This window comes from Opisthocomus hoazin, unplaced genomic scaffold (assembly GCF_030867145.1).
Source record: "Opisthocomus hoazin isolate bOpiHoa1 unplaced genomic scaffold, bOpiHoa1.hap1 HAP1_SCAFFOLD_131, whole genome shotgun sequence".
NCBI classification, from domain to species: Eukaryota; Metazoa; Chordata; class Aves; order Opisthocomiformes; family Opisthocomidae; genus Opisthocomus; species Opisthocomus hoazin.
This window is the reverse complement of record NW_027448928.1, coordinates 140,356-212,444: the sequence shown is the minus strand read 5'-3', so window position 1 is coordinate 212,444 and position 72,089 is coordinate 140,356. Positions and strand designations below refer to the sequence as shown.

The window sequence follows — 72,089 nt, the reverse complement described above, 5'->3', positions numbered from 1 at the left end:
AACCCTAACCCTAACCCTAACCCTAACCCTAACCCTAACCCTAACCCTAACCCTAACCCTAACCCTAACCCTAACCCTAACCCTAACCCTAACCCTAACCCTAACCCTAACCCTAACCCTAACCCTAACCCTAACCCTAACCCTAACCCTAACCCTAACCCTAACCCTAACCCTAACCCTAACCCTAACCCTAACCCTAACCCTAACCCTAACCCTAACCCTAACCCTAACCCTAACCCTAACCCTAACCCTAACCCTAACCCTAACCCTAACCCTAACCCTAACCCTAACCCTAACCCTAACCCTAACCCTAACCCTAACCCTAACCCTAACCCTAACCCTAACCCTAACCCTAACCCTAACCCTAACCCTAACCCTAACCCTAACCCTAACCCTAACCCTAACCCTAACCCTAACCCTAACCCTAACCCTAACCCTAACCCTAACCCTAACCCTAACCCTAACCCTAACCCTAACCCTAACCCTAACCCTAACCCTAACCCTAACCCTAACCCTAACCCTAACCCTAACCCTAACCCTAACCCTAACCCTAACCCTAACCCTAACCCTAACCCTAACCCTAACCCTAACCCTAACCCTAACCCTAACCCTAACCCTAACCCTAACCCTAACCCTAACCCTAACCCTAACCCTAACCCTAACCCTAACCCTAACCCTAACCCTAACCCTAACCCTAACCCTAACCCTAACCCTAACCCTAACCCTAACCCTAACCCTAACCCTAACCCTAACCCTAACCCTAACCCTAACCCTAACCCTAACCCTAACCCTAACCCTAACCCTAACCCTAACCCTAACCCTAACCCTAACCCTAACCCTAACCCTAACCCTAACCCTAACCCTAACCCTAACCCTAACCCTAACCCTAACCCTAACCCTAACCCTAACCCTAACCCTAACCCTAACCCTAACCCTAACCCTAACCCTAACCCTAACCCTAACCCTAACCCTAACCCTAACCCTAACCCTAACCCTAACCCTAACCCTAACCCTAACCCTAACCCTAACCCTAACCCTAACCCTAACCCTAACCCTAACCCTAACCCTAACCCTAACCCTAACCCTAACCCTAACCCTAACCCTAACCCTAACCCTAACCCTAACCCTAACCCTAACCCTAACCCTAACCCTAACCCTAACCCTAACCCTAACCCTAACCCTAACCCTAACCCTAACCCTAACCCTAACCCTAACCCTAACCCTAACCCTAACCCTAACCCTAACCCTAACCCTAACCCTAACCCTAACCCTAACCCTAACCCTAACCCTAACCCTAACCCTAACCCTAACCCTAACCCTAACCCTAACCCTAACCCTAACCCTAACCCTAACCCTAACCCTAACCCTAACCCTAACCCTAACCCTAACCCTAACCCTAACCCTAACCCTAACCCTAACCCTAACCCTAACCCTAACCCTAACCCTAACCCTAACCCTAACCCTAACCCTAACCCTAACCCTAACCCTAACCCTAACCCTAACCCTAACCCTAACCCTAACCCTAACCCTAACCCTAACCCTAACCCTAACCCTAACCCTAACCCTAACCCTAACCCTAACCCTAACCCTAACCCTAACCCTAACCCTAACCCTAACCCTAACCCTAACCCTAACCCTAACCCTAACCCTAACCCTAACCCTAACCCCTAACCCTAACCCTAACCCTAACCCCTAACCCTAACCCTAACCCTAACCCTAACCCCTAACCCTAACCCTAACCCTAACCCCGACCCTAACCCCGACCCTGACCCCGACCCTGACCCTGACCCTGACCCTGACCCTGACCCTGACCCTAATGACCCTAACCCTAATGACCCTAACCCTAATGACCCTAACCCTAATGACCCTAACCCTAATGACCCTAACCCTAATGACCCTAACCCTAATGACCCTAACCCTAACCCCCTAACCCTAACCCCCTAACCCCCTAATGGCCACCCCCTTACCCCTTACCCCCAACGTGGTAACCCTGAGCTGTACTGGTAACCGTAATGACTGTAACCCCCTAATAGTAAGCCTCTACCCTGTAACTTGTAGTCATCTAACCCCCACTCTATTGGCATTAAGTGTCACTGTAAGTGCAACCTGCAACTCTGATGTCAATGTTGACATTGCAACATGAATATCAATATTGCTAATGGTAATGTGGTATGTGTTTTGGGGGTGATGTGGTATTTGGAGTAGTGTGGTTTAGGTAGGTTTGTTTTTTGTATGGGTTGTGGTGTATGCTAGTAGTTGTATTGTGTTAGTGTCATTAGTTGATGGGGTTGTGTTTGATGTGTGGTGGTTTTGTGAGGTGTTATTGGGTTGTTTTGTTATTGTATTTGAAATAAAAATATAAAAATAATAAGTCTGGTGCAGCAGTAGAAATTTGCACCCACCCTGGGAGTAATTTTTTTTTTTTTTAAATTTACATTACTTGAATTACTCCCAGGGTGGGTGCAAAGTTAAAGTGCTCTACTTTTATTGTTGGAACAAAATTTCCGATACAATTGTTCCACTGCAGTAACCAGCACCATACATACATTCAGTCACATGCTGAAACGCACAATGTTTTCGCATCATAGCATTAGTTTATTTCTGGACTGAGACAGAGACAAAGAGAAAACAAAAAAGACAGGCGTAAGACTTACAATGAAAACACACTGACACGCTATGAGAAAACAAACTTCACACAAAGACCAATGACTACTACACCTGCAAGCCAGATTTTGATTTGCACTGCTGTTCTCAGTCTAAACCAAAAGGTGACTGAGACCAGCGGAGCAAAAACAAAGACAAAGACAAACACAGAAGTTGCCAAAAACAGTTATTTTTTCCTACTTCTGCATGTCCTGCTAATGCTAACAGTCAAAAACACTCACCTCTGAAACTGAAACACTAACAAAGACAGGAAAACCACTCAACAAAATGACACGTAAACACAACACATTTTCCAGACAAGGAGAAAGTCTGATGCTACTGAGGGAATGCACACACCAATGAATAAACCAGTCCATAAAAGGAATGGGAGACATAAAAGTAAAAACTCTTTATTAAACTTTATTAATCTTTATTACACTGATTAACAGTTATTAACAGATCCAGGTTTATTTTGCATGCTACATAATCCCAGAGCACAATGTCTCCACAACCTTATATACCTCCAGTACTTCTGATGGATACTTCAAAAGTCCAATTTGAAATTCCCTTTAGCATCTCATTGGATACTTTCTCCACAGTACAACTCCCTGTTCATTCATTGCCTCCGTTGCACCATGAACATCACCGTCCAGTTTGGGCATATGTTACACCCACCAATTGCTCTACAAGACCTTCAAACTACTCCTCCCTCTGAGATCAGCACTTATGCTACCGCTATTAAGCTATCCTCCAAGTAGTAAGACGCATGATATTTTTTTAACTGTTCACAGCTACATTACACTAACGGGATATACAACTGGCCCTCGAAGGCCTGTTTCGTCTCAATTTATAACACACTGTTTCATTACCCTTATACTCCCCAGCCACACCTTCGCTCTCTGCAGTGCATTTTTCCCCAAACAGTGTATTTACCCATGGACACGGAGGGCCACCCTTAGCTTAGTACGGTCATTTCCCAGTCTGTTCAGCACTGGGACGGTACCCTGCATCCTTTGCTATCCTACACTTCAGTTTCTCTCATTCTTCCAGAATCATTTGGCTCACTACTGACACCAAGAATGTTTTCTCCTATCATTACCCACATTCCATTTCCACCATTTACTACAATCATACAGTATGACTTACTGCCTTGCTCATCTTAACTGCTGTTATTACTTTAGTCCATTTTAACTCTTTCCATGTGATCCTTAAATCAAACTCTACAAACTATCCATTACAGCTTTCCACAACATTGCACCTGCAAATCCACAAACCTTAGCTACAATCCTTCCTGCGTTGCTCCCTTCCATTCACCACAGAAACCATGGCTACACATAAATAATTGTTCCTCCGCAAGGCAACATCATCTCTGCTACCAGCACACCCAGGCAGACAATGACCGAGCTCTGCTCTGCCCAATGACATCTCCTCTTCCCCACCTACATGCTCATATAAACATTACACAGATCATTCTGTCACAAACTACAATGACCACAGCAATTTACAATCCTAACACTCTACAATACAGTTAGGCCAACTAGCTACACATGCCAGTCCTTGTCAACACTGCCATCTAGTCCAACTCCCCACACCCTTCTGCTCCATCAATCTCCATCATCTTCCTATGACTGTCCACTACAGATGCATCCCTGCAGTGACTCAAAATTCCAGGGGAGCGCTCCCCAGAAACAGCATTCCCAGAAGCCCCCCAATTCACCCTGCCTGCCAAAACCCTGGCCCGAGACTGCCCGCGGCCCAAACATTGGCGATGAACATCGCCTCGCAGAGCGGCCGGGACCAGGGGAAAAAAAAACCCAGCTGGGGGAAAGGAAAAAAAATCCCCCAGCTGGGGTTTTTTTTATTCTAACGTGGCTTGTTGTTTTTTTCAGGAACTCCTAGATCTCTGGAAAAGATCACACCTCAAGCCCACATACAACCCACTACAGAAACACAATCATCAACCACACACTGACAGACACCATTTGCACGCACCTACCACGCTAATCACTCCACATGCTCACCCCATCCATTCGGCTCCCTGCCTGCCAGCACCCAGTGTCTGTGGTGCTCCTTGGGAACGCTGTTCCCGGGAGCCTCAAAATTCACCCTGCCTGCCAAAACCCCGGCCCGAGACTGCCCGCGGCCCAAACATTGGCGATGAACATCGCCTCGCAGAGCGGCCGGGACCAGGGGAAAAAAAAACCCAGCTGGGGGAAAGGAAAAAAAAATCCCCCAGCTGGGGTTTTTTTTATTCTAACGTGGCTTGTTTTTTTTTTTTTCCAGGAACTCCTACATCTCTGGAAAACAATACATCTCAAGCCCACATACAACCCACTACAGAAACACAATCATCAACCACACACTGACAGACACCATTTGCACGCACCTACCACGCTAATCACTCCACATGCTCACCCCATCCATTCGGCTCCCTGCCTGCCAGCACCCAGTGTCGGTCATGCTCCTCAGGAACGCTGTTCCCGGGAGCCTCAAAATTCACCCTGCCTGCCAAAACCCCGGCCCGAGACTGCCCGCGGCCCAAACATTGGCGATGAACATCGCCTCGCAGAGCGGCCGGGACCAGGGGAAAAAAAAACCCAGCTGGGGGAAAGGAAAAAAAATCCCCCAGCTGGGGTTTTTTTTATTCTAACGTGGTTTGTTGCTTTTTTTTCAGGAACTCCTACATCTCTGGCAAAGATCACACCTCAAGCCCACATACAACCCACTACAGAAACATTATCATCAACCATACACCACTACAACGCTGGCAGTCGCCTACCACACTCATCACCCCACACGCTCACCCCATCCATTCGCCTGTCTACCTGCCAGCTACCCATCGCCCAGTGTCTGCAGAGCTCCTCGGGAACGCTGTTCCCAGGGGGCTCAAAATTCACTGCGCCTGCTAAAACCCCAGCTGAAGACTGTCTGCGGTCCAAACACTGGCAATAAACATCGCCTAGACACACAGCCAGGACCAGGGGAAAACAAACCCAGCTAGGGGAAGGCAAAAAAGATTCCACCAGCTGGGAGTGTTTTTTAGTTCTTTTTTGTTTTTTTTTTTAAACTAGGTTCCTAATTCTTATATCTCTCAAAAAAATAGACTCAGCCACTCATACGGTCTGAAAAGAAAAACATATTTAACCCTGACATCATCATACAGTATCAGACGCATTCAAAATCTACCACTGATTCCACAGCCATTCATTCCACTCCACCCTCATAACGTAGCCCCTCGGCCACGTGCCTGCCACAAAAGCAGACCGCAGCACATGAAGAGCCATCCCTGGAACATCCCTGGTACCTGACCTCAAAACTACATCACCGCTACACGTGATCCCTAACTGTTAGCCTTCATAACCAGATGCTGAGCAATGTGCTGAGCTACTTCCACTTCTGCTCTGTCTTCACTTATCATTGCATACTCCAGCTACATTCAATCAAGTATTTGCTCAGGGATACAGAGTACTCGGTGGCACCTGCAAACCTCAATGGAAAGGAGTCTACAGCCTGCTGGCCCACAGCTACCGGCCCCGTAAAACCCCTACAACCTCCACCCAAAACAGCCATGCTAATCGACACGGAACCATCCCGTGCTGAGACTGTTCCACCCCTACTAGAATTGCTACACAAACACACAAAGCATCTCTACCTCAAACGCACACACTCTCTACACACGTGACCTCAGGACACCAGACTACCACACAGGGGACTGTTACTGCTACACCAAGATATGCAGCCTGACAATAAACACAACAACGCTGAGGCTCCGTGGCAGGGACCCTCTGGTGTGCCCTGCCTCGAGAGCACCTCGGCTTTGGCTAAAAGACGGGGGATTGAGTCACAGTCATTGATGGAGACTAAATGCCAGGAAAACAATGGGACTAGGATGCCACAGAAAATAAACCCCTGGGATAACTGTCGAGAACAGTCAGCGAGGAAACACCTGCTGGCAAAGCACAATCTGCAAAGCTGACGAGCCTAATGCACAGATGATGCTAGACGGGTCTAGTGTCACTGCCCTGGCACATCATTCAGTGAATCGAGATGTGCGCGACTGGCACCATGTCAATAACTCGACCCTGCATAGATACTACTGACAGCTGCTGCGATTGCAGTATAATGACAATATGCCCGATGCTCTACAAGCACCTTGTGCTGCTCTGTCACATGCAAAAACAGAACACGAGCCTCCTTAACAGACACCGCACCCAGAATACAAGGCAGACCTCTGCAGCTGCGCTCCAAAACCTAGAATAACAGAGTCCTCTGTGACACTTCAGAATTCCAGAGCGTCATCATAACTAATAAGCACCAAACCAACCGACTGCTGAGGCCCATCACGCTGCACCTCAGACCTAGTCTCAACTGTTTCTGGAGGCTTGCTGCAAAGTGCCTGCAAAGCCAATAGGAAAGACATTGCTGAACTACAATTTTACCTCATGCTAGCTCTCAATCCAATTGCTATCGGCTCTACTCCATCTCACATGCATAAAGACCTCCGAGTCGCTTCCAGCCTCTACTGTCAGGACACTGCAATGCCATACCATATGGACTTAAACACCGAACCGGAGAACGCTGGCAACATTAATGCCAAACGATGCACCGCACTCTTACATAACCGACAAGACAAACCGCAACACGGGCCCATACAATGCTTAACCGTCTCAGAGAGCGTCCATAAAGAGCGCTGCAATGCAAGACCAACAGACATATACAATGCAATTCAAAAATCAAGTAAATACAGAGCTCCACGTTACAAAATGCAACACGGCCCTCAATACAAGGCAAGACGGTCTCCAAGAACAGAGAATACAAGTGCAGAGCACTGCAATGCCAGATCGATACAGAGACAAACGCTGCAATGCAAAATCAAGTACAGAGTGCTGCAGTACAAAACACAATACGGCATCGTACAAAGCAGGACGCTCTCAGGTAACATTCAATACGAGTACAGATGGATGCAATGCAAGACAAAACGCGGTACAGAGCCCTGCAATGCAATACGGTCCCAGGTATCGCTCGCTACAAGTACGGAGCGCTGCGATCCAGGACCGGTACAGCCACAAACAATGCAATGCTAGATCAAATACAGAGATCCACAAGAAAAAACAATTACATGGCTATACAAGCCTGTACATATTCAAATACAGAGCTCCACATTACAAAACACAAAACAAGTTCATACAAGGCAAGACAGTCTCCCATAGCGGTCCATGCAAGTAGTGAGTGCTGCAGTGCAACACACCCAAACATTGACATAAAAATTCAACTATAGAGCACTACAACACAACAACAATACAGAGCAATACAAGGCAATACAAATAATAGTGCTACGAGAAAAAAAAAAACAGGGCCGTACAATTCAATAGAAACAGAGCACTGCAATACAACACACAATAAAGGACTATTCAGTGCGAGACACTCACGTGGCAGGCGATACAAGGCATAATAATACAGTGCAAAAGCACACAAAACGCTGCAAAACAATGCAGTTGCAGACGGTGCTCAAAACCAATACGGAGTTTTGAGAAGCCAGGATTTAAGACCTAAGCCCGTAACGAGGCAGAGATGAAATGCTGCAGGGGAACTCTATGGTAGCAGAATTGCCATGAGCAGAGCTTTCCTTCTGGCCCAGATCACCTCCGCAAAGGGGACTCTCCAGAAAGACCTCTGATGAAAACCACACCTTAGGCTCCAATCGCAAGATGAGGAACGCTTGACAGGCTCTAGACCAAATCAGCGAAGCTCGAGACACCAAATGCGCGCCGACCGAGCTGCACGAGAGTGCAGAAAGTAGATACCTGTAGAAAGCATCACATACAAGACTAATCGCACAACGCAAATGACACTGGGAAACACACACAGGCCAGAACAGTCACACCCTAAAGGACAGATGCCATGACCTCTGTCTGCCCCAAACTTAAGAGACCCTAAATAGCTCCCTCCGCAACCCTGGTGTTACACCTCCTGCCAGCCTCACCCCAACCACAGCTTTGGCCCTGGACTTACCTTTGAGGGAAAGATGCAGAATCCATCCTCATTGAGCACATCATAAAATTAGATGCTCCTGCATTCCACATGTTCTATGTCAGTATCTGCATAAAATATATAAACAAACACAGTCAGTAATGTTAGTGAGGCAGAAGCATCACATTAGCAAACACCGCTCCCTTCCGCAAGACACCCAGTTGCTGTTACATCACTTAGGAAGTCCTGCAATTTTGGTAGCATTTTGGAATACCACCTAGAGTCCAGAAAAAGTTTGCTATTAAAACCAAACCCTCCCAAAAAACCCAAACTTGAAACCCCACACCTACAAGCCTGAACACTGTCACATTCAGTCTTCTTTGCTACTGCTGATCATCCCCTCCCACATAGCTCCCATCGTCACTTCAAAACACTGTTGAAATGATAGACCGCACAGCCTGCCGAGGAGGAACTCCATGCGAGGGCACTACCCAACCGCTGCCTGAACAGTCGAGGCCTATTAACAGATTAAGCATCATCTCCTATCGCTATGCCACCTAACCCTCACTCTACACCCCTAGGCAGAGAAACACGAAACAAAATACACACACAGACACAGACCAACATTACACACACCACCACAAACAATGGGATTCAAAGAACAGAGAAAACTCTCAGCAAGAAGAATGACCCCCCGACGGGAGATGCTATCTGGCAAGAAGACCAGCAGGGCCACAATGGCCCAGAACGAGGAGGCTCTATGGCAGCCCCAGAAGAGCAGAGTTGAACAGAATGGTCCGTTACAAGAAGTTACGCTCTAAACAGAGACGACGGATCTGCAAGAAGCCGGCTTCAAGACCTAAGAATGTAAGATTGCAGGGAAGAAGTCCCACAGTCCATGAAGATGGACTGCTAGAGAGAACAGCTGCTGACACAGCCTGAGATGACACCGCAAAAGACAACTGCCGGGAAACTTCCAAGATGTGACACCGATCCACGCTTTATGCACAAAACGCATGATGGGAAGCGCCCAATGGACACTATACCAAAGAGTATAGGCATTCCAGACCCTAGGAATGGCACTTGATATGCATCATGTGCTCACTGAGCACAGAGAGCAATGACGATGTTGAGACACAGGTAAAATCCAAGACAGAAAACACAGACCACAAGGATGACACACCACCACAGACACAGGCTGGAACTACCCTGCCCCCTTGGGCTACAGAGACACCCCTTCCCTTGACCTGCCACAAGGGGCCTGTTCCTGGACAGCTCTCCCCTACACTAGCTTCACAAGCTCTCCCTGCAATGCCCAACCGTAGTCCCCGCCCTCCAGACCCTTCCGAGCCCCTGGACTTAGCTTTCAGAGGGACCCGGGCTCTAAATCCAACCTCGACCAAAAATGCATTAGGTATCCGAGATGCTCCTGCAGTCACCAGGTTGCACTTCATCACTGAAAAAGAGAAAACCCGGAAACACTGCTGACAGCAAGCATCACACTGGCCAAGACCAACCTCTTCCACAAAAACCCCCTCCTCAGAACTAGGGTGCTCTGCTCACCTGCTCGTTCCAGAGTCGGACGCTGCAGCCATCGTTGCTTCTGCTACCTAAGATACCAAGAGACAAAAAATGACCATTGCACCCGTGAGAAGTCACCCGGCCCACACTTCTCCTCACTGCCACCCCGGCTCACCTCAAACAGTTGTCCAATGCCACAGGTGTTCCTCACAGTCCCTGCAAAACCAAAAAAGAGACACCCCTCACTGAGTTGCTGCACAATACTTTGATCTCACACGCTCACCAGGCCCACAACTGCCTCACCTTCTCAGACCTCATGTCAGCATGCCGCTTTGCTCCTCCCAGGCTATGTGTGGCACCTGCAATAAAAATCAAAGCAAACGGCACATGCTGAGATACTGCCCAAAACCAAAGCTCGCCTGCATCTATCTCAACCTCCTGCTCCTGTACCTTAGCTGCTCATCCACCCTGCCCCTGCCATTTATGGGTTCCCTGGGCAGAGCAGTTCCAAGGCAAGCACACACAGGCACAGACCAACATTACACACAACACCACAAACCATGGGGTTCAAAGAAGAGAGGAAAAAACCTCTCCGTAGGAACCATGACTGCTGGACGAGAGCAGCTGTTGAACAAGGATAACGACAGGGCCGCAATGGCCCGAAGCTAGGAGGCTCCACGGCACCCCCAGAAAACCGGATTAGAACACAATGGTCCGTTACAAGAAGTTACGGTCAAAATGGAGACGATGGATGTCCAAGAAGCCCGGCTTCAAGACCTAACAGCATAAGGATGCAGGGAACAAGTCCCACAGTCCATAAAAATGGACCGGAAGAGAGAAGAGCTGCTGCTGACACAGCCTGGAACGATGCCACCAAAGAGAGATGCAAGACTGATCCACGCTTTACGCTGGTAAGGCAAGAAGAGAAGATCGGAATTGGCACTATGCCAGCGAGTACACGCGTTCAAGACCCCAGGCATGGCACGGAGGCACGTGATGAGCTTTGTGAGTGCAAAGAGAAACAAGGATATCGAGACCAGAGGAAGGTCTGCGACACAAGACACACCACAACAACAACATAGCACTGATGACACAGGCTGGAACTGCCCTGCCCATGCTAGTCCTAGGATGCAGGGGCACTCGGTCCCTTTCTGTGCCCAGAGGGGCCCGCTCCTGCGCAGCCCTCTCCCCTGCACTAATGTTACAAGTCCTGCCCGCAATGCCCAACTGTGGTCCCCTCCCTCTAAACCCTTCCCAGCCCCGGTCCCTCGACTTAGCCTTTAGAGGGCCATGGGTCTGAATCCATCCTCGACAACAAGCATGTTGGCTAACTGGGATGCTCCTGCAGTCAATAGGTCTGCTTCATCATCTGAAAAAGAGGAAAAGATGAGGACATCATAGACCACACATGGTGCTGACAGTAAGCATCGCACTGGCCAAGACCAACCTCTTCTACAACAATCCCCTCCTCAGAAGCACCAGGATGCTCTGCTGCTCACTTGTCCTTTCCGGAGTCGGACACTGCAGCCATAATCGCCTCTGCAACCTAAGATGCCAAGACACACAAAATGATCATTGCACCCGTGACAAGTCACCTGCCCTACGCTCCTCGCTGCCACCCTGACTCACCTCAAGAGCTTGTCCAATGCCAAAGGCGGCCCGCACGGCCCCTGCAAAACCAAGACAGAGACATGTTACTGAGTTGCTGCACAGTACTTTGCTCTTACACACTGACCCGGTCCACAACCGCCTCACCTTCTCGGACCTCTTGTCAGCATGCTGCTTTGCCCCTTCAGGACTATGTGTGGCACCTACAAAAAGAAAACAGAAGACACATGCTGAGATACTGCCCAAAACTGCCACCTGCCACACCGGTTCCCACCTCCTGCTCCTTTACCTTGGCTGCTCACCTGTATTGCCCCTGAGATTTACATGTTGCCATGCTGAGGCTCAGGTACCACCTGGGAAACACAAACAGGGATGGTAATTTCACCAACAACAGCACTCCAGAAAAATAACTGCTACTTCAGCCTACTACTCATTGCTCACCTTGCCTGAGTCACCCCTGGTGCCGATATCATGCTTCACTCGTCGCTTTGCACCTACAATATTGGAAAAAAAACAAACCACCAACTGTCAGGCAGTCATATAGCCACTAATCATGTCTTCCCTTCAACACCATGCACCAACCCACCTCCTAACGACGCTCTGCTCAGCACCTCCATTGGTCTTTGGTGCCCATCTTGTTCCCTGGCACCTGAAATAAGTATTGAACAAGTCACCCATATGCCGCTTAAGACATTAACAATTCCAGATGTATTGATTTGATTTTGGAATAGCGCCTGGAGTCCAAAATACAGCCTGCCATTACATAAAGGAATAAAAGGCAAAAGTTAAAGCCCCCCCCCATGCATAAGCCTTACCACCGTCAACATTCAATCTGCTTTGCTGATGATGATCAGCCCCTCCCACATGACTCCCATCACCTCTGTAAAACACTCTTGAAATGACAGTCCACACTGTCTGCCGATGGCCGCTCCAAACGAGCTCACTTCCCAGCCTCTGCCTCAACAGTCTAGGCCTGTCAACCTATTAACTGCAGCCTCTTATCGCTATGACACCTACCCCTGACTCTGCGCCGCTGGGCAGGGCAGCTCCAAGCCAAACGCACACGGGCACAGACCAACATGACACACACCACCGCTAACAATTGGATTCAAAGAAGAGAGAAAACTCTCTGCAAGAACAATGACTGGCGGACGAGAGAAGCTGTCGGACGAGGAGACCGACAGGGCCACAACGGCCCAGAGTGAGGAGCCTCCATGGCAGCCCCAGAGAAACGGTAGAACCAAATGGTCCCTTACAAGAAGTTACGGTCACAATGGAGACGACAGATGTGTAAGAAGCCTATCTTCAAGACCTAAGAGCATAAGAATTCCAGGAAAAACTCCCACAGTCCATGACAATGGACCGGTAGAGAGAAGAGCTGCTGACACAGCCTGGAACGACACCGCCAAAGAGAACTGACCGGAAGCTTTCAAAACACCAGACTGATCCATGCTTTACATTTGTAAGCCAAGAACAAAACCTCCCAGTTGGCACTATCCAATAGGTACAGGCATTTGAGGCCCTAGAGATGGCATCCAAGGCACCTGTTGAGCTTCTTGAGTGCAAAGAGCAACAAGGACATCAAGAACAGAGGAAGGTCTATGACACAGAAGACACCACAAAAACAACATAAAACCACAGACACAGGGTGGACCTGCCCTGCCCATACTAGTCTTTGGATGAAGGGAAACCCCTTCGCTTTACATGCGTAGAGAGGCCCGCTCCTGCACAGCTCTCCCCTACACTAACTTTACAAGCCCTGCCCGCATTGCCCAACTGTGGTCCCCTCCCTCCAGACTCTTCCAGCCCCAGTCCCTCGACTTAGCTTTTGGAGGGCCAGGGGTCTGAATCCATCCTCAACAGAAAGCACATTGGCTACTTGGGAAGCTCCTGCAGTCGCCTGGTTCCAGTTTGTCACCTGAAAAGGAAAAAAACCTGGAAACAGTACTGACAGTAAGCATCACACTGGCCAAGATCAACCTCTTCCAGAACAACCCCCTCAGAAGCACCCGGGTGCTCTGCTCACCTGCTCACTCCAGAGTCAGATGCTGTGCCATCATCACTTCTGCTGCATCAGATACCGAGAGACACAAAATTATCATTATGCCCATGAGAAGTCACACGCTCCACGCTCCTCCTCGCTACCGACCCAGCTCACCTCAAACAGTTGTCCAATGCCAAAGGCGGCCCACTCAGCCCCTGCAAAACCAAGAGAGAGACGTCTCACTGAGTTGCTGTATAATACTTTGCTCTCACATGATGACCCGGCCCACGACTGCCTCACCTTTTCAGACATCTTGTCAGCACACTGCTCTGCTCCTCCGAGGCTACGTGCGGCACCTGCAATAAAATCAAAGCAAACAGCACATGCTGAGATACTGCCCAAAACCAAAGCTTGCCTGCATCAATCCCGATCTCCTGCTCCTTTACTCGGCTGGTTACCCACTCTGCCTTTGCCTTTTACAGGTTCCCTGGGCAGAGCAGTTCCAAGGCAAGCACACACAGGCACAGACCAACATTACACACAACACCACAAACCATGGGATTCAAGAAGAGAGAAAACTCTCCACAAGAAGAATGACTCCCTGACAGGAGATGCTGTCAGACAAGGAGACCAACATGGCCACAATGGCCCAGAGCGAGGAGGCTCCACGGCAGCCCCGGAAAACCGAATTAGAACAGAATGGTCTGTTACAAGAAGTTACGGTCAAAACGGAGACGATGCATGTGCAAGAAGCCCGGCTTCAAGACCTAAGAGCATAAGGATGCAGGGAAGAAGTCCCACAGTCCATAAAAATGGACCAGAAGAGAGAAGAGCTGCTGGCAGAGCCTGGAAAGCGGCCGCCAAAGAGAGATACAAGACTGATCCATGCTTTACGCTTGTAAAGCAAGAAGAGAAGATGTGAATTGGCACTATGCCGATGAGTACACACATTCAAGACCCCAGGTATGGCACGGAGGCACGTGATAAGCTTTGTGAGTGCAAAGAGAAACAAGGATATCGAGACCAGAGGAAGGTCTGCGACACAAGACACACCACAAAAACAACATAGCACCAAAGACACAGGCCGCAACTGCCCTGGCCACCTGGGCTGAAGAAAAACCCCTTCCTCCCCTTTACGTGCCCAAAAGGGCCCGCTCCTGGACAGCCATCTCCCCTACGCTAACTTTACAAGCCCTCCCTGCAATTCACAACCGTGGTCCCCTCCCTCCAGTCCCTCCACTTAGCTTTTGGAGGGCCAGGGGTCTGAATCCATCCTTAACAAAAAGCACATTGGCTAATTGGGAAGCTCCTGCAGTCGCCTGGTTCCGCTTTGTCATCTGAAAAGGAAAAAGCCCAGAAACAGTGCTGACAGGAACCATCACACTGGTCAAAACCAACCCCTTCCACAACAATCCCCTCCTCAGAAGCACCCGGGTGCTCTGCTCACCTGCTCGTTCCAGAGTCAGACGCTGCAGCCATCATCGCTTCTGCTACCTCAGATACCAAGAGACAAAATTACCATTGTGCCTGTGAGAAGTTACCTGCCCCACAGTGCCACCCCGGCTCACCTCAAGAGCTTGTCTGATGCCACAGGTGGCCCGCTCAGCCCCTGCAAAACCAAAAGAGATACGCTTCACCGAGTTGCTGCACAATACTTTGCTGTCACACACTGACCCAGCCCACAATTGCCTCACCTTCTCGGACCTCTGGTCAGCATGTTGCCCTGCCCCTCCAAGTCCGCATGCGGCATCTGCAACCATCACAGCAAAAAGACACATTCTGATATACTGCCCGAAACCACAGAGTCTACCCACACCAACTGCCATCTCCCAGCCTTTACCTTGGCTGCTCACCTGTGACGTCTTGGCCATTTACATGTCCATGCTGCAGCTTAGGTACCATCTACAAAAGACTAACAAAGGATGCTTATAGCTTCACCAGCACTATGACTCCTGAAAAATAACTGATACTTCAGGCCACTGGTCATAGCTCACCTTGTTGAAGTCACCGCTGGTGCCGATATCTCACTTCGCTTACTCCTTTGCGCCTTCAAAATAACACACAAACCACCAACTAAGTGGAGTCACGTAGCCACCGGTCACATCTTCCCTCGACATCACGCACCAACTCACCTTCTTTTGGCGCACCGCTCACCACCTCCATGGCTCTTCAGTGCCCATCTTGTCCACAGGCAACTGCAAAAAATTAATAAACATGTCACCCAGAGGCTGACCAAGAACTTAGAGTGCAGCTCTATTGCTTGATTTCAGAATACCATCTAGAGGCCAGCTCTAGCCTGCCATTAAGAAAAAACAATGTAAAAAGGACAAAACTTTAGACCCCCCACACAGAAGCCCGAATACTTTTGAGATACAATCCGCTTTGCTGCCGTCACTCAGCCCCTCCTACGCAACTCCAGTCCTCTCTGTAAAACACTGTTGAAATGAGAGGCCACATGGCCTGCCGATGGCCGCTCCATCCAAGCGGACCACCCAACCTCTGCCTAAACAGTCTAGGCCTGTCGACCTATTAACCGCAGCCTCTTATTGCTATGCCACCTACCCCTGACTCTAGGTCTCTGGGCAGAGCAGCTCCAAGCCAAAACACACGTAGGCACAGACCAACATTACACACAACACCACAAACAATGAGATTCAAAGAAGAGAGAAAAGTCTCCGTAAGAACAATGACTGCTGGATGAGAGAAGCTGTCAGACAACGAGACCGACAGGGCTGCAATGGCCCAGAGCGAGGAGGCTCTACAGCAGCCCCAGAAAACCAGGAGAACCCGAGGGTCCCTTACAAGAAGTTACGGTCAAAATGGAGACCATGGATGTGCGAGAAGCCCAGCTTCAAGACCTAAGATGGTAAGGATGGGGCGAACAAGTCCTAAAGTCCATGAAAATGGACCGGTAGAGAGAACAGCTGCTGGCACAGCCTGGAACAACGCCGCAAAAGAGAACCGACTAGAAACTTCTGAGGTGTGAGATCGATCCACGATTTATGCTTGTAAGGCAAGAAGAGACACGCCCAATTGGCACTATGCCGATGAGTAGGGGCATTCAGTACCCCAGGGGTGGTGCCTGGTGTGCATAATGAGCTCCTTGACTGTGAAGAACAACAAGGATGTTGAGACCCCAGTAAGGTCTAAGACACAGAAGGCAGACGACACAAACAACATAGCACCACAGACACAGGCTGGAACTGCCCTGCCCATACTAGTCCAAGGATGAATGGAACCCCCTTCGCTTTACATGCCTAGAGAGGCCCGCTCCTGCACAGCTCTCCCCTACGCTAACTTTATAAGCCCTGCCCACAATGCCCAACCGTGTTCCTCTCCCTCCACATTCTTCCAGCCCCAGTCCCTCGACTTAGCTTTTGGAGGGTCAGGGGTCTGAATCCATCCTTGACAAAAAGCACATTGGCTAACTGGGAAGCTCCTGCACTCGCCTCGTTTCATTTTGTCATCTGAAAAGGAAAAAAGCCAGAAACAGTGCTGACAGGAAGCATCACACTGGCCAACGCCAACCCCCTCCTCAGAAGCACCCGGGTGCTCTGCTCACCTGCTCGTTCCAGAGTCGGACGCTTTACCGTCATCACTTCTGCTGCAACAGATACCAAGAGACACAAAATTACTATTATGCCCGTGAGAAGTCACGCGCTCGACCCTCCTCCTCGCTGCCATACCAGCTCACCTCAAACAGTTGTCCAATGCCAAAGGCGGCCGGCACAGCCCCTGCAAAACCAAGAGAGACACCCCTCACTGAGCTGCTGCACAATAATTTGCTCTCACACACTGACCCGGCACACAACTACCTCACCTTCTCAGACCTCTTGTCAGCATGCTGCTTCGCCCCTCTGAGGATATGTGCGGCACCTGCAATAAAATCAAAGCAAACGGCACATGCTGAGATACTGCCCAAAAACAAAGCTTGCCTGCATCAATTCCAATCTCCTGCTCCTTTATTTGGCTGCTCACCCACTCTGCCCCTGCCATTTATGGATTCCCTGGTTGCCCTGGGCAGAGCAGTTCCAAGGCAAGCACACACAGGCACAGACCAACATTACACACAATACCAAAAACAATGGGAATCAAGAGAGAAAACTCCTCCACAAGAACAATGACTCCCTGACGGGAGACGCTGTTGGACAAGGAGACCGACAGGGCCGCATTGGCCCAGAGCGAGGAGGCTCCACGGCAGCCCCAGAAAACCGGATTAGAACACAATGGTCCGTTACAAGAAGTTACGGTCAAAATGGAGACGATGGATGTGCAAGAAGCCCGGCTTCAAGACCTAAGAGCATAAGGATGCAGGGAAGAAGTCCCACAGTCCATAAAAATGGACCGGAAGAGAGAAGAGCTGCTGCTGACACAGCCTGGAACGATGCCGCAACAGAAAGATGCTAGACTGATCCACGCTTTACGCTTGTAAGGCAAGAAGAGAAGACCTGAATTGGCACTATGCCAATGAGTACACGCATTCGAGACCCCAGGTATGGCACGGAGACACATGATGAGCTTTGTGAGTCCAAAGAGAAACAAGGATATCGAGACCAGAGGAAGGTCTGCGACACAAGACACACCACAACAACAACATAGCACTGATGACACAGGCTGGAACTGCCCTGCCCATGCTAGTCCTAGGATGCAGGGGAACTCGGTCCCTTTCTGTGCCCAGAGAGGCCCGCTCCTGCGCAGCCCTCTCCCCTGCACTATGTTACAAGTCCTGTCCGCAATGCCCAACTGTGGTCCCCTCCCTCCAAACCCTTCCCAGCCCCAGTCCCTCGACTTAGCTTTTGGAGGGCCGGGAGTCTGAATCCATCCTCGACAACAAGCATGTTGGCTAACTGGGATGCTCCTGCAGTCAACAGGTCTGCTTCGTCATCTGAAAAAGAGGAAAAGATGAGGACATCACAGACCGCACATGGTGCTGACAGTAAGCATCGCACTGGCCAAGACCAACCTCTTCCACAACAATCCCCTCAGAAGCACCAGGATGCTCTGCTGCTCACTTGTTCTTTCCGGAGTCGGACACTGCAGCCATAATCGCCTCTGCAACCTAAGATGCCAAGACACACAAAATGATCATTGCACCCGTGACAAGTCACCTGCCCTACGCTCCTCGCTGCCACCCCGACTCACCTCAAGAGCTTATCCAATGCCAAAGGCGGCCCGCACGGCCCCTGCAAAACCAAGACAGAGACATGTTACTGAGTTGCTGCACAGTACTTTGCTCTTACACACTGACCCGGTCCACAACCGCCTCACCTTCTCGGACCTCTTGTCAGCATGCTGCTTTGCCCCTTCAGGACTATGTGTGGCACCTACAAAAAGAAAACAGAAGACACATGCTGAGATACTGCCCAAAACTGCCATCTGCCACACTGATTCCCACCTCCTGCTCCTTTACCTTGGCTGCTTAACCATGTTGCCCCTGACATTTACACGTTGCCATGCTGAGGCTCAGGTACCACCTGGGAAACACAAAGAGGGATGATGGTAATTTCACCAACAACAGCACTCCAGAAAAATAACTGCTACTTCAGCCTACTACTCATTGCTCACCTTGCCTGAGTCACCCCTGGTGCCGATATCATGCTTCACTCGTTGCTTTGCACCTACAATACTGGAAAAAAACACCACACCAACTGTAAGGCAGTCCTATAGCCACTGATCATGTCTTCCCTTCAACACCATGTGCCAACCCACCTCCTAACAACGCTCTGCTCGGCGCCTGCATTGGTCTTTGGTGCCCTTCTTGTTCCCTGGCACCTGAAATAAGTATTGAACAAGTCACCCATATGCCGCTAAAGACATTAACAATTCCAGATGTATTGATTCCATTTTCTAATAGCGCCTAGAGTCCAAAATACAGCCTGCCATTACATAAAGGAATAAAGGGCCAAACTTAAAGGCCCCCCCATGCATAAGCCTTACCACCGTCAACATTCAATCTGCTTTGCTGCTGATGATCAGCCCCTCCCACAAGACTCCCATCACCTCTGTAAAACACTCTTGAAATGACACTCCACACTGTCTGCCGACGGCCGCTCCATCTGAGCTCACTTCCCAGTCTCTGCCTCAACAGTCTAGGCCTGTCAACCTATTAACCACAGCCTCTTATCGCTATGACACCTACCCCTGACTATGCCACTGGGCAGGGCAGCTCCAAACCAAACGCACACAGGCACAGACCAACATTACACACAACACCACAAACAATTGGATTCAAAGAAGAGAGAAAACTCTCTGCAAGAACAATGACTGGCGGACGAGAGAAGCTGTCGGACAAGGAGACCGACATGGCCGCAACAGCCAAGAATGAGGAGCCTCCGTGGCAGCCCCAGAGAAACAGTCGAGCCAAATGGTCCCTTACAAGGAGTTGCGGTCAAAATGGAGATGATGGATGTGTACGAAACCTGTCTTCAAGACCTATAAGCATAAGGATTCCAGGAAAAACTCCCACAGTCCATGACAATGAACCGGTAGAGAGAAGAGCTGCTGACACAGCCTGGAACGACACCGCCAAAGAGAACTGACCAGAAGTTTTCAAGACACAAGACTGATCCATGCTTTACATTTGTAAGCCAAGAAAAGAACCTCCCAGTTGGCACTATCCAATAGGTACAGGCATTTGAGGCCCTAGAGATGGCATCCAAGGCACCTGATGAGCTTCTTGAGTGCAAAGAGCAACAAGGACATCCAGAACAGATGAAGGTCTACAACAGAGAAGACACCACAGAAACAACATAGCACCACAGACACAGGCTGGAACTGCCCTGCCCATACTAGTCCAAGGATGAAGGGAAACCCCTTCACTTTACATGCGTAGAGAGGCCCGCTCCTGCACAGCTCTCCCCTACTCTAACTTTACAAGCCCTGCCCACAATGCACAACCGTGTTCCTCTCCCTCCAAACTCTTCCAGCCCCAGTCCCTCGGCTTAGCTTTTGGAGGGTCAGAGGTCTAAATCCATCCTCAACAAAAGCACGTTGGCTAACTGGGAAGCTCCTGCACTCGCCTGGTTCCATTTTGTCATCTGAAAAGGAAAAAAGCCAGAAACAGTGCTGACAGGAAGCATCACACTGGCCAACGCCAACCCCCTCCTCAGAAGCACCCGGGTGCTCTGCTCACCTGCTCGTTCCAGAGTCGGACGCTTTACCATCATCACTTCTGCTGCAACAGATACCAAGAGACACAAAATTACTATTATGCCCGTGAGAAGTCACGCGCTCGACCCTCCTCCTCGCTGCCATACCAGCTCACCTCAAACAGTTGTCCAATGCCAAAGGCGGCCGGCACAGCCCCTGCAAAACCAAGAGAGACACCCCTCACTGAGCTGCTGCACAATAATTTGCTCTCACACACTGACCCGGCACACAACTACCTCACCTTCTCAGACCTCTTGTCAGCATGCTGCTTCGCCCCTCTGAGGATATGTGCGGCACCTGCAATAAAATCAAAGCAAACGGCGCATGCTGAGATACTGCCCAAAAACAAAGCTTGCCTGCATCAATTCCAATCTCCTGCTCCTTTATTTGGCTGCTCACCCACTCTGCCCCTGCCATTTATGGATTCCCTGGTTGCCCTGGGCAGAGCAGTTCCAAGACAAGCACACACAGGCACAGACCAACATTACACACAATACCAAAAACAATAGGATTCAAGAAGAGAGAAAACTGTCTGAAAGAACAATGACTCCCTGACGGGAGACGCTGTTGGACAAGGACATCGACAGGGCCGCAATGGCCCAGAGCGAGGAGGCTCCACAGCAGCCTCAGAAAAACAGGAGAGCCCAATGGTCCCTTACAAGAAGTTACGGTCAAAATGGAGACAATGGATGTGCAAGAAGCCCTTCTTCAAGACCTAAGATGGTAAGGATGCAGGGAAGAAGTCCCACAGTCCATGACAATGGACTGGTAGAGAGAAGACCTGCTGACACAGCCTGGAACACCGCAAAAGAGAACCGACTAGAAACTTCCGAGGCGTGAGATCAATCCATGCTTTACACTTCTAAGGCGAGAAGAGACACGCCCAATTGGCACTGTGCCCATGAGTATGGGCATTCAAAACCCCAGCGGTGGTGCCTGATGTGCATAATGTGCTCCTTGACTGTGAAGAACAAAAAGGATGTTGAGACCCTGGTAAGGTCTAAGACACAGAAGACGGACGACACAAACACAGCACCACAGACACGGGCTGGAACTGCCCTGCCCACTTGGGCTGAACACAAACCCCTTCCTTCCCTTTACATGCCCAAAGGGGCCCGCTCCTGCACAGTCCTCTCCCCTATGCTAACTTCACAAGCCCTCCCTGTGATGCCCAAACATGTTCCCCTCCCTCCAGATCCTCCCCAGTCCCTCAACTTAGCTTTTAGAGGGTCCAGGGTCTGAATCCATGCTCAACATGAATGCGCATCACCTAACTGGATGCTCCGGCAGTCACCAGGTTCCGCTTCCTCCTCTGCAAAAAAAAAAAAAAAAAAAAACAGTAAGCATCACGCCGGCCAACAACACCATCCATAGCATCCCCCTCAGAAGCACTGGGATTTTCCACTCACCTGCTCGGACCACAATGGGACACTGCGGCCCTCATCGCTCTCGCTAACCTAAGATACCAAGAGACACAAAATTACCGTTGCACTGCTGAGAAATCACCTGTCCCAGGTGCCTCCTCGCCGCCACCCCAGCTCATCTCAAACGCTGGTCTATTGCCAAAGGCGGGCTGCACAGCCCCTGCAAAACCAAAAGAGATACGCATCATTGAGGTGCCGTATGATACTTTGCTCTGAGACACTGATCCGACCTATGCCAGCCTCACCTTGTCAGAACGCTTGTCAGCATGCTGCTTTGCACGTCTGAGACCGTGTGACACCCACAAAGAAAACAGAGTAGAAGACACATGCTGAGATACTGCCAAAATTGCAGCCTGCCCGCACCGATTCCCGTCTCCTGCTCCTTCACCTTGGCTGCTTGCCTGTGTCGCTCCTGCCGTTTACATGTTGCCACCTCAAGGCTCTGGTACCACCTGAAAAACCACAAATAATGGATGTTGATGACTTCAATGACAAACCCTACCAGAACAATAACTGCTACTGTAGCCTGCTACCCATTGTTCTCCTTGACCGAGGCACCACTGGTGCCCATATCCTCCTTTGCTTGTTTCTTTGCACCTACAACATTGGGGAAAAAAACCACCAACCATAATGCAGTCACATAGCCACCAAACGCATCCTCCCCCTGATGCTATGCACCCATCCGCCTTCATAGATCAGTCTGTTCAATGCCTCCATTGGTCCTCTGTGCTCATCTTGTCCCCTGACATCTGAAAAAAAAAAAAAATGAAAGTCACCTGGATGCTGCTCAGGCCATTAACTGTTCCAGATGTATTGATTCCATTTTGGAATACTATCTACAGTGCAACTGCAGCCTGCCGCTAAATAAATGAAAAAAGGGCCAGACTTTAAGCCCTACACATACAAGCCAGAACGCTGTCCAGATTCAAGCTCCTTTGCTGCTGCTGATCGACCCCTCCCATGCAGCTCCCACCACCTCCTCTAACCACTTTTCAAATGACAGACCACGCAGCCTGCCGATGGCTGCTCCCTGCGAGCTCGCTGCCCAACCTCTGCTGCAACAGTCTAGGCCTATCGACATATTCACCGCAGCTTCCTATCGCTATTCCTTCTACCCCTGACTTTACACCCCTGGACAGAGCAGCTCCAAGCCAACGCACAGGCACAGACCAACAGTACACACACCACCACAAACAATGTGATTCAAAGAAGAGAGAAAACTCTCCTCCACAAGAAGAATAACTCCCCGACAGGAGATGCTGTCGGGCAAGAAGACCTACGGGGCCGCGACGGCCCAGAGCAAGGTGCTATGGCACCCCCAGAAAAACAGACAATGCAAGAGGCCCTTACAAGAAGTTACGATCAACACAGAGATGATGGATGCACGAGAAGCCAGGCTTCAAGACCTAAGAATGTAAGGATGCAGGGAAGAAGTCCCACCATCCATGAAAATGGACCGGTAGAGAGGAGAGCGGCTGATGCGGCCCAGGAATGACACCTCAAATGAGAACCAACCAGAGACTTGCGAGATGTGACACCGATCCACACTTTACGCTCACAGGGAAATAAAAGAATTGCCCAATTGACAATATGTCACTGACCAGAGGCATTCGAGACCCTAGGGATGGCACCTGATGTGCCCAAGGTGCTCGTTGAGCAGAAAGACCAATGAAGAACTGGAGACCCAGGTAATTTTTACAACACATAAGACGGACCACACAAACAACACAACGCCACAGACACAGGCTGGAACCGCCCTGCCCGCCGGGGCTTAAGAGAAACCCTTTCCCTTTACTGGCCCAAAGGGGCCTGTCCCAGGATGGCCCGCTCCCCTATGCTAACTTCACAAGCCCTCCCTGTGATGCCCAACCGTGGTCCCCTCCCTCCAGACCCTCCCCGGGCCCCGATCCCTCTACTTTGCTTTCAGAGGGACACGGCTCTAAACCCATCCTCATCAGAAAACGCATCGGATATCTGGGACGCTCCTGCAGTCGCCAGGTTCCGCTTCCTCCTCTGCAAAAAAAGAAAACCCACAAACAGTTCTGACAGTAAGCATCACGCTGGCCAACACAACACCTTCTATAACATCCCCGTCCTCAGAAGCACCGGGATTCTCGGCTCACCTGCTGCGTCCAGAATGGGACGCTGCGGTCCTCATCGCTCTTGCTAACCCAAGATACCAAGAGACACAAAATTACCATTGCGCTGCTGAGAAATCATCCGCCCCATGCTCCTCCTCGCTAATGCCCTGGCTCACCTCAAACGCCAGTCCAATGCTAAGGGCCCCTGCAAAAGCTTGTAGCTTCGCCGACAATAAGACACCTGAATATTAACTGCTACTGCAGGCCGCTAGTCACGGCTCACCTTGCCCCAGTCACCTCTGCTGCCCGTAAACCCGCTTTGCGCCTTCAAAATTAAAAATCAACACCCACAAATCAAAAGCTAGTCCTAAAGCCACCGGTCACATCTTCCCTCCGACATCACATGCGAACCCACCTTCTTACAATGCTCCGCTTGCCTGTCATCCGTCACCCTTTGGCACACGGCTCGTTCCTCTGCATCCACAAAAAACGTAATGTAGAATTCACCCCAATGCTGACCAATAGCTTAGGAATTCCAGAAGTCTTGTTTCCATTCAGAAATGCCCCCTAGAGTCCAACTACAGCCTACCGTTAGAAAAAAGCAAAATTAAATGCAAAAGAACATTAAGCTCTTCACATACAAGCCTTAACACCTTTGAGGTTCAAAGGTCTGACGTTTGGCCCTCCATCTTCAGATGCAGAGGCCCGGAGGGTTTGCGCTTCATCTCTTGTGTCTTTGTCATAGCTCCCTGTCAGCCGCAGAGAGACTCGAAACAAACCTCGTCGAGGTCCCATGGCGACTGCAAAACTAAACTGAGAGAAGCCAATAAACCCTCCTTGCTTCTTCAACCGTCCCCCCATCTCAAAGCTTTAGAAACTTCTTCTCTTCTCCTGAGCTGGCAAAGAAGGAACCGCACGCCCCCTCCCGACAGCCGCTTCCCTGTATTTGCACCCCTGAACTCCCCTGCATTAGCCGCTCCACGGGAGCCTTTCCTCCATACCATGCCCTGTGTTCTGTGGGCATCTCCCACATTACGCCTTCCCGCAGCCTCGGGGATCGGCTACAGGACCACAAAGTAAGCAAAGCCCCAATGCTTATAATCTATGAGGGGCCTGCCACGAGCCACAAAGTTTCCAGCGGTGACACAGTCCACTGAGCCATTGATAAAGGCAACGAGCCGTCCCATGCTCTTAAAGACACTACATGTCACAACCCTGCCACTTGCTTAAGAACCTCTCAGTCTCTGCACAAATGTGTACAAGATGCTCACCTTAACCCCTGCTGGACAATGTCATCATCAGTCTGATTAAGAGATGCGGTACCAGCAAGTTACAGAGTAAACAGCACGGCTAGTGAAAAAAACTCAGTGTTCCATCTTCAGTCAAGTCAGGAGTTCCAGGAAAGCATAATGTACCTAGAATAAAGAGAATGACACATACTATTAAACAATCTCACCACCCACAAATTCTGAATAAAAAATTACTGACCTGAAGAAAAAGGCTGTGGTTAAACATACGCTATACTAAAACTGCTGCCAAGTCTTGACTCATCCTTAAAGTCCTACCTCAAACAGAGGTACCTGCTTCTCTGAATATCAAAATGCATCTCCCTGAGTAGCTTAGCTCAAAAGCTGTAACTGACTGAAGGAAGAGTAGAGCTCTAAGACCAAAGAAAGCCAAGAGTGGAATGAGCTCCCCTCCCGGCAGCTGCGGCTCATATACTCCTGGCCTCGCCCACCACCCTTCCCACGCTCCCCTGGGAAAGGGGAGGGGTGAACCACCAAAAGGTATAAAGCCAGCGGGAAGAGCAGCAGCAAGTTCTCTCATCTGCCTTAAATTTACATTGAGCAAAGCACCGACTGCAGATGGTGATCCTTACTGGAAACAACAATGCCTGGTCTTCTACTGTAACTACATCTGTTACATCAGCGATATGACTGAGTAAGTAATTAGACTTAATTTTTCTGCAGTGTGGATAAAAAAAGAGGTCCTACTAAGCTACGTAAGAAAGCAGTTTGCTAAATGCAGTAACAATATTATTACCAAAATGTATGCTTTTTGGCTTCCTATAAAAAAAACCCCAAAAATGGTACAAGTTTACTTTTTGTTTCTAGTGACAGCGGACATATGACCTAACTTCTGCCAGAACTATTTTCTGGATAGGACTGAATAACAAAACAGAATTTGATTCCATAATAATCTTTTCTCAAAAATATCTCTGGTTGCAAAGTGAATTATTTACTGTCAAAGGCAGATAACTCAGAACCGCTTTGAAGGTGTCTCTGGCTGACTCCCTTAAGACAGCTAGGTGAGTTCCAAAGGACAGAAAATGGGAAAAAAAAAAAAGTGGAGATACAAGAAACATAGGAAATTGTACAAAAGCGGCCCGACTAACACCTAGGTAGATAGAGGAAAAATAAACCGCAAAACTCCACAAAAAAACTCCACGGGAGACATGTCAATAAAAACAGAAGGCAGCTATTGCTTTCTCTGAAAAACCAAAGAGGAGATAGGAGCTGACAACGGACATCTTTACGGTGCCAGCTACCAAATAGAAGCATACGATAAGACAGAAAAGAAAAATACCACTCTGGGGCACAAAGATGGCTTTGAAAAACAATCTGGTAGAACAGGAGGTGTCATCACAGTGATGGGAGCAGTCCCGAGGGGGCCAGAGAGATTGATGATGTCTCCAGGATGCGGTGAGCAGACACGATGCAAAACTCCGCAGGGTGTTCCGGCAATGTACAGATGTCCTCGGGGGACGAGCGCCCAAATGGAGACGTCCTAGATGGCAGAAAATAATGTAAGAGAACTCTGGGGTGCAGGGACAGCCCGAGTAAGGGTTCTGTCTAAATCGGTGAGACACAAAGAGGGCGGCAGAGCTCAAAGGGTGCCGAGGGGCACAAGGACCATCTCGGGAAGCATCGTGACGGGAGCGAGAGGAATGTGGACACACATCGAAATGGGGGATCGCTGACACAAGGGATCCAAACAGAGGACGGATGTCCTGAGGGACCGAGGACCAAACAGAGGCGTCTGACGTGGTGGAAGACGATGTAAACATGTTCTGGGGCGAAATGAAAGCCCGAGGAATATTCGCTTTCGAATAAGAAAGGTACAAAGCCCGCTGCAGACCTAAAGGATGGCTGTGCAACGCAAGGATGCTCGCAGGAAGCATCGTGATGGAAACAGAGGGGTGCAGACGTGGCTGGAGACACGGATGGCGGCTCAAGGGCACAAAGGTACTCGGGAGAGGATCTGAATGGACTACAGACGTTCTAAGGGAGACGCTGACCCGCTGGAGATGAGCGAGAGAGAGGAGAGGACAAAAAGACTGCTCTGAAGAAGAGGGGACGTTCCAGCTAACCGAGAGGGGTACAAATGACGCTTCAGAGATAAAAGCGTGCCAGCGAGACCCTCTAAAGCCTCGGGATGAACCGAGAGAAAAGTGTGTGTGGGGGGGGAATTGATACAAAGAGAACTTAAAAAGCAACAGGGTGTGTGACAAATGAGAAAAAATAGGGACAGACAGCTCGATAACAGGAAATGTAGAACTCAAATTTAAATAGCAAACGAGTACAAGGCAGAGGAGAAAAAAGCTAAAACGTAGGGACAGAAAATGACATAAAAGTAGACGCGGGAAAAAAAATGAAGGCTTTCAAGGAGAAAAAAACCCTAAAAATAGGGATGACTAAATAAATGGAGACACAGAAAGGAAATTGATAAATGGAAAGAGTACGAGACAGATGACAAAGAATTAAAACATAGGGATGGGAACTAGAAGAAAGCAGATGTACAAAGAAACTGTAAAAAGCAACACGATTAAGGGAATAAAGGAAAAAAAAAACAAACCAGGAACATCAAAGTAAGTACACAAAGACACAGAAACAAAATTTCAAAAGTGACAGGGCACAGCACAGACCAGCGTAAAATAGAAAAATAAAGGCAGCAAATTGGATAAAAGTAGATACGTGTCCCGGTTTTGACTGAGATAGAGTGAATTTCTCTCCCGGTAGCTGCTGTGTTTCAGATTTAGTAGGAGAAAAATGTTGATAATGCTGACGATTTTAGTTGTTGCTATGACATCGAGGGCTTTTTCCAGTTTCTGATACACGGCTAACGGTCAGGTGTGCGGGAGCCGAGAGGGAGCTTAGCCAGACAGACAGCTGAGCCACACGATGGAAATATTCCATACGATAGAGATCGTTTTCTGTTAATGAACGGGAATTGGCCGTGAGTCAGGAAGCTATCCGCTTTCTCGTTTCTGGGAGTTGAAACTCCTTCTGGGAGTTTGGTCTTTCTCGGGAGTTCTGTCAAATTTGCAAAATTTGTGAGTTAGGCACGCTGTGCTGCTGCTCAGGGACCGGCTGCAGATCGGTTGCCGGGTGGTTTGAAAACCTGTATTGTATATAGCTCGGTTTGCATATTCTTTATTATCATTCTTAGTAGTATCAGTATTTACTGTATTGTGTTATTAAACTGCCCTTACCTCAACCCATGAGTTTTCCCTTCTGTCCGTTTCTCCTCCCCACCCTGCTAGAGGGAAGGGGAGGGGTAAACGAGCGGCCGTCTAGAGCTTAGTCGTGGGCTGTCGGGCTAAAATATGACAATACAGAAACAAATTTAAAAGCGATGTGACGTGCAACAGATGGGAGAGATTAAAAAATGGGGTTAGGAGTATCGATGAAAGAAGACATAGAAAGAAAATTTTTACAGTGACCTCATAGAGCACAGACAGGAAAAAAGTAAATAATAGAGCAAGAAAAATACATGAACCTGAACATAAATACATAAAATTCTAAAGGGAACACATTAAGACCAGAAAAAAACATTAAAATAGCAGAAAAATCTAAATGGGCGAGACACGCAGAAAGAAAATTTTAAAAGTGACTGGGTACGGAACAGATTAGAATGTATTAAAAAATAAAGACGGTGCAGCTAGGTAAAAATAGATGAGAAAAGAAAATCTAAAAGCCACAGGGTACACGATACACAGGAAACAAATAAAAACCAGTTAGAGACATCTTAACAAAAGTAGAACAAAAATGTATAAAGCTACAGGATACAGGTAACACTGACAATCAGGGACAGAAAATGAGATAAAAGCACACCGAGGAACAAAATTTCAGAGCAAAAATCATTATGAGAGTAAAAAACTGAAAAATAGGGACAGCGAACCAGATAAAAGTAGACACAGACAATTTTAAAAGCAACGCAGTTTGTGAAAGACAGGAAACAATTAAAAACTAGAAACCGGCGCTGGATAAAAGTAGACCAAGAAAGACCATTTTAAAAGCAACTGGATTAAGAAAATTTGAAAAAAAAAAAAGAATAGGAACAGCTAACTAAAATGGAGACATCTAAAAAAAAAAAATCTAAAAACTGCCAGGGTACACGACAGATGAGAAAGAATTAAAATCAGGGATGGGAGTTGGACGAAAGTCAAAGTAGAAAAAAAATTTGAAAGGCGACAGTGCTAAGGAAAGACAACAAACTGTTGAAAAAAAATACAGCAAATGGGATAAGACATGGATAGGGCATTTGGAGAAATAAGAAAGGATAATGAAGGAAAAAAAATGAAAAACGCACTCAAAAGAAGACACTGTAAAAAGCAAAGGTGAAAAGGACAGATGAGAAAAACGTTGCAAAATACAGACCGTGAACTGGATAAATATAAAATATACACATATTTATATATATACATATAAAATACTAGAAGCGACGGGGATTAGGGAAATCAAGGAAAAAATTAAAAAATAAAGACAGCAAACGAAATAAACATAGAAAGTAAATTTCAAAAACTATGGGAATTAGGAGAGCAAAGGATTAAAAAGAGGAAACTGAAAACTAAATAAAAGTAGACATTAAAAATGTTAAAACTGTGGGATTAAGAGAAAAAATTACTAAATAAAGACGGCACGCTGAATAAAAAGACTCATGGCAAGCATATGATAAAAGGGAAGGGGTACGTGATGCATGGAAGAAAAATAAGATATAGGGATGGGGAGATTGATAACAGCAGACATAGAAATCCAGTTTGAAAATCCAAGGCATTAAAGGAGGAAAGAATTTTAAAAATAGGCAGACAAAACTAAATAAAGACGTAGACAGAAAAATTAAAAAGCGAAGGCGCTAAGGAAAGGTGAAACATAATGTTAAAAAGACAGCTAATTGAAAAAAAGTAGGTGTGGAAAGAATCTTTTAAAAGTGCTGTTTGATAGGGAAATAAAGGGGAAAAAATAGAACAGGGACAGCAAACTGAAATGAGGAAAGGAAGGTAAAAATTTTAAAATTGGGTCGGTGAACAAAAACACACGTAGAAAAAACTTAAAAGCGACAGTGCTAAGGAAAGACAAATAATTAAAAGAGGGCAAATTAAAGAGGGCAAAGCGGATACATGTAACAAAATCAAACAGCGATGGTATTTAAAGAAATAAATGGAAAACACTAAGAAATGGGAAAGGCAAACTAAAGCAGATATAGGAAAAAATTTAAAATCGACATCATTAAGGAAAGACAAGAAAAAATTTTTTAAAAACAGCAAAGGGAGTAAAAGCGGGCGTGGAAAGATCATTGAACAAATGACAGATTGAGGAAATAAGGGGAAAAAATAAAATATAGAGATAGCCAAAGAAGAGAGATGCACAAAGAAAACTTAAAAAGCCAGAGCACTAGGGAAAGACGAGTAATAATCTAAAAAAAAAGGCAGCAAACTGAATACAATTGGACATAGAAGGAATATTTTTAAAAAAGGAAGGAATATTTTAAAAAAACAAGCCACAGAAATAACTTTTAAAAAGCGACGGGCACAAGGGCAACAAGGAACATTGAAGCGACGGAGATTATGGAAATAAAGGGAAAAAGTAGGGACGGCGAGCTGAAAGAGACGGAAAAAGAAAATTTGAAAAGCAGGAGCACTAAGAAATTACAAGAAATAATTAAAAACGCAAGGATGGTGAAATAAAGGTATCAATCGGGATAAAAGTAGACAAAAATTTTAAAAGCGATAGCGAGTAAGGATGTAGACAAACAATTAAAAAGTCACGATGGCAAACTAAAAAGAAAACGTTGAAAGAAAATCTAAAAAGCAACGGCGTAGAAGAAAGAGAATACATATTTTTAAAAAGACGACAAAGAGAAAGAAAGTAGGCCTAGAAAGAAAATTGAGAGACCGATGGGCATTAGGGAATTAAAGCAAAAAATTAAAAAGTAGCGACAGCAAACTAAAAGACAAATATAGTAGGAAAATCTAAAAAGCGAGAGCACAAAGACAGAAAAAAAGGTAAACAAATACAGACTGTCAATGGAGAAGGAGTAGACAGGAAGTTTTTAAAACGACCGTCTTTTTAAGAAAATAAGGAAAAAAAATTAAAAATAGTGACAGCAGATTAAAACAAATGTAGAAAGAAAAATCTAAAACATGATGGCAAAAAAGCAAGAGAAGAAATAATTTTTAAGAGCCAGCAAAGGGAAAAAAGTAGACGTAGAAAAAACTTCTACAAAACAAAGGGAGTAGGGAAATGAAAGGAAAAAATAAAAAATGGGAACAGCAAACTGAAACAGAGAGGTAGAAATACTATCTAAAATGCGAGGGCGCTAAGGAGAGAAGAAACAAATAAAAATAAAGACAGCGAACGGGATAAAAATAGATGGAAAATTTTAAAAACGACGGCGAATAATGAAACAAGGAACAAATTTAAATATGGAGATGGCAAACAAATGGAAACGTAGAAAGAATATAAAAAGCGGCGGCGCTGAGGACAGGCAAGTAATTGAATGAGAAGACAGCAAACGGGATAAAAGTAGACAAAAAGTCTTAAAAGCGACGGCGATAAGGGAAACGAGGAATAGATTACTAATAGCGATAGCGAACTAAAATGGAGAAAAGAAAATCTAACAAGCGACGGCAAAGAAGCAAGAGAAGAAATACAGAGAGCAAAGGCAAAAAAAGGAGGTGTACATCAGGGATGGAGCGGTGCGCTTCTTTCATAAGAGAGAAGCGATGACACGTTTATTGATCTAAAACAGCAATTCTACAAAATTGGATAGTAAATGCGACAGTAGTTGAACAAGATTCCATGGTGAGGTATGCCGGATTATTTACCGCGTAGAAGATGGGATTGGACGAAACCGTCACAGATACCCTCCCGTGGATCCGTGAGGTTCAAAATGGACCCCCTTGCTTTCTAAACTCCTTCTCGGAGAGGAGTCTAGGTGTGGCTGGATCCAAGCTTAGCCCCGAACTCGGTAAACTGTTTACTTCTAAAGGATCATATGCACGCAATCCATCCTTTACATCACTTAGCTAAGATTTTCAAGCATTCCGCACGTTTATTAGTCACTTAAAGACCATCTGTTGCGGCGAGGAATCTCTCGACCTTGAGGAGTAACCATGAGCGGCATCCCTAACTCGGTGCCGTGCAGGAGAGCTCAAAGGGCTCGGACTGCTCGCTATTTATAAGACGATTGACTCAGGCGTGTCTGCATACCGACGGCAGCTTCCCAATTTCACTCGAGTTGGACATTGACCAGCATCGCGGTTGGGTGGCTGCATCGTGCTGTTATCGGTCTGCCCCGAATCCGCTTTGACCAGATGCATCCGTCGCAACCTTCGCTGGTGCTTGTTGCTTCAACAGGATTATGGGTCAGGTCGGGGGATGACACCGTCATAGCCTACAAAAAAAAATTCCAAAAAATGAGGGGATTAGGGAAATAGAGGGAAAAAATTTTTAAAAAGGGGCAGCCAAAGAAAACGGAGACTTATGATGTGGAAAACTGACATTTAGTTTGATTTTGTTATAGCTTTAGTTTAATTTTGTTCTATAGCTTTGCAGCTATGTTAAGGTGAGAGTTAACCGCAGACATTTAGTTTAGCTCTTTTCCTTGTAACCTTGCTAACAAGGACTGCTGTGAGCTCAAATGTTGCTAACGAGGACCGCTTGTGAGACAAAGAGAAACAAGGACCAATAACCAGAACTTTGTCATCTGTAAGAAACAACTCTCTAGCTGAAACCGGTTCTACGGTTGGGGACTTGGCCTGCACAGAAAATTTGGGAATTTTTGAGCCAAAAGTGAAAGCGTGCGGCAAGGAGGACTACGAGCCTTCATCCAGAAGACTCCCACAGACGACCACCAGACGATGCTGCGCAAGTGCCAAAGAGGGGCGGAGTACAATAATGAATTCCTAGAAATCATTATAATTATCACACCTCTTCCTAGAAATAATTACAATAATCCAGCCTACTTAGATAAACTTCGTAATAAATAGGTGCGTGCTTTGTGACTCGGTGTGTGAGTTAGGAGGAGCGATCGCCCTTGCGCCCGGCGCCGCAATAAACATACCTGCTTTATAACTCTGCGTGAGTTGTGGACTTTGTTTCCGCATGTCAATTTGGCGACCCAGGCAGGACCCGTTCCATCTGGCTGCAGGATCTGCTGAGGACGGGACTCCTCCAGGCGCCCCCGAGATTTCTTGGGAGGACTGCCCTGCTGACCCAGATCGCCACGGGGACAGACAAGGACCATCATTAGGGGACCAGGTATGTTCTAACTGTAAAGGGATACCTCTAAGTCGTGAGGAGACGTCCCATGCGAGGTGAAGAGCATCGGTGCTTGTTCGCAGGGTTGGAGGTTTGAGGTCCCCTTAAGGTGGCGGTGGGGTAAGTCTTGTAAGTCTCATGCCCTGACTAATGGTAACTAGGGTTCTCCCGACTGCAGTAGCAGGAGTTATATTTGATATTGCCATGTCTATTTTTATATGATGTAAAAATCGTGTACCGTGCGTCGTGCGAAGGATCGTACCGTCCAACACTATTATAACGCCTGATAATGAGGCTGTGACGTTTGTACAGAGTGCTGGGCTAGTCCTAGAATGCACGTGTATTTTTGCACTGTTATTGCATGTTAAAAGTGCTGAGCGAGCGAGCGATTGGGCGAGTGAGATGCTGCCTGGCTGCAAAGTGAGCGCAGAGTTCTGATCCGCAGTTCCGTGTACTCCGTGAGGAGAGCGGCCAGAGACAAACGAAGTGTGAGAAAGGAGCGAATGTTGATTTTAAAGTAGTTACCCCAATGTTGGTATTGATGGGATATTCATAATATTATGTTGTATTTATAAGTGTCACATACCGTTCCAGATTAGATAATACAATTGGGGAGCAGTTATATTATATGAGACAGTTTAAGGGTTACAGTGTGTAGTTCCCTGTAAAAAGGTATAAAATTGCAGTCCGGTAACTATTTCTCGATGCAAAAATTATAGAAGATCGGTTAAGAGTCGGAGCTGTCAGCCTTAGCAGGATCTGTTTAGGTGCAAAGCTGGTTTGTCGTACGTCGATGGAGGGACAGAGAGGTGGATGTGGTAAATAACAGGAGGTAAACAAAGCAGAGGGATAGTGAAAGAGAGCCCTTCAGGCCAGATTTTGGCTCAATGGAAAGATATAGGGGGACCGCTGGGCAGGAGCGTGAACAAGAGGCCCTTAATAAAGTATTGGAATTGGTGGTGGCCTTTGTATAGATTAGATGAGGAAAAATGGCCCCTTAATGGAACATGAATTATAATACTTTGTTGCAACGGATGTTATTTTTGAGAAGAGAAAGGAAGCGGGATGAGGTTTCCCATGCGGACGTGTTCCTTACCCTCCGAAATCACCCCGAGTACCAAATAGACCGTGAATTGATGGTCCCATGGGACTCCCTAGCGTTAGCTGTAGAGAAGGACAATAAGAGAGAGAGAAAAGGGAAATTGGAAAGATCTTGCTCACCGTGTCGTATAGGGCAGAGGTGTACAAAGTCGGATAAAACGAGGCAACCCGAAGGGAATAACCTGCCAGAACATTATGAGCCGCCAGTGGGAGTACGATAAATGGAAAAGGAAAGCTCTGACTCAGAAACCCCTCTAGGTAGTCCAATGTCTTCTCGCACTCAGAGAAAAGGGGAGCAGGTGATAATATGAGCACCCCCAAGAGAAGCGGTCAGACCAGAGGGAGGCCCCGGTTTTAATAAAGGTCCCCTTTTCCTCATTTGACTTGGAAAGATGGAAAAATGTGGTAAAAAGCTACTGGAGTGATTCTGTATGGATACCTAAACATTTCCATTTCCCAATAAAGCAGCATAATCCTAGCTGGAACGATATTCAACTGTTGTTGGACCATATGACAGAAGCCAAGAAGCAGCTAATATGAAAAACGGCCCAAGTTCTGGCCGGTGATCAGCTTAAGAATACGGGAGAGGATATAAAAGACCATTTTTCCGTTACAAGGTCCACATTGGGATCCTAATAGGGGAGCTCATATAAAGTTCTCGAATGCCTACAGAGATCAGATTACAAAGGGAATGGAGCAGGCTATTCCAAAAACGATGAATTGGTCAGCCTTATATGCCTTTTGGCAAGGCCCAAGAGAGACCCCCTTGCAATTTTTTGATAAATTATGGGACGCTATGAGGTGACACGCTTCTTTAGACCCAGGATCGGAAACAGGAATCCAGCAGTTAGCATCTTTATTCATTGGGCAGTCAGCAAGCGACATCCAAAGAAAGTCACAGAAACAGAGAACGACAGACAGCAGGATTTTAGAAACTTCACCAGATGAAGCGTGGAGAGCGTTTAGTAACAGGGAAGAGAGGATCGATGGAAAGATAAGCGGATGTCGGTAGCGGCATTACAAGAGAGTAACAGATTCAGAAGTGATCTAAGAGGCCCTCGGAAAGAAATCGGCATGCGTGGTGTAAGCAGAGGGGACGCTGGAAAAATGAGCGTCCGGAAAGGCAGAGAAGGAGGAAAAGGATACAGGCCCGCATCAAGGAGGATTGATGGGGACCCGGGGAATCTACCCTAGAGGATCCGCTGGTTGTATTAGAGCTAGGGAAATGGCAACAGGGCGTGGAATTTCTAGTCAATACTGGGGCACTGTTCTCTGTTTTAAATCAAGCTTTGACACCTGCGGATGATGATTTTGTAACGGTAAGGGGAGGTACTGGACAAAGTGAAAAGACATACTTTCTAAAACCTCTGAAATTCAAATTAGGGAAACAATTTGGGGTACACAAATTTTTATACATGCCTAATTTGCCAAGGCCTCTATTAGGATGAGATTTATTGGAATAATTAAAGACAGAAATAAAATTTGCCAAAGGGAAAGTAGAACTCTGGGTGGGAAGTGACCAGCTAATTGAAGTTCTGATTTTGCCCTCATAAATATCCCCATTGGCTCGGGAGTACCCGAGGAAGTCCAGAACTAGGTATACCCGGGAGTACAGGCCACAGAGACACCGAGAAAAGCAAAAAATGCCTCTCCAATAATGGTCAAACTTAAGCAAGGATTGCGGCCTGTAAGGATTAGACAATACCCCCTTAGAATGGAAGACGGGGCAGGAATTCGACCAGCGATCGACCTGTTGATCAAATATGGGCTATTAATAGAGTGTGAATTGGAATATAACGCTCCCATTTTACCGGTTAAAAGGCGAGATGGTAGTTATCGAATAGTACAAGATCTCGGGGCGATCAATAGCATTGTTGAGGACCCGCGCCATGTCGTGGCAAACCCATACGCATTATTAACCGAATTGATACCTGAATTGGCCTGATTTACCGTCCTGGACTCAAAAGATGCCTTCTTTTGCCTCCCATTAGGTCCAGAAAGCCGGTTGTCATTTGCATTGGAATGGGAAAACCCAGACTCTGGAAGAAAGACACAGCTGACGTGGACTGCGTTGCCCCCGGCATTTAAGAATAGCCCCGCTCTTTTTGGAAATCGATTAGCTAAGGACTTGGAACGATGGGAGCGACCCCACAGAGTGGGAACAATATTACAATATGTAGATGATCTATTAATAGCCACTGAAACGAAAGAACTTTGTATAATAGAGACAATGAGTCTGCAAAATTTCCTGGGACTTAACGGCTATTGAGTTTATCCACAGAAAGCCCAAATAGCTCGACAGCAAGTAACCTACCTTGGATATGAGATGGCCTCCTTCCTCGTCGTCCCCAGTGTTCGTTGGCCCGCAGCTATCTGTCAGACCCCTTGACGGCAGAGAGCTAAAGAGCTCCGCACTTTCCTGGGAATGACGGAATGGTGTCGCCTATGGATATATAATTACGGACTCTCGGTAAAACTGCTCTATGAAGTATTACAATCTGATTAAAAAAAACCCTCATCTGGAATGAGGAAGCAGAAAGAGCATTCCAGCAGCTAAAGAAAAAGCTGATGGACGCCCTTGCTTTGGGATTGCCAGACACCACTAAGCCCTTCTGGCCGTTCTCTCACGAAAAGTGGAGAATAGCCCTAGGAATCTTAAGCCAAAATCTGGGACCGTATCAGAGGGTGGTGGCATACTTCTCTAAACAACTTGATGAAGTAAGCAAGGGTTGGCCTAACTGCCTGAGGGCAGGAGCAGCAGTAATGCTGAATATTCAAGAAGCAAGTAAGTTTACACTAGGCCAAAAGATTACAGTACTAGTATCTCATACCGTATCAGCAGTATTAGAGGTGAAGGGAGGACACTGACTCTCACCACAAAGGTTTCTTAAATATCAAGCTATCCTGGTAGAGCAGGATGATGTGGAAATAGCGGTTACTAACATTGTCAATCCAGCATCTTTCCTCAGCGGGACCACAAGGGAACAGGTATCGCACGACTGCTCGGAAACGATTGAAGCGGTCTATTCCAGCCGACTTGACCTAAAAGACGAGCCGCTAGAGGACGCTGAAGGTTCCTGGTACGCAGACGGAAGCAGCTTTGTTTGACAAGGAGCCCGCAAGTCAGGATACGCGGTAACATCTACAGATCAGGTAACAGAGTCCAAAGCCCTTGCCCCAAACACCTTGTCTCAAAAGGCAGAAATAATAGCATCAACTCGAGCATTAGAACTAGCCAAAGGTAAGAAAATTAATATCTGGATGGACTCTCAATATGCCTTTGGGGTAGTCCGTGCTCATGGAGCTGTGCGGAAAGAGAGAGGACTCCTGTCTACCCAAGGAAAACATACAAAACATGCCGATGAAATTCTTAAGCTCCTGGGAGCGGCACAGCTGCCTGAGAAAGTGTCTATTATGCACCGTAAAGCTCATCAAAAGGGAGATGCCGCTCAGGAACTGAGCGACGCCATGCGGACCGTGAAGCTAAAAGAAGCTGACAAAAGTGAATTGAGGATGCAATCTTCAGTCCCAGACGGTAAAATACAAATTGATTGCGAACCAAATTATTCTGAAGAAAATCAAAAATTAACTGAAGACCTAGGGGGAGAAACAGAGAAAGGTAGGTGGGCAAAGACTCCACAAGGTAAAATAATAATACCTTTTTCTGTGTTATGAGCCGTAGTTATGACAGAACACGGAAAACCTCATTGGGGAACAGAGGCCCCGTATAAATATTTAAAACGGCTGATAGTCGCCTGAAATCAATACACCACTATCAAGCAGGAAACACAACAATGCGAGGTTTGTTTACAGAGTAACCCTAACATGGCACCTAAAGCCCAACTAGGATAAATCAGGAAAGGCAATTACCCAGAGCAGCGGTGGCAAATTGATTTCTCAGAACTCCCAAGAAAAGGGGGATTTCGATACCTGTTGGTCTTGACGGATACCTGTTCAGGCTGGCCAGAAACATTCCCTTGTCAAACGAATAAACTAGGAAAGTAACCAAGGTACTAGTACAAAAAATAATACCGAGATTTGGGGTTCCTGAGGTAATCTCATCAGATCGGGGGTCACATTTTATGGCCAAGATCATTCAACAAGTTAGTAAACTTTTGGGAATAGATTGGCAATTACATACCCCATATAATCCAAAGTCAAGCGGTCAAGTGGAAAAAATGAACCACCTAATTAAACTGCAAATTGTAAAACTGGGTCAGGAGGCTGACCTGTCTTTGCCCCAGTCATTGCCGTTAGCACTCCTGAGGATTAGAACCAAACCCAGAACTAAAGAAAGACAAAGTGCTTTCAAAATAATATACGGGAGGCCCTACATTGTACAAGCAGGAACATCAAGTGAAGTTGGGGATGAGGTATTAACTGGTAACATAATAAGCTCACAGAAGCAGCTTCGAGAAATAGAGAAATTGGTCTTAGGAACTAGAGCCCGAGGTCTCGATAGGCCCATACGTAATAATGAACCTGGTGATTATGTATATATCAGATTTCTTTTAGATTCTCTGCTAGAACCAAAATGGGAAGGACCATTCTAAGTGCTGCTGACATCCCACACAGCAGTTAAGATTAAGGAGCAGACATCCTGGATCCAGCATACAAGGGTGAAGAAAGCTCCTCGGCAACGACAGAAAATAACGTCCACTGGACCCCTGAAGCTCCGCATCCAAAGACGCTAATGTGGAATAACCAAGCTAAGCTAATAACCTGAGCCATGATGTGGGCTGTGACTGCTGAAACCCATGGGAGTTGATACTTGGGAATGACCTTGGTCAAGGGCCTATTTTGGATATACAGGAATTATAGGAAAAGACCTAGCGGGAATGAATTTAGCAACTGTCATAATATATGATAACAGGGAATTGCTTATAACAGTGAAAAATATTTTGACAAACCCTTAAAGAGAGTAACCTTACAGCAAAAGAATTTGCAAAAAAAGAAAGAAAAGGGGGGGACTCGATGTAGGAAATTGACTCTTAGTACAGTTTTGTTATAGCTTTAGTTTTTGTTCTATGGCTTTGCAGCTATGTTAAGGTAAGAGTTAACCGCTGAAGTTTAGTTTAGTTTGTTTTTGGTAACCTTGCTAACGAGGACTGCTGTGAGCTCAAATGTTGCTAACGAGGACCGCTTGCGAGGCAAACAAAGAGAAACAAGGACCGATAACCAGAACTTTACCGTCTGTAAGAAGCAACTCTCTAGCTGAAAACGGTTCTAGGATTCGGGACTCGGCCAACGCAGACGACTTGGGAATTTTTGAGCCAAAGATGAAAGCGCACGGCAAGGACTACGAGCCTTCATCCAGAAGACCCCCACAGACCACCACCGGACGACTCTGCGCAAGCGCTAAAGAGGGGTGTAGCACGATAATGAATTCCTAGAAATCATTATCATTATCGCGCCTCTTCCTAGAAATAAATTACAATAATCCAGCTTGCTTAGATAAGCTTTGTAATATAGGTGCGTGCTTTGTGACTCGGTGCGCAAGTTAGGAGGAGCGATCCCCCTTGCGCCCGGCACCGCAATAAACATACCTGCTTTATAACTCATGGTGAGCTGTGGACTCTGTTTCCGCATGTCAAATAGAAAGAAGGTCTAAAAGGCGCAGGCACCACGGAAAGAGAACAAATTATTAAGAAAAAAAAAACAAAGGGAATAAAAGCATGTGCAGAAAGAAAATTGAAAAAGCGAGAGGGATGAGGGGAATAAAGGGAAAAAATAAAACATAGGAACAGCAAATTAAGAGATGGAGAAAGAAAATTTAAAAAGCGAGCGCGCTAAGGAAAAACAAGAAACAAAAACAGAGACGGTGAAATGGGATAAAATTTGAAAATTTTAAAAGTTATTGTGATTACAGAAATAAGTAAAAAATCTAAAAGTCACAATGGAAAAATAAAATGGAAATATAGAAAGAAAATCTAAAAGGGGTGGCATAGAAGAAAGAAGAAATAAATGAGAAAACACAGCAAAGGGAAAAAGTAGGCACAGAATGAAAACTTCAAGAGCTACAAGCGTTACACAAATAAAGGAAAAAATTGTGAAAGAGGGTCTGCAAACCAAGAGAGAATTGCAGAAAGAAAAATCAAAAAGCGACAGCGACAAGATGAGAAAGAATTAAGAAATAAATGTTAGCAAATACAGACCGCAAATGGGATAAAAGGAGACAGAAAATTTTAAAAGCAATGAGGATTAAAGAAATAAGGAAAAAAATTTAAAATAGCAATGGGCAATTAAAACAGAAATGTAGAAAGAAAATCTAAAAAAGGATAGCAACAAAGCGAGACAAGAAATAATTTTAAAAAGCCAGCGAATAGAAAAAAAAAAGTAGGCTTAGAAAGAACTTCAAAAAAGCGAGGAGGATTAAGGAAGTAAAGGGCAAAAATACAAAATAGCGACAGTAAATTAAAACAAATCTGTAGAAAAAAAATACATAAAAGGAGAGGACGCTAAAGAAAGACAAGAAATAATGTAAAAATTTAGACACCGAAATGAAGACGGAGAATGGGATACAAGTAGGAAGAGCTTTTAAAAACAAAGATGAATAAGGCAAAAATAAAAAACAAAGATGACACCCTAAAAAAGAAAGGTAGGACGAACATCTAAACAGTGACGGCGTAGAAGCGAGAGAAGAAACGATTAAAAAAAGACAGCGAAGGGAAAGGATTTAGAGACTGACGAGCATTACGGAAATAAAGGAAAAAAATTATGGGAAAAAAAAAAGAAGTACAGCAAACTAAAACAGAGGTCTAGAAAGAAAAGCTAAAAAGCGGCAGTGCTGAGGAATGACAAGAAATAAATTAAAGGCAGACAAATAAAGAACACAAACGGGATAAAAGTAGACAGAAAATTTTAAAAGCTATGGGGATTAAAGAAATAAGGAAAATATTTAAAAACAGAGATGGCAAATGAAAACGGAGATTTAGAAGAAAATTTCTAAAGCTACGGCACTAAGGAAAGACAAGAAATAATTTTTTAAAAAAAGCAAAGGGAATAAAAGCAGGCGTAGACAAAAAATTTAAAAAGTGAGGGGGATTAGGCAAATAAAGAGGAAAAAAAGATATAGGGATGGCAAACTGTAACGGAGACTTAGAAGGCCTAAAAAGCGAGGGCGCTACGGAAAGACAAAAAATAACTAAAACAAAGACGTCGAAAACACACACACACTAGCGTAGAAAGAACATTACAATAGCGAGCAGGCTTAGGAAAATGAAGGTAAAAGCTAAAAAAATAAGAGCAGCAAACTAAGAGGTAGGAAGAAAATTTTAAAAGCGAGAGCACTAAGGCAAGACAATAAATACTTAGAAGAAATAACAGCAACAGAAAAACAGAGAACAGGGTAAACGAATGAAACTGAAAAAACCGACGGGGATTAAGGAAATAATACCGGAAAAAATCACAAATAGTGATGGCAAACAGAAACAGGTTTGGAAAGAAAACATAAAAAGCGAGGGCTCTAAGGAAAGACGAGAAATAATTTAAATATAAAGACGGAACATAGGATAAAAGTAGACAGACTTATTAAAGGAAACGAGAATTACAGAAATAAACTACAAAGTGGCAAAAGCAAACTAAAACAGAGATGTAGAAATAACATGTAAAACTCGACAGCGCTAAGGAAAAATGAGAAAAGTTAATTAAAAAATAAAGGTAGCGAATGACATAGAAGTAGAAAATTAAAAAAACGACAAAGGTTAGAAAAATAAAGGGAAAAATCAAAAATGAAGGACAGACAACTAAAACAGATACGTAGAAAGAAAAGCTAAAAAGCCGGAGGAATATGGAAACTGAAGAAAGAACAAAAAAAGAAAGGCACCTAAGGGGAAAAAGTATACAGTAAAAACATTTTAAAAGCGACGGGTGTTAAGGAAATAAAGAGAAAAACTGAAAAATAGGGACAACAAGTTAAAACGGGTATAGAAAGAAAACCTAAAAAGCAACGGCGCTAAGGAAACGCGTGAAATATTCAAAAGCGCTAACGATGAAATAAAGACTACGAACCAGGATAAATATATACAATCTAAAAAGCGATAGAGATTAAGGAAATAAATGGCAAAAAAAGAAGCGATGGCATACAAAAATGTAGATGCAGAAAGAAAATTTTAAAAGCAAGGGTGCTAAGGAAAGTTAAGAAATTATTTAACAAATAGCGAAATAAAAACAGTGAACGGGATAAAAACAGGCACAGAAAGAAGATTTAAAAAGCAACGGTGCTAAAGAAAGACAAGAATCAATTTTAAAAAGGCAGCAAAAGCAACGAAAGTAGGCATAGAAAGAACATTTTAAAAGCCATAGCTGTCAGGGAAGGAGAAAATTATGCAATACGGACAGCGTACTAAAACAGAGACATAAAGAGAAAATTGAAAACACGACAGCGGTAAGGAAAGACAAGAAAGAAAAAATAAAGACGGCAGAAGGCGCAAAAGCAGACGCAAAAGTTTAAAACCAGCGGCGATTAAGGAAGGAAGGAAAAAACTTTACAATGGCCATGGCAAACTATAAGGAGATATAGAAAGACAATTTTAAAAGCAAGAGCGCTATTAAAAGTCCAGAAATAAAGACTACGCAGCGGAAAAATTGGGCACAGAAAGAACATTGAAAAAGCAACGGACGTTAGGGAAATGAAGGAAAAAATGAAAGAATAGGGACAGCAAACTAAAACAGATGTAGAAAGAACATGTAAAAAGTGACGTCGCTAAGAAAACGCAACAAATAATTAAAAAAACCAGTGATATAAAGACAGCAAATGGGACAGAAGTAGAAAAGTCTAAAAGCAAAGGAGATTAGGCAAGTAAATGGAAAAATTATGAACTACAACACAGACGTAGAAAGAAAATCTAAAAAGCGAGGGCGATAAGAGAAGAAATAAAAGTAAAGACAGCGGATGGGCTAAAAGAAGACAAGAAATTTTAAAAGCCACAGGGACTAACGAAACAAGGAACAAATTTTAAAAGAGAACGAGAACTAAATCAGAGACATAGAAACAAATGTAAAAAGCATCTGCACTAACGAAAGAAAAGCAATAATTTTTGGAAAAATGGGAAAGGGAATAAAATTAGTCATAGAAAGAAAATTATGCAAGCGAGCCTTTTTAAGGAAATCAAGGGAAAAATCAAAAATAGAGACAGTGAAATAAAACAGAAACATAGGAAGAAAATCTAAAGAGCGTCGGCATTAAGAGAAGACGAGAAATAATTAACAACAAAGACAGGGAACGGAACAAAAGGAGAAAAAATTTTAGAAGCAAATAGGATCAAGGAAATATGTAAAAGCTAAATCATAGCAACATTGAACTGAAAGAAGTAGAAAAAAAATTGTAAAAGACGGGGGCGCTAAGGAAAAAAAAACGACATGTAGATGAAAAGACAGCAAATGAAATAAAAGCAGACAGGCAATTTTAAAACCAATAGCAATTACGGAAACAAATAAATAATTAAGAATTAGCTGCAGCGAACTAAAACGGAGATGCACAAGGAAAATGCAAGGAGCGACGGCACTGGGGAAAAAAGACAAAACAATGAAAAAGAGGAAGGGGAAGAACTGAAAAATAGCAACGGCAAACTAAAACGCAGAAATAGACAGAAAAAGCGACGGAGCTAAGAGAAGAAAGTATCTTTGATGGCGATTGGGAAAAAGGTATGTGGAAAGAAGATTTCAGAAGCAATGGGGACTAGGGAAAGGAAGGAAAAAACATTCAAAATTACAGATCGTGAAGTAAAACAGAGACACCGAAAGATACTTTAAAAAGCAACAGTGCTAGGGAGAGAAGGAAAAAAATTAACACGCACACAGCACACGGGATAAAAGTAGACAGGGAGAATTTTTAAAAAGCAACAGCTATTAGAGAATTAAAGAAAAAAAATTAAATATAGGGATAACGAACTTCATGATAGTAAAAGCGAGGGGCTACACGACCGACAAAGAACAATTAAAAACAGGGATGGGCAGCTTCATAAAAGTAGATGCAGAAAGAGAATTTTGAAAATGATGAGGTAAAAGACAGACGGGGAAAAAAATTGAAAAATAAGGACAACAAACTGGATAAAAGTTGACATATTAAGAAAATTTAAAAAGCAAATGGATTAAGAACAGAGAGGAAAAATACCTAAAAATAGAGTCAGCAAACTAAATAAATCAAACAAAATTCAAAATGTTATAAAGTAGAGGACAGGCAGAGACACACGGACGGGGAACCGGTTAAACATAGCCACAAGGAGCAAATTTAGAAAGCAACAGGGTACTGGCCATACGGGCAAGAAGTTAAACATCGGGAGAGGGAACCTGATAGATGGTCCTAGGGAAAGGACATTGGAAGAGTGACAGGGAGCGGAGCAGAGCAGAAGGGGTCGCTGAAAACAGAGGTAGGTCGCTGGGTAGAGGGAGACCTAGAACTGCAATTTTCCCAAGAAAGAAGGCAGGCGGCAGTGGGAGAAGAATGAAATAATAACAGCTGGGCAGCCAGAACAGGAGAGACGTAGAAAGGAAATATAGAAGGCGACAAGATACAGGGCGGTGTTGGCAGAAGAACGTAACACTTCAGGGAGCCAGACAGCCCAAAAAGGAGAGGGAGGCAGGCAGAGATCTGGAGAAGCACGGTGGGGGATGGGCCCGGACTCATGACTCACCGCAGCTCCCAGCAGGAGACCGTCGCTACCCTGACGCTTCTCTCTCCGTTTCTGCCACCTTCCTCTTCCGCAGTGCTGGCTGCCCAATCCTAGCCTCGATGCTTCTGTCCCACGAGGCTTCCCAGACGCATGGCAGCTCACATATGCAGCCAACAGAAGCAGCGAGCTCCTGGAGCTATGTGCCAGCAGTGCGCCGCGGGTCTGGCTGTTTCTTGCTGGAGGCGGCTGCCTGTGGAACGCCCTTTGATTCGCTCCTTGGCCAGCTCCTGCGCACAGGCATGCCTGGGCAGCCCCCTTCCCAGCAGGAGCCATTTGCACAGCAGGATTGGCCCCATCCTCGGCCGCACCAGGGGCTGCCCCGGCCCATCCCTGCCCACATCCTTTTTAACACCTTGGCCCGACCCCATTCTTACCTCACGGGTCCCACCTGGACTGCCCTGGCCCACAGCTGGAGCCCATCCTGAAAGAACAGCCCTGCAGCACATCACTCCCTCCCCCAACCCCTCTGCAGCCACCCTGGAAAAAAAGGAGGAAAAAAAACCCTGAAAAATTGGGACAGTGAACTAAAATGCAGATGCAGAAAGAAAATCTAAAAAGCATGGGCACTAAAGAAAGAGAAGAAATAGCTAAAACTCAAGACATCAAAGTGACAAAAGCAGGCGTATGAAGAACATTTTAAAAATTATAGGCATTAAGAAAGTAAAGGAAATAATTATGAAATAGAGATAGCAGACTAGAAAGGAGACTCAGAAAATTTACAAAAACCAATAGCACAAAAAAAGGATGAGAAATAATTTTTAAAAACAGCAAAAGGAATAAAAGCAGGTGTAAAAAAAAAATTTAAAAAGTGATAGGATTAGGCAAATAAAGGGAAAGATGAACAAATAGAACAGCAAACTAAAATAAACAGAGAAAGAAAACTTGCAAAGTGACGGTGCTAAGGAAACACAGGAAATAATTAAAATACGAGGACAGGGAGATAAATACAGCAACCGGGATAAAATTATACAGAATATTATAAAAGAAATTAAGGAAATAAGAGTGGTGAGAAATTATACCGAGAAGTAAAAAGAAAGAAAATCTAAAAAGCAATGGCACTAAGGAAAGCTGAGCAAACGTAATTAAAATGTAAAGGCAGCCAATGAGAGAAAAGTACAAAATTTTAAAAGTGACGGAGATGAGGTAAATAAAGGGGAAAAAATTTAAAATTACGGAAAGCAAACTAAAACAGAGATGTAGAAAATCTAAAAGGAAAGGGTGCTAAGGAAAGAGAATGAATAATTAATAATAAAGACATCGAAGGGAAAAAAACAGACATAAAACACTCAGATAGGAGAGGCATTAAAAATGTAAAGGGAAAAACTAAAAAATAGAGACAGCAAACTGAAAAAGCCTGAGAAAGAAAACTGAAAAAGCGACGGCGCTAAGGAAACACAACAAATATTTAAAAGAAATAACAGCAAAATAAAGACAATAAACTGGGATAAATGTATGAAATTTTAAAAGCGGGGCGGTTAGGGAAATAAATAGAAAAAAATGAAAAGAAACATTGGCAAACTAAAACGGAGATGCAGAAAGAAAATTTAAAAAGCGATGGTGCCAAGGGATAACGAGACAAAATAATTTAAAAACAATACAGCAAATGAGATAAAAATTAAATAATTTAAAAGCCCTGGGATTAAGAGAGGAAAGAACTTATAAAAGCAAGACCAAACTAAAAGGCAGCATTGTGGTTAGGTCCCTACCAGTGACAAACCACCACGCAGTTGCGCTCTCCCTCCTCTCCCACCCCCGGTGGCACGGGGAGAAGAGTCAGAAGGAAAAGGCAAAACTCGTGAGTTGCGATAAAAACAGTTCAACAGAATGGCAAAGAGAGAAGAAAAATAACAACAATAATACTGATAAAAAGAATATACAGCATGCTATGTTCTTGCCGCCCAATGCTCAGCTTCCTCTCGACTAGCAAATTCCCCTCCTTCAGCCAGCTCACCCCCTTAAATACCGAGCGTGACATCACACGGTACAGAATGTCCCATTCAATCAGCTGGTTTGGGTTTGCCCGACCCGCTTCTCATGAAAATTCATGCTAGCCCAGCTGAACCCAGGATGTAGACTTAAAAAACAAATTTTAAAATTGACAGTGTAGAGGACAGATAAGAAAAAAACAGACAATAGAGACAGAAAAATACATGAAAGTGAACACAGAAAAATTCAAAAGTGAAGACACAGAAAGAGGAAAAAATTTTAAAATACAAAAAAAATCTAAATAGCCAAGAGAAATAGAAAGAAAATTACAAAAGTGACCATGTACACAACAGACAAGAACAAACTGAAAAATAAAGGTGGCAAACTGGGTAATAATAGACTAGGAAAGAAAATTTAAAAGCAACAGGGTACCAGGCAGACAGGAAACAATTAAAAAACAGGGAGAGACATCTCGATAAAAGCAGACCTAGGACAAAAATTTTACAAGAGAGGGGTTACGGGAAACAGGAAAAAATTAACAAAGAGGGAGAGACAATGACATAAAGTACATCTAGAAACAACACTTCAAAACTAATAGGAATGAGAGAGTGAAAAATTGAAAAATAGGGACGGTGAGGTAGATAAAAGTAGACACAGAAAGAATAGTTTAAAAGCAACTGGATGGAGAGATAAAAAAAAAATTAAGACCTACAGGGTACATGACAGACAAGAATTAAAACTAGGGATGGGAGCCTGATAAAAGTAGACATAGAAAATTTTAAAGGTGATGGTGGTAAGGAAAGACAAGAAAACTGAAAAATAAAGACAGCAAATGGGATAAAAGTAAATACAGAAAGGGTATTTTTAAAAAAGGATTGAGACAATAAAGGAAAAAAAGTGAAAAATACAGACGGAGAAGTAAAACTATCCTGGGTTCAGCCAGGACAGGGTTAATTTTCACTAGGAGCCAGGAGGGGACACAGCCAGGCAGGCTGACCTGGCCAAACAGAACAGGGTATTCCATACCACGTGCTGTCATGCTGGGTTCTGGTTGGGGGAGCTGGGTGGCGGGAAGTCAGTCAAGGCTCCGGAGCATGCGGCAGAGGGTGGTGAGAGTCGCTCTGTGCATTCTCCTATTTGTTTTGCGTATTCTCCTTATCAGTATTGTTGTTGTTACTGTTCCTTTTGTTTGCTGTTCTGTTAGAACTGCCCTTATCCCGACACATGCGTTTTTGCCTTTTTCTTTCTATTCTCCTCCCCACTCCAATGGGGGGAGGGGCAGCAGAGCAGCCGCGTGGCCCTATTGTTGCCAGCCACAGCCAAACTATAACAAAAACGCAGACAGAGAAATAACATTTCAAAAGCAAATGCGTAAAGGACAGAGAAGAAAAAAATACAGACAGTGAACTGGAAAAAACATGACATTGACGTGCGGAAAACAGACTCCACCATCTGTAAGATTGTAAAGTAGGTATGTTTATTCGGCGTTGGGTAGCACGGCGGGTAGCCCCACCAAAGTCATGCATGCCAGACAGTAACTTGCTTCTTCAATGTGTACGGTCAAATATTATATATTCATCAAATACCCAATCCTCCTATACATATACATGACCTATCCCCGCTTCATATTAAAATCAGTTCCAGAAGAGCAGTTTCCATAGACTCCTCCCAGCCGTGCTTGCGCAGTGCCTCCTGGTGGTGGTCGTCGGGAGTCCCAAGGTGAAGGCTCATCCTCTTCATCCCGGTGTTCGCTGATTGACTTTTGTTTCTGGGCAAACTCAGTTCTCTTCTGGCTTCCATCCAAACTGCAAGGTCAGTCTTAGCTGGTTCTAGGCGACTCCCCAGTCCTTATCAGGAATTATCCCCTTTGTAAGGAAATGCCAGACTCTGCCTCAGTTAATTTACACAACAGATAAGCACTGTCAGTTCTCTGCACAGCAACTATCAGGCAGTGCTGCTTCTACTAAATTCCTTAACTATTAGGCAAGACTGCTTCTACTAAAATCCCTTTAACCCCTTCCTTCAACATAGAAAATATTAAAAGTGACAGGAATTAGGAAAATAAAGGAAAAAAGTTTTAAAATAAGGGCGGTAAACAAAATAAACAGAAACATAGAGAGTAAATTTTAAAAGCGATGGGGATTAAGAAACAGAAAACTAAATAAAAGCAGATGTAAAAAAAATTTAAAATCCGCGTGATTAAGAGAGGAAAAAGTACAAAATAAGGATGGCAAACTAAATAGAGACATAGCAAGTATATTATAAAAGCAACAGGGTGCACGTCCCACAGAAAAGAAAATATAGGGATAGGGAGCTTGATAAAAGCAGACATAGAAACGGAATTTGAAAACCCAAGGGATTAAGGGGTGTAAGAATTAAAAAATAGGGAGAGCAAACTAAATAAATGAAGACACGGACAGAAAATTTAAACAGCGAGGGTGCTACTGAAATGCGAGAAATAATTTTCAAAAGACAGCAAATGGAAAAGGTAGGCGTAGAAAGAATATTTTTAAAGCAATACGCAATAGGGAACTAAAGCGCCGCAAGACTACAGCTCCCAGCACGCCGCGAAAGGCACCTTCCCATCTGCCGGAGCTGGCGGGGACACCGCACCCCGCCCACCGGTGCACCCAGTAGCCCCTCGAGCACCCAGCGCAGCCGCGAGGCTCCGGGTAGCCCCCGCCGGCGGCTCCGACGCGGCGCCGCACCCCCACCGCTCCTCGCCTCCGACACGGACCCGGCTGGCCAGGCTGCCCCCCAGCAGCTCCTGCCGCCCGGCTCCGACACGGTGCCCGGCGGCCCGGCAGGCACTGCTGCTCTCCTGGGGGCTTTCCCCAGGACCCCCTGGTCGGTCACCCCCCTACCCCCCCTCCCCCGGTCACTTTCTCCTTTGCTGCAGCCGGAGCTCGGCAACAGCTCCGCTCCTCCCTCAGCTCGCACTGGCCCCTCCACAGCCACCTGGGGCATGGCAGCACCAGCACACTCACCGGCAGCCACCGCATTAAAGGGAGGGGCCGTCACCATCAGCCCCACTACCCGCACCTGCGGCTTCTCCAGCCCCGGCCCACAGCTGGAGCCCAGCAGGAACAGGGGGCCATCTCCTGAGCCATGAAGTCAGTCTCTTCCTCCCCTGGGGTCCATCACAGCCCCTTGTCCCATGTAAAGGAAGCACAGACACAGGTGGGAAGGCAAAAGAGGCGATGGGTATTTATTCAGTCACACACCGAATCAATCTGGGGAACGGGTCTGCTCTGAGCCTCGGTGCCCCCTACGCTCCCCCTGCCCCTCCGACACCTCGGCAGTCCGTCCCAGAGCTGCACCCATCAGTCCAGTGGGGAACAGTTGGTCAGTCGGCTCCTGGAATGATGCGCTGCTGGACAGTAGCTGCCAAAAATGAGGAGCAAGGTGCAGGCCACTACAAAAGAGGAGAAAAATGACAGATGGCTGGACAGCGGCAGTGTAACAAGAAAGCACGAAGCAGGGAAAGGGACAGCGAGAGAAGGATGGGGACAGGCAGTCCCACAGAGATGGAGAAACAAAGAGCAGCAGCAGAAAGAAGAGGGAGCAGAACATAGACCAAAAATGAAGAACAGGGAGCAGGAAGGAGATGCCAAAAAAAAACAACCCTGCAGCATGACAGAGGAAAAAAGAATAGCGGCAGGGACCTGGGCAAAGAGAGATGAGGAAATAGAATAGAATAGACATGGAGAAAGCAGTAGATCTGTGACGCGCTACGGAGCCGATAAGGAAGGCCTCGAATCAAGGGACAAGGAGCCAGACAGAGAGCACCAAAGACAGCAAAAGTACTGACAGGCTATGGGACAGAGAAGGAGAAAAGCAATACTTCTAACCGGGAGGTAAACAGAAAGAGGAAAAGAAGGAAAAAAATGCCACGGGCTGCAGGGCAGAAAGAGGGAGGATCTAAAAAGATGGGGACAAGTCAGAGACAGATGGAGAAAGAAGGTACACAAGAGCAGAAAAAAAAACTAATCGTAGCAGCGTGGGAAAGAGAGGAAGCCAGGGGAGGGCCCAGGATGCAGAAGAGGGGTGACAGGGCCCCGAGGGCCCAGGACTCACCGCAGCTCTCACTCTCGGTGCTGCCAGGAGACTTTGACACTTCAGATGCTTCTCTCTCCTTCTCTCTTCCCTTCTTCTTCCGTAACTCCAATCGTTTGGCTCTCCTCCACCTGAGAGTAAATGCATGTGGGTGTCTTATAACTCATACAACATGCAGCTTGCTAGACAATAAGCCTCACACGCACACTACATGCAGGAATAGGACAGAGAAAAAGAGAATGTGATAAGTGGGAAGCAGAACACACAGATCGAGAGAAAACTTGAATCAGAGGAATAAACGAGGCAGGAAAGAGAGATAAAGAAGCCAGAGGAAAGAGCCTTTCTAGCCTCTACTTGCTCCCCCGGTCTCCCACCCCTCTGCAGCCTCCCACCCCTTTCCGGCCTCTACTCTAGCCCCCGGCCTCCCACCCCGCTGCAGCCTCCCACCCCTTTCCAGCCTCTCTTTCTTTCTGGCCTCTACTCTCGCCCCCGGCCTCCCACCCCTCTGCAGCCTCCCACCCCTTTCCGGCCTCCTTTTCTTTCTGGCCTCTACTCTCGCCCCCCCCCCCGGCCTCCCACCCTGCTGCAGCCTCCCACCTCTTTCCAGCCTCGTTTTCTTTCTGGCCTCTACTCTCATCCCCGGCCTCCCACCCCTTTCCAGCCTCCTGTCTTTCTGGCCTGTACTCACTCCCCCCAACCTTCCACCCCTCTGCAGCCTCCCACCTCCTAGTTTTATGGCCTCTACTCGCCCCCCCGGCCTCCCACTTCCTATTTTTCTTGCTCTACTTAACCCATCCTCCCACCTCTTTCCGGCCTCCTTTTTTTTCTGGCCTCTACTCTCGTCCCCAGCCTCATATTTTTCTGGCCTCTACTCACCCCCCAGGGCCTCCCACCCCCACTGCAGCTTCCCACCCCTTTCCAGTCTCCTATTTTTCTGGCCTCTACTCAGCCCCTCGGCCCCCTCTGGCCTCCCACCCTTCGTCAGCCTCCCACCCCCCATTTTGCTGTCCTCTACTTAACGCAGTTTCCCAGCCCTCTGCAACCTCCTACCCCTTTCCAGCCTCCACTCGCCCTCCTCCCAGCTTCCCACCCTTTTTCAGCCTCCCACTCCCATCCCCTACAGTGCAGAACACACAGACAGAGAGAGAAAAATGACAGGGAACAGGAAAAAAGGTACTAAGAAACAAAGAAAGAATCAGATGAAGGGGGTGATTTGGGTTGGAACCCCAACACAAACCAGCAAGGGGCTAGAGGACAGAGAGAGAGGAGGAGAAGAAAGGCCCAGGAAGCAGGACAGAGAAGGAGAGAAAAGCAAAAAGGGAGAGCCGGCTGGACAGGGAGGTACACTAAGAAATAACCAGACAGGCAGCAGGATAGAGAGACAGAAAAACTGGAACAGGAAGCAGGACAGAGGGACGGCGAGAGAAAACAAGGGCCAGGGAGCAGAACAGCAGTGGAGAAAGAGGTACTGGGGCAGTAGGATAGAAAAAGAAGGAAGGAAGGAAAGGCCAGAAGAAGGACAGGAATAATAGCAAAGGGAGAGGAGGACAAGGAGCAGGACAGATTGTCAGAGAAAGACAGGGAGCGGGACAAGGCAATACTGAGAGAGAAGAAGGGGACAGGGAGGCAGGATAAAGTGAAAGACAGGCAAAACTAAGAGACATGGGAGCAGGACAGAGATGGAGGGGGGAAAAGCCTCAGCTGGGCAGCAGGGAAGAAGGGGAAAAAAAGCACTGGGCTGCAGGACAGAGGGAGAAATTAAAACACAGACACAGGGAGCAGGACAGAATGACAGAGAGAGAAAAGGGACAGAGAGCAGGACAGCACTGGGGGGGACAGTGGGAGAGAGGTATGAAGAAAGAAAAAAATACCGAGGAAGAGAGAAAGGAGAAAAGGGACAGCTAGCTGTACAGGGGGATAGAAAAAGAAAGGATGGGAGAACGAATGGTGCAGAGACAGAAAGGCAGAAAAAGCCATGAGAGGAAGCAGGGCACAACGACAGCAAGAGGAAAAAGGAAAGGGACAGGCATCTAGACAGAGACAGAGAAAAAAAGCAGCAGGGACACAGGAAAAGACACAGAAAGAGCAGGGCACAGAAAGATAGATCAGGACAGTGGCAGGATGGAGATGGAGAAGAAACACCCGGGATGGTCAACAGGACAGAAAGGAACAGGCATATGGGCAGGCAGTGGGACGAATGGATACACTGAGAAACAACAGGACAGGATGCAAGACAGAGCAACAGACCAGAACAACGATAACGAGAGAGAAAGACATAGACTGTGAGAAGCACGTAGTGTGTCAGAAAAAATGAGAAGTATATTAGGAGCTCTGCAAAGAGACGGAGTATGGAGAAAAAAACAAAGGGGGCCAGGGAGCAGCGCAAAGGGTCAGAGAGAGTAAGACATGAACAGGAAGGAGGACGGGAACAGTGAGATACATGATGAAAAAAACAGCGACAGTGAGCTAGACAAAAGGATACAGAGAGAAAGAGAAGGAAGGAGGAGGAAGAGGAATAAGAAGGCAGGGACATAGAGTAGCATGTACAGGCGCAAAGGAGAACACCAACAGGGAACAGGGCAGAGAAATTGTGGAGGGAGAAAAAGAGGGAGAGGGAGCAGGACGAAAAACATAAACAGAAGAGGGGATGTATGGGGAAATTAAAAAAAAAAAAAAAAAAAAATCATAGCATCACAGCACTGTAGGAAAGAGAGGGGGCCATGGCGGGGCTTGGGATGCAGAAGAGGGGCGACAGGGCCCCAAAGGCCTGGGACTCACCGCAGCTCTCGCTCTCAGCGTTGCCAGGAGACACTGCTGCTTCAGATGCTTCTCTCTCCTTCTCTCCTTCCTTTTCCGTAAGTCCAGTGACTTGTCTGTCCTCCAGCCAAGAGAAAACACGCATGTCTCGCAGCTCTAACGAGACGAGGCTCCCTAGACATACAGCCTCACTCTCCAATGTACTATGCACAGGAACAGGAAAGAGGGAAAGAGAGAGAGTATGATGAGCGGGCAGCAGAACAGACAGATCAAGAGGGAATCATGGAATCATCAAGGTTGGAAAAGACCTCGAAGATCATCAAGTCCAGCTGTCAACACAACAACATCATGCCTGCTAAACCACGCCCTGAAGTGCCATATCTACATATTTTTTGAACACCTCCAGGGATGGGGACTCCACCACTTCCCTGGGCAGCCTGTTCCAATGCTTCACAACTTTCAGTTAAGAAATTTTACCTAATCTCCAATCTAAACCTCCTCTGGTGCAACTTGAGGTCATTTCCTCTCGTCCTATTGCTAGTTACTTGGGAGAAGAGACCAACACCCACTTCACTACAACCTCCTTTCAGGTAGCTGTAGAGAACAGTAAGGTCTCCCCTCAGCCTCCTCTTCTCCAGACTAAACAACCCCAGTTCCCTCAGCCACTCCTCGTAAGACTTATTCTTTAGAGCCCTCACCGGCCTCATTGCTCTTCCCTGGACGTGGTCCAGCAACTCAGTGTCCTTCTTGTACTGAGGGGCCCAAAACCAAAGACAGTACTCGAGGTGCCGCCTCACCAGTGCCAAGTACAGGGGCACGATCATGGCCCTACTCCAGCTGGCCACACTATCCCCGATGCAAGCCGGATGCCGTTGGCCTTCTTGGCCACCTGGGCACACTGCTGGCTCATGTTCAGCTGGCTGTCAACCAACACCCCCAGGTCCTTTTCCACCGGGCAGCTCTCCAGCCACTCTTCCCCAACCCTGTAGCGTTGCATGGGGTTGTTGTGACCCAAGGGCAGGACCTGGCACTTGGCCCTGTTGTTGAACCTCACACAATTCGCCTCGTCCCATTGATCCAGTCTGTCCAGATCCCTCTGCAGAGCCTTCCTACCCACAAGCAGATCGACACTCCTGCCCAACTTGGTATCATCTGCAAACTTACTGAGGGAGCACTCAATCCCCCCAGCCAGATCATTGATAAAGGTATTAAACAAGACTGGCCCCAAAATGGAGCCCTGGAAAACTCCACACGTGACCGGCCACCAGCTGGGTTTAACTCCATTCACCACCACGCTCTGTGCTCAGCCCGAGAAATTTAATCAGAGTAATAAAGAAGGCAGAAGGGAGAGAAAAACACAGGGAACAAGCCAGAGGGAAAGGTGTGTAAGGGGGGGACACACAGATCAGGACAAAGAGGTGGAGAAAGACAAAAAAAGTGATGGGGTGCGGGATGAGAAAAAAGGCCAAGGAACAGGACAGAGGGGAGTAACGGGACAGTGAGCCGGACAGGGGCATATAGCGAGAAACAAAGGGACAGGCAGCAGTGCGCAGATGTACAGACAAAGAGTTACAGGGAGGATGGAGGACAGAGAGAATAAGAGAAAAGGGACAGCGAGCGAGGCAGAGATGGAGAAAGAAATGCTGGTGACAGAGAGACGGGGAGGAGAGCAACTGGATAGAGGCAGAGAGAGGGAGAAAGGAAGAAAAAAATAGCCATGAGTAGAAGGTCAGAGGGACAAGGAAAAGACAGGAGGAAGGATAGAGCGACAGAGAGCTAGACAGAAAGATACTGTGAAATAGGGAGCAACAGGGAGCAGGATGCTGGGATAGACAGCAAACGAAAGCAACAGAGAGAATGATAGATCCTGGGACAAGAATATTGACTAGAGAGCTGCTGGCGTGAACTTACGTCAGCCTGTAAATACGATGAGCCAGAAGCAGTGCCCGGATTGCTCCAGAGCCCCTTCGGACATAGCTGTTGATACAGATGGCTGGGGCCAGCAATAGCTGTTTGGTCTAATTTAGAAAGGACATGTTTAACAGCATTGCCAACACCCTTGGATAGCTAGAATGGGCCCCATCCAGCAATGTATTCGTACTCCCTTACTTCACAAAAAGGCGTGGGAGACCAGGGGGAGCAAGTAGAGGCCAGAAAAATTGGAGGCCGAAAAGGGGTGTGAGCGCAGAGTGCAAGTAAAGGCTAGAAGAAATTGGAGGCTGAAAAGGCGTGGGAGGCCAGAGGGCAACTAGAAGCCAGAAAAAAGTGAAGGCTGCAAAGCGCTGGGAGGCTGGTGGGTGGGTAGAGGCCTAAAAGGGATAGGAGGCCAGGGGGCAAGTAAAAGCCAGAAAAAAGTGGAGGCTGCAAAGGGGTGGGAGGCCATAAAAATTGGAGGCCAGTATTTTCAGACAGCTCTCTTCCTTCCTCTTCCTTAATATGCTACATATTAATAAGGCCCTGCCTCTTTTCATGTGGATCTCAAAGTGAAGAGCTCATACGCTGAAACTTCAGTTCACTCTGTCTCACCTTCAGAAGCAGCGGGTTCAGACGTCGGATGGCCAGGTTTAAGTAGCGGAACACAACAATGCCACAAAAAGACAGGGGTGGGAAGCAATAAAAGGCACACTTTTCTCCATGAACAGAGTATCACATTGAGATTGGGAATCATAGTAATTTCCAGAAGTCTAGTGGAGAAAAAAGGATGGGATCCCAAGACAGCAAGTCAACCTCAACAACTGCAAGAGAGAGGATGTGTGAATGACATCAGCTGCCATCAGAAAGCAAACAGCCCAAGGGATGTGGTGGTAGGAGCACCAGGAGAAGAGGAAGCACTTGCAGGAACCAAGATTCCACCTACGGCAGAGAGAATAAAATGACAGGGAGCGGGGCAGAGATGGGGAAAGAAACGTTGGCGACAGAGAGAGGAGGAGGAGAGTGACCAGATGGAGGCAGAGAGATAGAGAAAGAAAGTAAAAATTAATGATGGGTAGCAAGCCAGAGGGACAAGGAAAAGACAGGAGGAAGGACAGAGTGATTGAGAAAACAGGTGAGGGACATGACACCAGAAAGAAAACTACTTTGAAATAGAGAATGATAGGGAGCAGGATGCTGGGACAGACAGCAAAAGAGAGCAACAGAGAAAACAGGGACTGAGAGCAAGACCGAGGGGTGAAGCAATAAATAATAGGGCTGGGGAGCAGGACAGCAGAAGAGAGACACAGAGAAGGGGGACACATAAGACAACTGCAAATTGAGAGGCAGAAGAGCACAGAGGGTCACAGAGAAAAAGAGAGGGATGGCAGAAAGAAAAACAAGATGAGGAAGAAGGACTGAAGAGCAGAGAGAAAATAGCATCCGAGTCACATGATGAACTGCTCGTATGCAAAGAGCAACACAGACATCGAGATGCCAAGAAGGTCTATGGCACACAACACAGACCACACAAATGACACACCACCACAGACACAGGCTGGAACTGCCCTGCCCACTTGGGCTGAAGACAAACCCCTTTCCATTTACCCTCCCAAAGGGACCTGATCCGGGACAGCCCTCTCCCCTACACCAACTTCACAACACCTTCCTGCAATGCCCAACCATAGTCCCCTCCCTCCAGACCCTCTCCAGCCCCTGCAACTCAACTTAGCTTTCAGAGGGCCAAGGGTCTGAATCCATCCTCGACAAGAAAACAAATCAGCTAACTGGGATGCTCCTGCAGCCACCAGGTTCCGCTTTGTCATCTGGAAAAAAAAAAAAAAAACACCACACCACCACAAAACCCAGAAACAGTTCTGACAGTAAGCATCCCACTGGCCAATGCAAACATCTTCCACAACAACCTTCTTTTCAGAAGCACCAGGGCACTCTAACTCAACTGCTCATTTCAAAGTCAGACGCTGTGGTCATCATCACTTCTGGTACCTAACATACCACGAGACACAAAGTTACCACTGCAGTCACAAGAAGTCACCCGCCCCACCTTGCTACCACCCCGGCTGACCTCAAACGCTCGTCCAATGCCAGAGGCAGCACCTACATTCCCTGGAAAAAAAAAACCAACAAGAGAGAGATACACCTCACTGAGTTGCTGCACAATACTTTGCTCTTAGAACCAGATCACAACAGCCTCACCTTCTCGGACCTCTAGTTACCATGCTGCTTCAATGTTCCGAGGCTATGTGCAGCACCTGCAAAAAAATTCCAACAAAACAGCACATGCTGAGATACTGCCCAAAACCACAGACTGCCCTTGCCGATTTCTGTCTCCTGCTCCTGTATGTGGGATGCATGCCCACCCTGCCCATGCTGTTTACAGGTTCCCTGGTTGCCCTGGGCAGAGCAGCTCCAAGATAAACACACACACAGGCACAGAACAACAGTACACACACCACCTCAAACAATGGGATTCAAAGAAGAGAGAAAACTTGCCGCAAGAAGAATGACTCCCTGACGGGAGACACTGTCAGGCAAGAAAACCAACAGGGCCACGATGGCCCAGAACAAGGAGGCTCTACGGCAGCCCCAGAAAAGAGTCAGACAGAGTAGTCCATTACAATAAGTTGCACTCAAAACTGAAACGATGGACGTGCAAGAAGACCGGCTTCAAGACGTAAGAACTTAAATATGCAGGGAAGAAGTCCCACAGCCCACAAAAATGGACTGCTAGAGAGAAGAGCTGCTGACACGGCCTGGGATGACACTGCAAAAGGAGAACCAGTGGGAAACTTCCAAGACGTGACACTGATCCACGCTTTACGCTTGTAAAGCAAGAAGAGAAGCACCCAATTGGCATTATGCCGATGAGTACGGGCATTCCAGACCCCACGGATGGCATCCAAAGTCACACGATGAGTTGCTTGTATGCAAAGAGCAACATAGACATCAAGATCCCAGGAAGGTCTGTGATACAGAAGACAGACCACACAAATGACAAAACACCACAGACGCAGGCTGGAACTGCCCTGCCCACTTGGGCTGAAGAGAAACCCCTTCCCTTGACCCGCCCAAAGGGGCCTGTTCCTGGACAGCCCGCTCCCCTACACTATCTTCACAAGCCCTCCCCACAATGCCCAAGTGTGGTCCCCTCCCTCCAGACCCTCCCCAGCCCCTGCAACCCAACTTAGCTTTCACAGGGCCAGGGGTTTGACTCCATCCTCGACCGAAAATGCATCTGGGATGCTCCTGCAGTCAACAGGTTGCGCTTCTTCACTGCAGAAAGAAAAAACCCAGAAACAGTGCTGACAGTAAGCATCACATTGGCCAAGACCAACCTCTTCCACAACAACCCTCTCCGCAGAAGCACCGGGGTGCTCCGCTCACCTGCTCATTCCAGAGGCAGACGCTGTGGCCAACATTGCTTCTGCTGCCTAAGATACCAAGAGACACAAAATTACCCTTGCACCCGTGACAAATCACCCACCCCACGCTCCTCCTCGCTGCCACCCCAGGTCACCTCAAATATTTGTCCAATGCCAAATGCAGCCCACACAGCCCCTGCAAAACCAAGAGAGACACCACTCACTGAGTTGCTGCAATATAATTTGCTCTTACACACTGACCCGGCACACAACCGCCTCACCTTCTCAGATCTCTTGTCAGCATGCTGCTTCCACCTCTGAGACTATGTGCAGCACCCGCAATAAAATCAAAGCAAACAGCACATGCTGAGATACTGCCCAAAACCAAAGCCTGCCTGCATCACTTCCAATCTCCTGCTCCTTTACCTTGGCTGCTCACCCACCCTGGCCCTGCCATTTACAGGTTCCCTGGTTGCCCTGGGCAGAGCAGCTCCAAGCCAAAACACACACAGGCACAGACAGACACTACACAGAAGACCACAAACAATGGGCTTCAAAGAAGAGAGAAAACTCTCCTCCACAAGAAGGAGGACTCCCTGATGGGTGATACTGTCGGACAAGAAGACCTACAGGGCCGCGGCAGCCCAAAGCATGGCGCCTCCATGGCAGCCCCAGTAAAACAGAGTCAGACAGCATGGTCCCTGGCATGAAGATACAGTCAAAAGACACGGCGCATGTGCAAGAAGCCCGGCTTCAAGACCTAAGAACATAAGGATGCAGGGAAGAGCTCCCACGCTCCATGAAAATGGACCGCTAGAGAGAAGAGCTGCTGACACAGCCTGGAACGACGCCGCAGAAGAGAACCGACCGGAAACTTCCACGCCACGAGACCGATCCACGCTTTACGCTTGTAAGGCAAGAAGAGAAGCCCCCGCCTGGCTCTATGCCAATGAGTAGGGGCATTCGAGACCCCAGGGGTGGTGCCTGATGGGCACAAAGAGCAATGAGGATGCTGAGATACAGGTAAGGTCTAAGACACAGAAGACAGACGACAAAAATGAGACAGCACCACAGACGCAGCCTGGAATGCTCCTGCCCAATTGGGCTGAAGACAAACCCCTTCCTTCCCTTTACATGCCCAAAGGAGCCCGCTCCTGCACAGCCCTCTCCCCTACGCTAACTTTACAAGCCCTCCCTGCAATTCACAACCGTGGTCCCCTCCCTCCAGTCCCTCAATTTAGCCTTCAGGGGGCCAGGGGTCTGACTCCATCCTCAACAAAAAGCACGTTGGCTAACTGGGATGCCCCTGCAGTCACCTGGTTCCGTTTTGTCAACTGAAAAAGAAAAAAAAAAAAAAAAAAGAAAAAGATGAGGACACCACAGACAACACACAGTGCTGACAGTAAGCATCACATTGGCCAATGCCAACCTCTTCCACAACAACCCTCTCCGCAGAAGCACCAGGATGCTCTGCCGCTCAACCTGCTCATTCCAGAGTCGGACGCTGGAGCCATCAGCGCTTCTGCTACCTCAGATACCAAGAGACTCAAAACTACCATTGTGCTTGTGAGAAGTCACCTGGCCCACGCTCCTCCTCGCTACCACCCCAGCTCACCACAAATATTTGTCCAATGCCAAATGCAGCCCGCACAACCCCTGCAAAACCAAGAGAGACACGCCTCACTGAGTTGCTGCACAGTACTTTGCTCTTACACACTGACCCGGCACACAACCGCCTCACCTTCTCAGACCTCTTATCAGCATGCTGCTTCACCCCCCTGAGGCTATTTGCAGCACCTACCAAAAAAAAACAAGACAAAAAAAAAAAAAAAAATCAAAGCAGAAGACACATGCTGAGATAATGCCCAAAACTGCCACCTGCCACACCAATTCCCACCTCCTGCTGCTTTACCTTGGCTGCTCACTCGTGTTGCCCCCGACGTTTACATGTTGCCATGCTGAGGCACCGGTACCACCTGAAAAACACAAACCAGGGATGCCGATAACTTCACCAACACCACCACACCAGAAAAATAACTGCTGCTTCAGCCTACTACTCAATGCTCACCTTGCCCGAGTCAGCCCTAGTGCTGATATCCCACTTCACTCGTTGCTTTGCACCTACAATATCGGAAAAAAACCCGCCACCAACTATAATGCAGTCACGTAGCCACCAATCGCATCTTCCCTCTAACACCATGCACCAACCCACCTTCTTAAGGCGCTCTGCTCGTTGCCTCCATTGGTCTTCGGTGCCCATCTTGTCCCCTGGCACCTGAAAAAAATACTGAACAAGTCACCCAGACACTGCTTAAGACATTAACAATTCCAGATGCATGGATTCCATTTTGGAATACAGCCTAGAGTCCAACAACAGCCTACCATTAAATAAAGGAATGGAAGGGCCAGACTTCAAGTCACAAACACATACAAGCCTTAACACCATCAAGATTCAATCTGCTTTGCTGCCACTGATCATGTCCTCCCACACAACTCCCATCACCTCTGTAAAAAGCTGTTGAAATGACAGTCCACATAGCCTGCCGATGGCCACTCCATCCGAGCTCACTGCCCACCCTCTGCCTAAACAGTCTAGGCCTATTGATGCGTTAACCACAGCCTCTTATCACCATGGCTCCTAACCCTGACTGCACCCTTGGGCAGAGCAGCTCCAAGCCAAATACACACAAGACCACAAACAATGAGCTTCAAAGAAGACAGAAAACTCTCCTCCACAAGAAGGAGGACTCCCTGATGGGTGATACCGTCGGACAAGACAACCTACAGGGCCGCGGCAGCCCAAAGCATGGCGCCTCCATGGCAGCCCCAGTAAAACAGAGTCAGACAGCATGGTCCCTGGCATGAAGATACAGTCAAAAGACACGGCGCATGTGCAAGAAGCCCGGCTTCAAGACCTAAGAACATAAGGATGCAGGGAAGAGCTCCCACGCTCCATGAAAATGGACCGCTAGAGAGAAGAGCTGCTGACACAGCCTGGAACGACGCCGCAGAAGAGAACCGACCGGAAACTTCCACACCACGAGACCGATCCACGCTTTACGCTTGTAAGGCAAGAAGAGAAGCCCCCGCCTGGCTCTATGCCAATGAGTAGTAGGGGCATTCGAGACCCCAGGGGTGGTGCCTGATGGGCACAAAGAGCAATGAGGATGCTGAGATACAGGTAAGGTCTAAGACACAGAAGACAGATGACAAAAATGAGACAGCACCACAGACGCAGCCTGGAACGCTCCTGCCCAATTGGGCTGAAGACAAACCCCTTCCTTCCCTTTACATGCCCAAAGGAGCCCGCTCCTGCACAGCCCTCTCCCCTACGCTAACTTTACAAGCCCTCCCTGCAATTCACAACCGTGGTCCCCTCCCTCCAGTCCCTCAACTTAGCTTTCAGGGGGCCAGGGGTCTGACTCCATCCTCGACAAAAAGCACGTTGGCTAACTGGGATGCTCCTGCAGTCGCCTGGTTCCATTTTAGCATCTGAAAAGCAAAACGAGAAGACAACACCACAGACAACACACAGTGCTGACAGTAAGCATCACACTGGCCAACGCCAACCTCTTCCACAACCACCTCCTCCTCAGAAGCACCGGGCTGCTCCACTCACCTGCTCATTCCAGAGTCGGACGCTGCGGCCAACATTGCTTCTGCTACCTAAGATACCAAGAGACACAAAATTACCCTTGCGCCCGTGACAAGTCACCCACCCCATGCTCCTCCTCGCTGCCACCCCAGGTCACCTCAAACAGTGGTCCAATGCCTAATGCAGCCCACACACACACAGCCTCTGCAAAACCAAGAGACACACACCTCACTGAGGAGCCACACAATATTTTGCTCTGACACACTGACCTGGTCAGCAGCAGCCTCACCATCTCAGACCTCTTGTCAGCATGCTGCTTCACCTTTCCGCGGCTATGTGCGGCACCTACAATAAAATCAAAGCAAAGAGGACATGCTGAGATAATGCCCAAAACCAAAGCGTGTCCGTACCGATTCCCACTTTCTGCTCCTTCACCTTGGCTGCTGACCCGTGTTGCCCCTGCCATTTTGCAGGTTGCCACCTCGAAGCTCACATCCCACCTGAAAAACAGGAACAACAAGCAATGCTTAGAACTTCATCAACAATGCACACTACAATAATAACTGCTACTTCAGCCCACGAGTCATGGCCCACCTTGCCTGAGTCACCTCTGTTACCAAGGCTCTGCTTTGCATCTTCAAAACGGAGAACCCAAAACTTATAAGCTAGTCATACAGCCACCAGTCATATCTTCCCTCCAACACCACACACTGACCTTCTTATGGCACTCTACTTGCGTGTCCTCTGTCGCCCTTTGGCACACCGCTCATCCCTCTGCATCTGTAAAAGCAACATTAAACAAGTCACGCAGATTCAGAGCAATAGTTGAGAAGTCCCAGAAGTCTTGTTTCCATTCACGTATACCATCTAGATTCCAACTACAGCCTGCTATTAATAACAATCTGGTCATCCCCTGTGTCTCTGCCTAGCACTACAGAAATAACTCTCCTTGCCCACTGCATATAGGGCTACTTGCTCAGAAATGAACTCTACAACCTTTGCCTATAAAGTCTAGGGTTATCTACATGTTAGCCATAGGATCTTATTGTTATTCTTTTGCTTGCTGTCACTGCTATGCCCCCAGGTAGAGCAGCTCTAACCCAGACAAACATGCACAGACACTGCACACAGACAAGACCAACAGTGTGATGCAGAGACATAAAAAACTCTAAAAAGCAGGACTCCTGGACCAGAGATGCCATTGGGCAAGAAGACCTAGGGGGCCACAAGTAAGAATCTGTGGCAGCCTGAGAAAAGTCAAATGCTATGAACTGTGCAAAAAGATCTATCCGCAACTCGGATGAAGTGTGCGCACAATGCCTTTCCCTAAAGACCTAAGAAGTTTGGGATGCCAGGAAGATACCTCAGAAAAGATGACTAAAAAGAGACTGCTCAAGATCAGAGGTGCTGTCCCAGCCTGGATCAATGTTGCAAAAGCAGATAGAGCATAAACTTCTGAGACGCAAGACTTATCCATGCTTTACACTTGTAACACAAGCAAAGAAGTTCCCAGCTGGCACTGTAATGATGAGTAAAGCTATTCGAGATGCTAGGGATGGCACCCGAGATGCACAATGCCCTCCTTGAGTGCAAAGAGGACATTGAGACCTGAGGAAGGTCTAAGGCAGAGAAGACAGACTACGCAAACGACACCACCACAGACATAGGCTGGAACTGCCCTCCCTTGCATACACAGTGTTGTGCAAGAGTAACCTGCTTCCTTTACCTGCCCAAAGGGGCCTGTTCCTGCACAGCCCTGTCCCTACACTAACTTCACAACACCTCCCAACCTTGTTCCCCTCCCTCCAGACCCTCAACTTAGCTTTCGGATGGGCAGGGGTCAGAATCCATCCCTGATAAAAAACACATTGGCTACTGCAGTCAACAGGTTCCACTTTGTCATCTGAAAAAAAATAAGAAAGCAACCACACCCCACAAACAGTGATGACCATATCACATTGACCAACGCCAACCTCTTCCATAACAAACCCCTCAGAGGCACCAGGGTGCTCCACTCACCTGCTCATTCCAGAGTTGGATGCTGTAGCCATCATCGCTTCTGCTGCCTAAGATACCAAGAGACACAAAATTACCCTTGCGCCCATGACAAGTCACCCACCCCACGCTCCTCCTCTCTACCACCCCAGCTCACGTCAAACAGTTGTCCAATGCCAAAAGCGGCCCGAGCAGCCCCTGCAAAACCAAAACAGAAGCACCTCACTGAGTTGCCGCAGGATTCTTTGCTCTTAGACACCAACCCAGCCCACAGCTGCTACTTCAGGCCACTAGTCGTGGCTCATCTTGCCCGAGTTGCCTCCGGTGCCCATATCCCCGATTCACTCATTGCTTGGCACCTTCAAAATTAAAAAGAAAAATCAAAACCTAAAAGCACATCTGCTCTGTGACACCACATGTAAACCCACCTTCTTGCGACGCTCTGCTCACCTCTCCTCCGTCACCCTTTGGTGCACGGCTCGTTTCTCTGCATCTGCAAAAAACATATTGTAGAAGTCACCCCAATGCTGACCAATAACTTAACAATTCCAAAGGTCTTGTTTCCATTCAAGAACGCCACCTAGAGTCCAATTACAGCCTGCCATTAAAAATCAAACACAAAGAACACTAAGCTCTTCACATACAAGCCTTAACACCTTTGAGATTCAAAGGCCTGACATTAAGTCCTCTGTCTTGAGATGCCGAGGCCCAGAGAATTCACACTTCATCTCTTGTGACTGTGTCATAACTCCCTGTCAGCTGCATGGAGACTTAAACCAGACAGACCTCATTGACATCCAATTGTGACTGCAAAACTAAACTGAGAGAGGCTGATGAACCCTCCTCCCTTCCTCAACCATCCCCCGGTCTCAAAAGTTTAGAATCCCCTTCTCTGCTCCTGAACTGTCAAGGAAGGAACCCCACAGCCTCCTGACAGCTCCTTCCCGGTATTTGCACCCCTGAACCCCCCGCATCAGCCACTCCTGAGGAGCTGTTCCTCTGAGCCACACCCTGCGTTCTGCAGGCATCGCCCACCTTACATCTTCCCGCAGCCTTGGGGCTTTGCTACAGGCCCACAGAGTCAGTGAAACCCTGATGTTTATAATCTATGAGGGGCCTGCCTTGAGCTGCAAAGTTTCAAGGGACAACAGAGTCCTCTGAGCAATCGGAAAAGGCAATGAGCTGTCCCATACTCTAAAAGATACTATGCCTTCTGTCCTTGCCACTTTCTTGAGAAATGCTCAGTCTCTGTACAGATGCATACAAGATGCTCACCTTAACCCCTGCAAGATAATCTCATCATCAGTCCAACTAAGAGATGTGATGCCAGCAAGTTACACAGTATAGAGCAAAACTAGTGAAAAAAACCAACGTTCCATCTTCAATCAAGTCAGGAGTTCCAGGACAGTGTAATGCACCTACAATAAAAAGAACAATGTATTCTGTTAAACAATCTTGCCACCCCTGAATGCTCCATAAAAAATTACTGACCTGAAAAAAAAGGTGCAGATAAATATATTCTCTACTAGATCTGCTGCTGAGCCTTGACTCGTCCTGAACATCTTACCTCAAACAGACACCCCTGCTTCTCTAAATATCAAAACAGATATCCCTGGGTAGCTTAGACAGCTCAAAAGTTGTAATCAACTGAAGGAACAGCAGAGCACTAAGACCAAAGAAAGCCAGGAGTGGAATGAGCTCTCTGATCAGAGGCTGGGGGTCATATACTCCAAGCCTCGCCCACCACCCTTCCCACAGTCCCCTGGGAAAGGGGAGGGATGAACCACCAAAAGACATTAAGGCAGCCAGAGGAGCAGCAGTAAGTTTTCTCATCTGCCTTAAATTTAAAGCGTACAAAGCCTTGACCAGAGAAATTGACCCTTACTGAAAACAACAATGCCTGCTCTTTTACTATAACTATCTCTGTTGTATCACCAATGTGACCTAATAAGTAGTTAAACCTCATTTGTCTGGGGTGTAGACAGAAAGAGATAGATGTCCTACTAAGCTACGCAAAAAAGTAGTTCATTAAATGCAGTAACAATATTATTATCAAAATGTATGTGCTTACTTTTCCTATAAAACACCCAAAATGCTATGGGCTTACTTTTAATTTCTAATAAGACCACGCATGCTACGTAAATTCCACCAGAAGTATTTTCCGGATAGGACTGAATGACAAAGCAGAATTAGATCCTGTAAGAATATAGTAACTCTGGTTGCTAAGTAAATTATTTACTCTAAATAGCCGATGATTCAGAGCCACTTTGAAAGTCTCTCTGACTGACTGCCTTAAGAGAACTAGATGAGACCCAAAGGACAGAAACCAGAAAAAAAACCATGGAAATATAAGAAACAGATCAGAAAATTGTATGAAGTGGCCTAATTAACACCTAAGTAGATAGAACAAATTAAATTGCAGAACACAAAGAACCATCATGGGAGATGTGTCAATAAAAAGAGATGAAGGCTATCGCGTTCTCAGCAAAACTGAAGGGGAGATCTGAGCTGACGATGGACATCTTTGCCATACCGGATACGAAACAGAAACATAAGACAAGACAAAAGACAAAAATACTGCTCTGGGGCACTAAGATGGCTTTGGAAAAGATTCCGGTAGAACAGGAGGCATCATCACATGGATTACAGTGGTCCCGAGAGACCAATGAGATCTCAGGGATGTGGTGAGCTCAAAAGAGAATTGAACAAAGGACAGATGTTGTCTGGGGACTGAGTCAAGGAGCACCAAATGGATGAGAGGACAGAAAGATGAACTGGGGCAATGGATGCAGACTTGGGAAGGGTTCCGAGGGGAAAAGAGGGGTGCAAAGTGCCCTCACAAGCAAAAACAGGGCTCTAAGGCATAGGTGATGTGTTGCGAGAGCTCAGCAAAGGGAGCAGAGGAGACCTGAGACCAAAGACGCCTTAGAGATAACGAGGAGGAACTCCAAAGGGGATTTCAACAAAGTACAGATGTCATCAGGGGGCAGGGGGGCTGGACAAAGGCATGCTAAATAGTAAAGAGTAAGATAAGAGTGCTCTGAAGAGCACAAACAGATAAAACCAAAAGGGAGCTAAAGTGCTACAAGAGTGCTGCAAGAGTGCAAGAAAGGACTCAAAAGACATTGTTCTAGAGAGCAGAAGAATTAGGAGGGGGCAAGGTAAGAAAAGAAGTCATGGAGACACAGTGAGGGCCTCGGAGTCTCAGGAGGACATCTAGGCAAACTAGAGATAACAGAGAGGAACCGAACTGAGACACCCACGATGGCAGGGAAAAAGATAAAGGAGTGCTTGTAGCAAAGAACAAAAAGGACGGAACAAGAGAGATGGAAAGGGAGATTAAGTGTTACAAGGTGCTGTGGAGATTGAGGAATGTCTCGGGGAAGCATCAGGACTGTGAGAAGAGGGGTGTTGAGGGGTGGGGTGCTGTTGGACAAAGGAAGGCTTGGGGATCACAAAGAGGAACTCGGGTGACCATCTGAGCAGAGTACATATGGTCTGAGGTGGCTGAGGACTGAATACAGGAATCCTAGAGAGCGTAGAGCAACAAATGAGCATTCTGTGGCTCAAAGATGGCCCCACCTAAAGCACTACATGACGTGATGACAACAGAGGGGTTCCGAGAGGGACAGACAAAAGGCAGCTTGAGGACACAATGAAGTAGTCCAGAGGGGATCTGAACAGACTACAGATGTCCTCAGGTGACCAGGGACTGAACAGAGGTATGCTAGCTAGCGTAGAGGACAACAAGAGTGTTCTGGAGATGAAAGATGGCATCAGAAAAGGTTCTTAGGGAGGGAGAAGGGTGCAAAGTGTGCTACAGAGACAAAGGAATGCAGTGGGGCACGAGGATGGCCTTGGGAAGTACAATGACAACAAGGGAAGGGCTCTGGGAGTGAGAGAGAGACAGAGTGGCTCTGGGACAAGATGCAAAACTCCAGAGGGTGTTCCAGCAATGTATAGATGTCCTCAGGGGACGAGCAACTGAATGGAGACATGCTAGATAGCAGTGAATAAGGCAAGAGAGCTCTGGGGCGCAGAGGAATCCTGAGGAAGGGTTCTGTCTGAATCAGAGAGAAAAAATAGCGATGGCGAACTAAAACAGAGAAAGACAATCTAAAGAGTGATGGCAAAGAAGCAAGAGAAGAAATCATTAAAGAGAGCAAAGGCAAAAAAAAGTAGGCAGATGTCACAGATGGAATGATGCGCTGCATTCATAACAGAGAAGCAACAAAATGTTTCTTGATACATAACAGCAGTTTAACAAAATTTGATAGTATATGCAACAGTGGTTGAACAAGCTTCAATGGCAAAGTACACTGCATTATCTATTGCGTAGAAGACAGGGTCAGACAAAACTGTCATGGATACCCTTCCGTGGAGCCATGAGGTTCAGAATGGACCCCCTTGCATTCTAAACTCCTTCTCAGAGAGGAGTCTAGGTGCAGCTGGATCCAGACTTTGCCCCAGACTCGGTAAACAATTTGTCTAAGCGATTATATGCGCACAATCCATCCTTTACAGCACTTAGCCAAGACATAAATAGGCTCAGCAAACTCAATAGATAAGGACACTGAAAAAAAAAAAAATTTAAAAGCGACAAAGTAGAGGACAGGCAGGAAGAAATAAAACACACAGACAGGGAATGAGTTGAATGTAGGCACAAAGAGAAAATTTAGAAAGCAATGAGGTACAGGTCACACGGGTAAGAATTTAAACATCGGGAGAGGGAGCTGGATAGACGGCCCAAGGGAAAGGACATTGGAGCAGCGACGCGGCGTAGAGCAGAGGCGGTCACCGAATACAGACACAGCTCACTGGGTAAAGGGAGACTTAGAAATGCAATTTTCCCAAGAAAGGGGGAAGAAGGCTGTGTGGGAAGAGTGAAACAATAGCAGATGGGGAGCCAGAAAGGGAAAGACATAGAAAGAAAACGTACAAGGCGACAAGATACAGGGCAATGTTGGCAGAAGAGCAAAAAATTTTGGGGAGCCAGAGAGCCCAAAAAGAAGATAGAGGCAGGGACAGGCAGAGATCTGGAGAAGCGTGGCAGGGATGGGCCCAGACACATGACTCACCACAGCTCCTGGCACTGGCAGGAGACCTTCACTGCCCCAAGGCTTCTCTCTCTGCCTCTGCCACCTTCCTTATCTGCAGTGCCAGCTGTCCGACTCTCACCCACCCAGGAGCAGGCAGCGGGTGCCTCGACACTTCTTTCCCACGAAGCTTCCCGGACACATGGCAGCTCACACACACAGCCCATGAAGGCACCGAGCTCCCGCAGCCGTGTGCTGCTGGTGTGGTCCATCGGGGATGGCTGGGAGCAATCCTGCCTCACCACAGAGACTGGCCGGTCCTTGCTGGAATCCCCCATTGCCTGCAGAGCCCCCTTCAATTCGCTCCCCAGCCAGCTCCTGCAGGCAGGCATGCCCAGGCAGTCACCTCCCCAGCAAGAGCCCCTTGGCATAGCAGAGGCAGCCCCATCCTCACCTCACCAGCTCCACCCTGGGCTACCCTGGCCCATCCCCACCTGCAGCCTTTTGAACATCTTGGCCCAGCCCCATCCTCACCTCACGGGTCCCACCTGGGCTGCCCCAGCCCACAAATGGAACCCATCAGGAACAGGGGCCATCATCACCCCCTCCCCTGGACACCACCACAGCCACTTGCTGTGGAAAAAATAGAGGTGAAAATTGAAAAACTGGGATGGTGAACTCAAATGGAGACGTAAAATAAAATCTAAAAAGTGGGGGCAAGAGAGAAAGAGAAGAAATAACTAAAAATAAATACTTCAAAAAGAAAAAGGTAGGCATATGAAGAACATTTAAAAAGCATTAGGGAAGGAAGTACACTTATGAAACAGACATAACAGAGAGATGTAGAAAGACATTTTAAAAAGCAAGAGCACTAAGGAAAGACAAGAAATAATTAAAAAATAAAGGTGGACAAATAAACACAGCAAAAGGGATACAAGTAGACAAAATTTTAAAAGCAACAGGGAGTACGGAAATGAGGAAAAAATTAAAAATAGACAACAAACTAAAGTGAGGACTTAGGAAGAAAATTTTAAAAGTGACAGTACTAAGGAAATACAAGAAATAATAAAAAAAACCAAAGGGAATAAATGATGCAGAGAAAGAACATTTTAAATGCACTAGGCATTCGAAAAATTGTATTACTGCGGCAACATCATGGTGGCAGCGGCACCACAGAGGCCTCGGTGGCATGAAAGCGACAGTGGTGGCATCACAACAGCAGCGGTGTCACGGCAGCGGTGCAATGACCACAGCAGTGGCAGCAAGACATAATTGCAGGATTACAAGGGCTTGACCGGAGCTATGCCCATGAGGAGATGCACTCGAGACTCTTGGGAGAGCTGCCGAGGTGCCTGCTGATCACAAAGGGCTATGGAGACATCAAGACGTGAGGAAGGTATGTGACAAGACAGAGACAGGAACTGCCCAGCCCTGCCACACAACACGAGAAAAGAAGAGCTTAACGGGCACTATGCCGATGAGTACATGCATTCGAGACACTAAGGATGGTGCCTGATGTGCATAACGAGCTCCTTGAGTGCAAAGAGCAACCAGGACGTCAAGACCCGAGGAGGGTCTACGGTGCAGAAGACAGACCACACAAACAACACAAAACCACAGACACAGGCTGGAAATGCCCTGCCCAGCACACATGAGCGTCGTGCTGCAATGAAACCTGGTCCCTTCACCTGCCCAAAGGGGCCCACTTCCAAGCAGCCCTCTCCCCTATGCTAA

At 47.0% G+C, this 72,089-nt stretch overlaps 1 protein-coding gene across 1 annotated transcript; it reads right to left on the bottom strand.

The window, feature by feature from the left end:
• Positions 1-27,151: 27,151 nt before the first annotated feature.
• Positions 27,152-45,969, bottom strand: LOC142359799 (uncharacterized). The gene is made up of 5 exons (XM_075412183.1): positions 45,658-45,969; positions 37,338-37,466; positions 33,726-33,869; positions 32,873-33,056; positions 27,152-27,167 (listed from the first exon to the last, which is right to left on the bottom strand). The coding sequence occupies exons 1-4, from the start codon at positions 45,967-45,969 to the stop codon at positions 32,892-32,894; spliced, it is 750 nt and encodes a 249-aa protein (XP_075268298.1). The 3' UTR covers positions 27,152-27,167; positions 32,873-32,891.
• Positions 45,970-72,089: the final 26,120 nt, after the last annotated feature.

Bases quoted from the DNA above. Each gene is read 5' to 3' on its own strand.
- LOC142359799 (XM_075412183.1), bottom strand. From the start codon at position 45,969: ATGGCTCCTGCTGGGAAGGGGGCTGCCCAGGCATGCCTGTGCGCAGGA. The intron at 37,467-45,657 runs GTGAGTCATGAG...ATATATCCATAG, and splicing joins GTCTCCTGCTGGGAGCTGCG to GCGACACCATTCCGTCATTC. The intron at 33,870-37,337 runs GTAGGTTACTTG...CTGGGTCAGCAG, and splicing joins GAGGCCATCTCATATCCAAG to GGCAGTCCTCCCAAGAAATC.